The sequence below is a fragment of the Hoplias malabaricus genome, chromosome 4 (genome assembly GCF_029633855.1).
Source record: "Hoplias malabaricus isolate fHopMal1 chromosome 4, fHopMal1.hap1, whole genome shotgun sequence".
Classification (NCBI taxonomy): Eukaryota; Metazoa; Chordata; class Actinopteri; order Characiformes; family Erythrinidae; genus Hoplias; species Hoplias malabaricus.
In genome coordinates, this window is record NC_089803.1 from 66818460 (window position 1) to 66884003 (window position 65544).

At 41.7% G+C, this 65544-nt stretch overlaps 1 protein-coding gene across 1 annotated transcript; it reads left to right on the plus strand.

Moving 5' to 3' along the window:
* Positions 1–1163: 1163 nt before the first annotated feature.
* On the plus strand, positions 1164–60158 carry ptprr (protein tyrosine phosphatase receptor type R). The gene is made up of 14 exons (XM_066668079.1): positions 1164–1395; positions 3910–4208; positions 29294–29407; positions 32787–32936; positions 36632–36742; positions 42647–43056; positions 47291–47480; positions 47765–47849; positions 50717–50796; positions 52801–52938; positions 53023–53133; positions 53911–54068; positions 55758–55871; positions 56929–60158. Exons 1-14 carry the CDS (start codon positions 1335–1337, stop codon positions 57020–57022), a joined length of 2115 nt encoding a protein of 704 aa, XP_066524176.1. The 5' UTR covers positions 1164–1334; the 3' UTR covers positions 57023–60158.
* Positions 60159–65544: the final 5386 nt, after the last annotated feature.

Below are 65544 nucleotides of genomic sequence, written 5' to 3' on the forward strand. Positions count from 1 at the left end.
ACAAACACAAGCTATTAATTGTGAGTGCATTGGAGTAAACGGACTCTAGTAGTTTAGACATGGTATGGCACTGATATTGCAGGCAAATCTCATCACAGGAAGCTATTATTCTAATCAGATGCCACCATTGGTGGGAGAGCCTAAGTCAGAAGCCACATAGGGCATGCAGTTCTAAACTGCCTCTATTTAGCACCTCTATTTAGTTACAGCTCTAAAACACACAAGTGGACCAGTTCCAGGTGCTGATTCCTAACTTAGCACAGATGCCAAAACTGGCCAAAACTTTAAAGACACCTGCTCACCCCATACTTCTTCTGAAGAGGATTACTTCACCTTACTGTTTACTCTCTTTTTCCACCTCACTTCACAAGATATTTTGAACATTACTATGAGGACTGATTGTATTCAGCCTCAGGCAGGTTTTGGGTCAAGAACACCAGCCCAAAGCTACTAGGATTGTGCTCCATCCTACAGACCACAGAGCACTGTCCCACTGCTCAACTAATTTGAGAGGGCTTTATCTGGGTGATTTCTGTGTTGTTGTTGTTGTTTTATATATATATATTGTAATTTTATTGATGCATATTTGATTTACATATTTTATTTCCCTGAATGTTTTTCTTTAACCTCATTTAAGGCCCCCACCAAGAGCTACCCAGTAAACAAGGAACGTCCCTGGACGTTCAAAACGTCTAAAAGTAGTCTGTCCGTCAAGGACATATTTTAAACGTCAATGGACGTCCAAAATCCATCTTAATAAGTTAGTTAAGTGGTGACCAATCGATAACGTCAGTGGACGTCCAAAATGCGTTTTATATAAGAAATTTATTTCGGGGCCAATTAATAACGTCAATGGACGTCAAAAATACGTCTAATATTCGTCTTTTCAATGTCTGTGTTTGGACGTCTTTTCAACTTTCATTTTCAACCTTAAGAGAACGTTGATTAGACGGCAGTCATTACGTTATTTCAACTTTGAATCAACGACTAAATGTTTACTGGGTAAATACAAACCCAAACGTCTAAAATAGCACGTTTGTTTCAGTGCATCGCGAGGACGTTTCTCTCTCTCTCTCTCTCTCTCTCTCTCTCTCTCTCACACACACACACACACACACACACACAGAGAGAGAGAGAGAGACTGAGTCCAGCTGATGCTCGCACTCCTCCCTAACTGCAGGCGCATCACAGTGTAGGCGCGAGGCAGATTTTAGATTACATTACAAAGCGTGTACGCGAATTTCTTCACGTTTCTGAGGCAAAAGGCTATTAAAAGGCGTGTCTCAGTGAGTATATTATATGCGGACCGTCCATGTCGGTGAGTGCACGGAGAAATGAATGGACGAAGCGGCATCTGCGTCCTCTTTTCCTTCCTCCTAAGGGTGCACACTGCAGGTGAGTACGCGAGCTCCGTTAAACGTTTCCTCAAAATGGTATGACTGAGATTTCATGTGCTGTTTTTCATTTCGCCGACGATTCGCAGTCATTGCAGTCAGACAGGTTATACTACATCCACTGCCCATTTCTGTCATAAAGGATATTGGCTATTAGGCTTAATCTGCGTCTCAATGCCGTTTGGCAGTATATAGGCTGCTCGCGACCTATTTATAAACGTCTTGTGGCGTCACTCATCATATCACCACATATACAGCTGTATCTCTACCCACTGCATATTGAAAGCTCCCTACAATGCGTTGACGGTGTGCATCATTTTACATTTACTGGAAGGATGCAGGATGCATGTTCCCTGCTCATTTCATATCCATCAGTACGGCGCATCTAGCCCCGCCCCCAGACGCACGTGATTGGCCGCCTCAAGTACTCGACCGGAAACGGCTCGGTCGCCGGGGAGAAAACGTGTCAGCTGTGATCTTAATGAAAAGTGGTCATAAATTTTCTCAGTGCTGCCTGGTGTCTAATAGCCGTTTGATTTATTCCCTATTTACCACCCATGTTTTCCCTCTAATCCCACACCTTTGCACCCTGAATTCCCCCCTTCCCTGGAAACCAGCCCCATAGCCACATTTTCTTTTTATTGTTTACCAACTCTGCTCCTCTCTATGCTAGGCCTTGTTTCAGACAGGCGGCTCAAATCAGATTGTCAGGGTTATTTGATGAGTAGGGCAGATTTCCTGCACTCTAGACACACAGCCACATGATACTAAATAATATTTTTACCGAGGGGGGGTTGGTCAGTGATGAGCTCTCGCCCCTCGCTGCCGTTGTATGCTTAGCTGAAACCTATGTGTGCTTTTAGGTCCTTTGCACCTTTATTTGCTACACATGGGGGAAAAAATGGGAATATATTTTTTAAATTCATCCGAAAACTTACATTTACGTTTCGGCATAGCTGCTCGAGATGAGGGTGGGTACATGAGCTTTGCCTGACGTAAACAAGGACTACTGACGTGCAGACTGACCAATTAAATGTTTACAGAGAAGGTTATCGACCAATAACGGTAGCTCTACAGTCAGACCGTCCAATCAGAAGATTTTAGGCTACTTCACCACGCCCCCTTCTCACTCAAGCGAACCAATCGGAGTAGGGGAGGGTGGGACTAGTTTGTGAACGAAACTTCTCGAAGTTCAATGTAAGCTCTAGAAAAACAAAGTCCTGGACGATTGTGAAATTCCGCCCGGACATTTTTTTAAGTCTAAAAAAGAGGACATGTCCGGGTAAAAGAGGATGTCTGGTCACCCTATTTTCACACAGGTCTGATAATTTTTCTAACCAGACTCAAGTCACATTTATAGATGGATTTAAATATGATTCAGGTCTGTTCTTTGAATATACGACACAGTTTGACACGTCTAATTGGATTTCACATATGTTGTTTTGTCATTCCCCAGATAGCAAAATTATTCTGGCCCGTACAGCCTCCATTTTGCACTCCAGTTTGGCACATGAGGGCCACACATATTCCAAATCAGGGCCAGTCCTTGCTAGAAATTTTTTTGGGCCACTTTTGGCTCACGTCCAATTTGTCACAGTGTAATAGTTGCTTATAAATTGTTTCATTATGTGCGTGCACATGTACGTGAAAATGTGCAGGACGGTAAGCCCGGGATGTAGTCGCCGTGCTGTTGTCCTTGTTTTTCAGATATCTGGTCAGTCAGGTGAATGTGAAAGGTGTCATTATGATATTAATGTACCTCTACCCTGTTTGAAGAGTGTCCCCGTCTCTTTGGGTACAAAAGCAGTAGAAAAGTCTCTCTCCTTTTTTCTCCACCACATTTTTTTAGCATGATAACAGCCATACCTTTGCCAGAAGTGGGCCAGATCTGTTTTGTGACCCGTGGGCTGAATGAGCCTTTGTAATATGTGGGCCACTATTAATTCACATGCAGTTTGCCTTTCTGATGCTGGGCCAACCGTGCTGCATCTTTGCCACAGGTGGCCCAGATTCGCATTGCTATCTGGGTCAGGGTGGAGCGTCTTGCCTACCTGCCCACACTGTACTCTGCCTGCATTGTTTCCATGACAACCAATGTGGCTACAATGCAAGTCTGACTAGATTTGGTTTCTTGTACATTTTAATGAAGATGCTTGGTCTAAAAAGGAAGAACCTTATTACATTCACCTACAGTCACATTTTTAATGTGTACAAATAATTTTGAGCCATTGTTCAAAGCAATTTACTGTTTTATTTTCATTTGAATGATTATGTTGTGCATCATAAGTCATGCTTACATTTTACCTCTTGATAGAGGCCTATAAAAGGGAATTGAGGCTCTAGAGATATTTTCTGACTCTAAAAACCCTCTTCAAAATAATGCAACTAGGGCTATTTAAATGTTTGTGGTGATTTACCAAACATGGCTCTTGATTTTTTTTTTGGATTCTTAAACCCTTTGCTTATCAGTGTCGGTATGTTTCTGTATGCTAAGTGATGCACTCTTTTGTTACAGGGGGCTTCTCAGGAGACGATGAGAGTTATCATTTACAGCACTATGACCACGTGATGCCGGCTGCTCCCGTGTATCAACATGTGGACTCCCACAGTGAGGAGCATGCTCTAAAATTGAATGGCGCCTCTCTCCATGCCCAGTCCCATGCCCAGATAGCCAAGCTAATGCCCTCTGCCCTCCTGGAGTCACGTTTCCGGCAGGTTCCACAGGACCACTCAGGAGTCACCTTCTTAGCCAGGACGGACCATGAGGTGCATGTAGAGAACGCTCCTGTATCAGCCTGTCATATCGTCACCATGGTGAGTGCCTTCTGGGATCGCAGTAGGTGGAGCAGACCTCTGCTAATGAGTTTTTATTTAGAGCTGTGTTATGCAGTAAACATGTGCAGGAGGTTTATATGGTTTCACAAGGCTTTTGCTATGATGCAGTTTAAAACACAGCTGATTTGGAAAATGTTCAGCCATCTTTAATTTTATGAAAATGGCCACCATTGCATGTAGCCAATCAGGCAAGAGTAGGCTGAATTAGTGGATTAGTGACATGCTTTATGCTCATTGTACCAAAGTTCAATGAAATTTACTCTCTGCATTTAACTCACACAGAACACACACACACACTAGTAATTGGGGGATTAGGGGCAGGGAACACACACACAACTGGAGCAACACTTGGAGGAGTATTTTGGGTCTTAGTTGCCTTGATCAAGGTCACTTTAGCCATGGATGTTCCTGCTGGTCATGGTGATTGCACCAGCAACCTTCAGGTACCTTCATAATTATGAAGTATGTCATCTTTAGTGTTGCTTCTTCTGTCCTTGCATCGTTTCCTTGGCTCATTCCCTCAAGTGTTCAGAGGGTGGACCTATGTCTGGAAGAAAGTAGGCGAGGATGATAAACTGAAGACGTGAGATCTGCCCAGGGTCTCCTTCTTATAGGACCTCAGTTTTGGTTTCTCACTGTATGGCAGATAAACCAGGCAACACACCTTTGTGTGTGCTTGAATGTGGCACAGTGACCCTTCATTTTAAAGCCCAGACTAACCACTTTCAGTTTAAATTGTTTGTTGCTTTTATTTTCTTTTGTACATAGCGACCATATTTACATCCACAACGTTCACACGTTCAGCGTTTCACAGTTTCCTTTAATATGTGTGCACACATCCTGCTTTTGGGCGTTTTAAAGCATATGCCTCTTTTGTCAGCGGGTAAGCAAGCTTGTGTGTGTGTGTTTGTTTAGGTAAGGGACCTGTGTATCTCACCCACTCATTATTCGAGCAGGAAATGAAGGGAGGATTATTGCACATCAGTGGGCTGCACAAGTGGGTGCTGAGATTCACCAGCAGGAAATGAGCTTCTCCAGTACCCTCTCTTTCTCTCTCTCTCTGTGTATGTGTGTAAATTTAATGAAAAACATACGCCTTTAATGGCTTACTCTCTTCACCTGTTTCCTTTCAGGATCACAAACTCTGTGAAAATGAAGACATATTCAATTTATTGGGTTTATTGTACAGCTTCCTTTATGTAAATGAGCTCTGTCACGTTTCTAGATCATTTCTCTTGTGTTTCTCTGGGATATATATTTTTTGTAGTCCTAATTTATATTGAGTGCAGCCATTATATTTTTGTATTGTTTTAGAATTTGAAACAGGAAACATTTAATGTTTTCCTTCCCAAGGGTCAGCCTTTATAAAGTAGCACAGCGTTAATGAATTAATGTTAAACTCAGTGAGAATTACTGATACTGAGTAATGAATTATGTGTGACATCATTTAAAGAGAGAGAGAGAGAGAGATGCCTCAGTTGACATTTGCTCATTGAGACAGGGTCGCACGAGCTTTCCCCCAGGGCTGAGGAACTACATTGGCTTCTTTCACTTACTAATGGTTGGTGACGTAATGGAAGGGAAAGAAGAAGAAAATACGAGGGGGTGAATGAAAGATACTAAAAGGTTTGTTAGCCTGCAGACCAATGGAAAGGAAAGGGAAACCATTCAGTAAATGGCAGAGAGGGGGAGAGAAACACAGAGAGAGAGACAGAGAGAGAGAGAGAGAGAGAGAGAGAGAGAAAGGAGTAGGTGCTGATCACTTGCTGTGTCCTTTGCCAGTCGAGTGGTTGTGTAAGCACACAGATGGCATGTGGTCATTTATAGTCACTGTGTCTTCAGGCTCAGAGAGACCACGTGTGCGTGAGCATGTATGTATGTGTTTGTGTGCGTTTGGATGCGGATGCTGAGACACGTGCTGGTTTGTTGTTGCCCTATCTTCGTCTACCCCTTTTACTGAATAATTCAGAGCCTCATAAGGAGATCCGCTTTGGGTCGATGTGTATTGGCTGAGCCAGGGCTCACTGATCCAGGGCTTATATTGAACCACTGACCATCTCAGCAAGTGAAAGCATCTTAAATCTAGTCAACAGCTAATATTTCATATTATGAGACTGGTTATAAGTGATTTATCTATTTTTCTTGATTAAAGCAGTATTTCTTGAAAAGCCGAGCTGGAGAGGGGTCGTTGTTTCCCCTGGGCACCTGGATTGGTAAAAATGGGAGTAGGTTCAGCTCATGCTCTCACAGCCGGAGCTTGACAAGATTAATGGTTAACGTAAGTGACTCTCTGCCCACAGGTTAATTATTACTTGCCATTATCTGATTACAGTTAACGCAAAAAAGACAGAAGACATATTAGGTGGTGGAGCCCAGACCACCCTGGAGTGATATTTTGGCATGAAAACTGTTACGGTGCTTTTATATAATATAATATACACATATTCTCTTATGTACACACTGTAAACAGCAGTCAAAATGAATAGGGCCCTGAGAGATTGGCCGTGGAAGATTGATTTCTGCTTTAATCTTCAGCCCTGTCTCTCTCTCCATCACCATGGAAACAATGCGGGTTGCAGGGAACTCTAGCTCTTCACGTCATTATAAGCTAATGGACAGAATGGTCCAGCCCACAGGGCAGTAGCAGCTGAGGAGGTACCGACATGTTGAAAATACAGCTTCAGATGCTCTGCAGTGGAGTAGGAGAGCTTCAGATAGTCAGGGTTTTGGATGTGGATTAAAGCTTGTTCCTCCAACAAAACAGCGGCCATGTTCATTTTAAAGGAGCGATAAGTCACTTCTACCTCAACAAATTAGCAAACAATATTTATGAAGGTGATTGTAAGTTTTTATTATTATTCGTATATGTATTTACTTACTTTTGTTTTCCAAAAATAAACCTGTTTTCACTTCACAGAGTGATGACCAAGTTTATTTGCTTAAGAATCTCTGATACCTGCAGGCAACTGGGTGTCAGAATAATGTCTCTTTCATAGCACGAAGTCATTGAACAATAAGAGTGAGCTGACTTGAAAAATTTACCCATGCCCTAGGGCAGCATGCCTAGTTTTATTCTGTCCAAGTCTGAGCACGCCTCATAAGGTGTCTAATGTCTGCGTGCTGTCAGCGAGAAAGACCGTTTATTGGCATGTTCATAGTGGTTCATATAGGTCAGTTGTTACTCACAGTTGCCTTCTACCCTCACCCGATTCGCCCTTTTACCCCATGTTCCAGATGTCCCCGTACATGGTCTCATCTCCCTCTTTTTATATCGTAGTAAGATATAAACTCCCCACACCTTGTTTGCCTTTTCAACACTTCCCCATACCACTTCCCCATGTGATCTCAGGGCCCAGGGCAGGGCAGGTTGCACTGTTATATCCTTTATTTGGGGCCTAAAAATTTCATCTGGCCAGGATTTCTCGTTACTAAGATTCAGTGTTTGCTGTCTGCACTCGCCCTAGTTTGCATTTTGCATTGATTTGACCTTTCCCTTAGGTCCCACCATCGCATATTGGTCAGTCACGCAAACATTGGTCAAACAACAGCTCAATCATTATCCCCGGCAACACATCCATTCCATCCATCCATTATCTGTAACCGCTTATCCAATTTAGGGTCGCGGGGGGTCCAGAGCCTACCTGGAATCATCGGGCGCAAGTCCTTCACAGGGCAACACAGACACATACACATTCACTCACACACTCACACCTACGGACACTTTGGAGTCGCCAATCCACCTGCAATGTGTGTTTTTGGACTGTGGGAGGAAACCGGAGCACCCGGAGGAAACCCACGCGGACACGGGGAGAACACACCAACTCCTCACAGACAGTCACCCGGAGCTGGAATCGAACCCACAACCTCCAGGCCCCTGGAGCTGTGTGACTGCGACACTACCTGCTGCGCCACCGTGCCGCCCCCCGGCAACACAGCCACTGCCAAAAGACAGAGCAGCAGCCAATTCATGAAAATTAACAATGTTATGTTAAAGGTTGCATGTTTATGGGGGCATTTGTTATTGACACCTCTATCCTATAAATACCTCCAAAATGGCATCATATTGATTTATAATCATATTAATATTGCATACCACAATATCATTTATGTGAAGTTAGAACCATTTTTATACAAGCAGAATACAGCATATTTTTATTTGCACCTTGCATCTTTAGAATTCACAAAAACTGCACTTTATTGTATATACAGTACAATAACAATAATGTCCACACTGCTGTATGGGATTATAGTAAAGCTTTTACCTCTTATTCATTTAAGATTGCAACTACCTACATCAGCAGGTATCATTTCATCTACTGATTGTTGCACACATGTTCCTGCCAATAATATCCAATTCAGGGTCACGGTGGGGCCGGAGCCTACCCGGAATCACTGGGTGCAAGGCGGGAATACACCCTGGAGGGGGCGCCAGTCCTTCACAGGGCGACACACACTCACACTTTCACTCTCACAAGTTGCCAATCCACCTACCAACGTGTGTTTTTTTGGACCATGGGAGAAAACCAGAGCACCCGGAGGAAACCCACACAGACACAAGGAGAACACACCAAACTCCTCAGAAACAGTCACCTGGAGGAAACCCATGCAGACACAGGGAGAACACACCACACTCCTCACAGACATTCACTCAGAGGACACCCACGCAGACACAGGGAGAACACACCACACTCCTCACAGACAGTCACCCGGAGGAAACCCACAGACACAGGGAGAACACACCACACTCCTCACAGACAGTCACCCAATGGAAACCCACGCAGACACAGGGAAAACACACCACACTCCTCACAGACAGTCACCCAGAGGAAACCCACGCAGACACAGGGAGAACACACCAAACTCCTCAAAGACAGTCACCCGAAGCGGGACTTGAACCCACAACCTCCAGGTCCCTGTAGCTGTGTGACTGTGACACTACCTGCTGCCCAATAATATCTTATATTATTATATCAATTTTGTCCTAAGTTTCTGTATTTTGTTTGTGTTGTGTTGCTGTGTAATTTGCTGTCTAAAATTATTCTTTAATTCAGCCTCTCATCTGTAATGGCTTATATTCTTCAGTCCCACAGTGGGTCTGGAGCAAAGGTGCAAGGCAGGAACACATCCTGGACAGTCCATTAAGGTCATCACACTCTCGTCCATTCAATGACACACTCACATCTGTGGAAAACCTCACGCAGCTGATCTATTTTTGGAGAACCGTTGGAGAAAACCAGAATACCAGGAGGAAAGTCGTACGGCCACTGGGAGAACACACTACACTCCTCGCACACACTGACATGACATGGAGCTTGAACCGACAAAGCCCAGCACCCTGGAGTGGAGGTGAAATAAGTCATGTCATTCGTAACTAAAGTCTCTTAGCCAAGCTTTAGGGAACCAGAAAGAGAGTAGTCCATCTCTTCTGTTTCCTTCTGTGTTTTCTCCAACAATGCTATTTAAAGTTTAATGTCAACTAAAGGCACATGGGATGAGAGGTTCTCCTGTCAGGGTTTGTTTGTTGGTTTTATCTGTTATGGAAATGTTAGCATTTCTCATGCTAGTGTTTGCGCAAATCTGCTAGTTTAGACATGTTTACAACTTTGGCTTTTGTCTTGAGATGTCACAGATGGCAAAGTGTAAATCTCACACAGCTTTGGGTCACCACTGATCAGTGTTAAAGGTTCTTTATGGGTCTGCTTTAATAGGTCTCTGGGGTCTGAGTTAGTAAAATATGACCTAAAGACCCAGGGCAACAAAAAATACACACATGTTTTGCATAATCAATTGATCTACCGACATGTGTATTTGGATTGTGGGAGGAAATGGGACCATGTTTGAGGCTTTACACTCTGGGATATTAGCTGGTTCATTCACACATGAACTGACTCTAACTTTAGGTGAAAAAGGTCTGCAAAAAGCCTGGGACAGATGCCTTGTTTGTTTGCGTTCACACACACAGCTCCACCAGGTAAACTCTTGAACATTTCTGGGTTACTGTGCATATGTGAAAGGTGCTACACACAAACCTAGAGTCGGGGAGCACCGCCATTCCCAGTGACCCAGGAGCAGCCATGGATTGAGGGAGGAAGACAGTGCTGTACCTTCACTCCCCCACCTCTAATTGCTGAGCCTGTTGTGTGGATGAAAGCACTCTTCTCTATCACGCCACGGCTGCACCAGACATGTTTATTCATCGTTACTCGAGTGGTTTTTCGTTTTGCTAAATTGAAAGAAGCCATTTTAGTTTTTGCACACGATGTTAGCCTAGCCTTGTCAATTACTAAGCAGATTTTGAAGAGCACAAGTCAACAAATTACATCTGCTGCTGTGATGTCACTGTTGTCATGGAAACTGTTTTACAAGCTCTGTGATTGGGCCGCAAGAAATGAAAGGAGAGTGGAGTTTTCCTTCCCTCTGATGTTCTGATGTCTGTAATACATTGGATTTGGGTCCAAACCCAGACCAAAGGCCCACTGGATTTTACGAACATTAAACAGAAGACAGAACCACGACTATACACTGAAAATGTTAGTTTTGCTTAGCAGCATGAAGGTGATTGACGTGTCTGTGCATATTAATATGTGGACTGTTTCTGAAGTGACTCAGTGTTGTGTTGGTGGCAGAGATGAGGTGAGAGATTGTAGAGATGTTACATATAAGAACATGGCAGGTAGATGTTTAACTTTCAGTTTTCGAATCAGTGTGCGCTGGGTGTGGCTTTGTTCTACTAACGACTCCCATTAGATGTTTGTTTATACTTACAGAGATCACAAGATGAGCTGTGTGACGTTAGCCTTGCCCCTCGTCTCTAGTCTCAACAAGTTTGGTTTATCTAATGTCTACTGTCTGCACATGTCCTTGCAGTCAGGGTAGCAAAACAGGCTGCCAGTCCCAAGCTCCTGGCATTGAGGAAGTAGAAAAAAAATGGCAGTGAAAAAATGACTAGTATTGGAAGCTTCACTGTGGTGGTGGTGGTGTTTGTTGATGTAATTTAAGTGGCTGTAGATCCTGGATTCTCCAAGTAGTCCCAAAAGTCTTTCTGGGGAAAAGGAGTTGGTTGGAAAACTAGTTAATGTTTGTTTGTCTTTTGTTCCTGGGGCTCCCCGTAGTGCAATTCATTTTTACAGTCACAATAACATTCGAAACTCTCTATGCTCCTAAAGAAGCTCCACTCACCATTGTGGAACTGCTGTAATGGAGGCTGGGGTTGATCTGAAATTCTGTGGTAATATTGAACTTAGAAGTGAACATTTACTGAGGCCTAGAGGAAACTCTTGTGTTGAGAGAATGAATGTGAGATTGTTTGGAATTATGGAAAATGTGCGACATTTTTTGGGGTCATTTTCTTACCTAAAAAATGAATGCATTCTGCTTTTCAAGACATTTTAAAAATCTCATACCCTGATAATTATTTTATTTATATTTTATGCTAAATTGCTACTGAATTATTAAGCTCCAGTTCCACCATTTTACCAGCTCCACCCTGGTAGCTGTGGGCTAAACTCCCCTTAACAAAATGCCAACACTTAGGATGAGAACAAGCACATGCTTCCTCTCAGACACGTATCAACCAACTTCTTTCTGCACTGCGTCTAATGTAATGTCCCTGACAGCTCAACGTTCCAGAGGTGAGCGCTGAATGCCCAGTTCTGTTAGAAGCCAGACACCGTTTTTTGGCTGCCACTGTGCTGTATGACGAGGTGGGCCACCCAAATGTGCTCAGGATCAGACCAGTGATCTCCCAATGATCAGGCTAATCCTTAAGTCTGCTGGGCCGCTCGAGAGCCCCAGAGTCTGGATTTGTTTGAGGCTCTGAATGTGAAACTATAACTGTTGTAGCTGTGAGAGTGCTCAGATAGAGTAACACAAGAGAATGGAAATACCCCACAACCACAGGGCTACAAACATGGGTTGTGTAACCTGTTCTGAAATTTTATCTGAAAAACAGGAATAACTGAACCATCCAGACTAATTACACACACTCTTTGAAGTCAGGGCTGTCAGTATGTGCTAGAAACTGATATCTAACGCTAACGAGCAACCCCACAGGACCACCACAGGGTAGTATTTTTTTGGGTGGTGGATTAGACACAGAAATCCTGCTGGAGTAATTAAATCCACATTCTATTCACTGATAAAGGTCTAGAGGACAACCAACACAAAACAGGTGAGCTACTGTATCTGACTTTACATCTACAACCTGGAACGAGATATGTGTTTCTAACAGTGTTGAGTGGACACTCAAAAACTCTAGCAGCACTGTTGTGTCTGATCCGCTCATATCAGCACAACACTCAACACATCTGTGTCACTTGCAGCACTGAGAATGATCCACCTTTTCTGTGGTGGTCTTGTGAGTCTCCTGATCATTGAAAAACAGGGTGAACATGGGCTAACAATGTCTGTAGATCTAGCAAGTGCTGCTGTAGGGTTGGTTGAGCTAAGTGGAATATTATAGTGTGGGATTTTAGCAAACATAACGTGTGAGTTCAGTGCTCTGTAGTGAACCAGCCGACTCTTAGTATTTATACAGAGTAATAGCTCCACCCAGTGCTTGACTACGTACACTCATAAACACAAGGGGCAGACCACTGTGGGGAAAAAGTGCAATGAGACTGAATTACTGAAAAACTCTCAAGCTGAAACACTGAAAAAATCTCTCACAAAAGATACACACTCACTGAAAAGAACCCTCACACACAAAACATCCTCATACAAAACAATACCAAAAAACGTGCACTAAGTAGCACAAACCTACCTCACACACAAAACCTAGCATAAAACCAAATGCACAAAACTACCTCACACAACAACATAATACACACACCTCACTCTTCCATTTGACCTTTGACCTCTCTCTCTCTCTGCCTCCTCCTCTCCATTTCCATTGTTTCTCTGAGCTGATATTTCCCGAAAGAAGTGGATTAAGTTTTATTCCTGGAAGACACCGCAGCAAAAGGAAAAGGAGATTACTTTGTGAACCTTGTTCGGAAGCCGGTGAAATCCCTTTATAAATAAGAAGTCCTCTTGTTTATGGTGTATTTCTACTTCCAAATTTGGGCCTATCTCTTTGCCTAAGCTCCACTCTTCTTTCATGCTACACGTCCTACCGTCACTAGGGGGCAGCGGCGTCAAGTCTGAGTCAATAGTGATGTTGATTAGCAACAACCCCAAAGAATAGCTTCCGTGTGTTATTCTTTTATCTCTACATCATGGAGGGGACGTGCTGACATGCATCCTAGTGCTAATTTTGATGGTTTGGCACCATGGCCCTTTCCCCACCACATCCCTAGTCAACAGAAGCTGTAAATACATTGGTTATTGCTTCTTTACACAAAGTCTTGACAATTTAACCTCTGTTCCTAATCACACAGGTGGACTATTAAATAAAATAATAAATAAAACTGAACTTTTTATGGAGCCAAATGGGGGATTACATAGATTTGGGGGAATAAATTACTTTTTTTCTTTCAGACATTGTACATTAAATAAAATAAGGATGTTTTAATATTCCATTCCACAGTCCAGAAACATGTTAGATGTTTGTGATCCTGCCTTCAGCTCAGTGATTTTCTATAGGCTCCAAACCCACTGAGACACAGATCAGGATGAAGTGGTTACAGAGGGGTTAGTGAATGAACAAAAGCCTATTTTGCTCATGGTTACCAGAGAGGTGTGTGGTTACTGTGGAAGGCACTGTACGTGCTTTAGATTATACAACATTAGATTCTTTATTTTGTGCCTATTTATTTATTCGTTCATTTGTTTGTATGTTTGTTCATTCATTCATTCATTCATTTAAATTTAGTCATCGCCAGTTTGTTCTGTTAAGTAGGACTCCCCCAGTCACACAATGTGGATGGTGAAGGAAAGCACATGCTCCCTCTGAGAGGTATGAAACAAACTGCATGCTACCAGAATGCCTCTAGAGAACTCAACACGCTTGGAGGAGAACTCTAACATTCTAGATCTGAAAGAGAAGGAGGCCCATCCTACTCTCCCAGATATAGCAAGGTCGGTTGTGCTTTCTAGTACTCCAAGGCCCTCGGTTGGCTGTAGCATGACTGAGGATCAAACTGTCAGCGGGACCACTGAGGAGCCCGGAATATTCCATTCTTAAACTTACTGCTGGATGAATTCCAGTGAAATGATGTGTTCACTGAGCAAACACATTGTCACTGGTGAAGCTTTAGCTGTGTGTATGTGTGTAGGGCACCAGAAGGCTGGCCTCTGGGAGAATGACTGCCCAAAGCCAAACATGTCAGGAACCATTTCAGTCTGAAGGAGCCATTCAGCTGTTCCACTTTTTATTCTCACTCTACCACATTCACTCTTTACCAGGACCACGTCTTTAACTCCTTCAGACCCCAGACTGATTATGAAACTGTAGTGGAAAACAGTGTGAGCTGAGTTCTTTTCCATTTGTTAGCAGTGCGTTAGGAAAGATTCTCCGTCTGCAGATGGAGTAGGAGTTGTAACTATCTCAGTGCATAAACATAAAACACTTATCTTAAATTGATTAACGAACAAATCCTGTCGACTATTTAGTGTTGCTAAATTGACCCTCGGTCTGGGTGTATCTGGATAGAGGAGAGGATGTCTGGAACTCGTTTTTTCTGTCTGGAAAACGGGTTGAATATGAATGAGTGCTCTCTCTGGACCTCTTAGTCAGTTGCCTGAACATCTACATTTTAATCAGCACCTACCAACTTTGAAAGAGCCTGAAGTGGAAGCAACAGCTTTCCATGTCAGTAGAGGCCTATTTGCTTTGCTGGTGCTGGGTCTGCTATCAACACTTAATACTTACTTCCATTTGACTAACACCCTCCCGCCACACACACACCTCTCTCTCTCTCTCTCTCTCTCTCTTTCTCCCTCTCTCTCTCTTTCTTACTTTGGTGATTGCACTAAATTGGATTTCCTCTAATGTCACTGTAGCTCACAGCAGCCCTGGCCACCCTGCTGTCATCCAATTAGACCTGATTTCCCCAACCTGAAAAGCTCTTAAAAGCTAATTGAGGTCTTGGCGTTGCAGCCTGGTCTTTAACACGGCTCTCAGTCACGACTGAAAGAGAAGCACAGACCTGTTGTAACTCTTGCCCTCTTTTTTTCAACTGGACAATGCTGGGCAACACCCATGACCTCCTCTTTTCCCTCATCATCGGTTTCTACAACGACTAGGCAACGTATCTTTTTCTAAACAGAGTTTTATATTGCACAGCGTTCTTTTCATATTCTTTTAAGTTTTATACTGCGTGCTGTATTTTAATATTTAGCGGTGTAATCACAAACCTAACAACAGGATACCACCTTTCTGTTTGTGAACACCAATACTGAAACCCAGAATGGTAAATTACTCACTACCCACATCCCTAAAGAGTTCTCTATTCCTGTGGCTCTGCCCCAAGAATGGTTATAATGCAGTCATTGTTAAATAATTTGACAGTTCCAGAGTTCCACTGTATTTGCTTGTGTTGTCTCTCACTGTATAAAATATTATATACACAAAGGTTTAATTTTTTGTTTCATGAACCTTTATTTTCTCAGAAGTTGTGCATTTATTTTAGCTTGTTATTAATCTGTTTTATTAGAGCAACAGGTGATGTGTGACCTATGTCCTGTTGTAAATGCTTTTAAAACCCCACAAAGCCACCAAATTGTACATATTATTTGGTTTTAAACCCTGTGCCCATGTTAGTCACTCAGACTATTTACACCTACCTCATTGGTCCACATTGTAGACTCAGTATCAGATCAGAGAGAGTAGCTCATCTGTAGCTGCACACTTTGTGTTAGTCGTCATCTAGTGCTTCATCAATGGACACAGTCCAGCATCGTTGCTGTGTCTGATCCACTTGTACCAGCACAATACACACTACCACATCACCGATCACAGACCACATATCCAATCATCGTTTGCATTTTAGCGTGAGTTCAGAGTTCGTCTTAGAGGTAGGTCAAGAAGCTGTCAATCATGGCTACAGAAGCGCTGTGTGCGATGCTGGGGGTTTTGTTTTCCGAAAAGAAAAAAAAAACAAACATTGTGGACCTATTCCTAGAGAACTTGAGGTAATGTGTTACTTGTCAGGAGCATTTCCTCAGTTTCATTGTCACACCCAACAGCTGCAGCAGCTGCCTCCCTCTTATTCTTCTCCATGTTTACATATGTTCTTCAGACAGCACTCTGCCCTCCTATCGGTCCTCGTTAAGAAACATGTCGTAGGATATGTCAGACAAGGCCAAAAGATCCAAGAAATTTGAACATACTTCATCCCAGACGCTCATATTCGGTTCCTACGCTGGAAATGTGTTGGATACGACAAAATCATGTCAAAATCCGGCTAAATTTGTATAGTGTGATCCCAGCATAATTGTAGAACTACAAAGTGCTGCTGTACGGTCGGTCAGTGGAGTTTAGAAACGAGGAGGTCATATTAATGTTACAGATGTTTGATATAAATGTCAACATTAGTCAGTAAAAACAGCAAGAGAATGTTTGTGGGCCATGAAGAGAAAGTCAGATTGATAGTCGGAAACACACTCCTGATCTTAGGATATGAGTGACATGCAATCTTGCTTTAATATCCTGTTTTGATGGTCAGTGGTTACAGGGGTAAAAACACAGACTCCGTTCAGTGTCACAAAGCTCAGGGACATTATGAGAAGGAAATACATCAGCAAAATCAATAATCATCTTGTATTTACACAGGCCAGTTTATTTAAAAAATACAAACCATTGTTTTTTTTTTTACATTATCCACAGTGGTTTATCATCGCACATCCTTGAATTGTTCTTCAGCAGAGTTGTTGAAATTGTGACGGTTTATTTACATCAGCCTCAAATCACACTACTCTACATATTCAGAAGTTTTACTGTCACAGTTTCATACACTTACCCTGTCACACTCACACAATCGCGTCTGTGGAAAGGATTGCATTGCCCGTCAACCTGGCAACGTGGGTTTTTGGACTGTAGGAGGAAACTGGAGCACCTGGAGGAAACCTACGCAGTCACAGGGAGAACACAACATACCCTTATATCAGTCACCTGAAGCAAGGGTAGAACTCAGGATCCTAGGACCCTGGATTTCTGTGGCAGTGCCACCTCTTGCGCCACTATTATTATTAGTTACAAAATCAAAGCATTAGAGTCCAGACGTGATGTGACTTTCTTGGCTGGTCGTCTAGATTTGGGTTAAGGGGAAATTGTGTAAGTTATATTTCTTACTGAACTTGTCCTTTAAAGAGGCCATATGAGCTCTCCACACTTATGGAAGGCAGAGAAGCAGGGCAAAGGTGGCAGGAGTTAGGCAAGCCTCCAGGTTTGACTGGAATGAAGTAGGTGGATGAAAGTCTTTACGCACTCTTTGTAATGTGCTGAGAATGGTGGGGCCACAGACAGTGTAGGCTGAGAGTCAGTGTGTGAGGGCACTTTGAGCAGTGGGAGTTGATATTACAAATCTCTGTTGTTGAGTTGAGATTGTGACCGCACTCAGTGACTCTTAAAGATTTTTAAACCAGCAGCCAAGAAATACTGAGACAAACGTCATGCTTCTCTTTCTTCCAGCTATACAGCAGCGGTGCAGGATCCTCCTTACATCAAGGACATGTTTTTCATGTGCAGTGTTCTGCCCAATCAGTCATCCATGCTCCATCTGTAAGTACGTTATGCTAGAACTTGTTAGAACTTGGTTTAGAGACCTGAGGGCACACACAAAATGTGAATTTGATATGGAAACCTGTAGATATGAGAAGAGTACACCCAAATAGTGTTGGCCCTATCATTCGGAGACCACAAGTTTAGTCCCCAGTGATGCTCTAGCCATTCGAGGTCAGGATTTCTTGACAGCACAATTCTGCAAATGCGTGGATATTTCGAGCGAGCAAGAAGGTTTCTGCGTGCGCCCAGATATTTTTAAGCGAGCAATAAGGTTTCTGTGCGTGCGATGTCTCTGACCTCAGTGTTTTTTTGGGGTTTTTTTTGTGTGTGTGTGTGTGTGTTGCTCAGGTGGGTTGATTTAAACCTGCCTTCCTCTCTCTACATGAACAGTTTTTGAACTGCAGTATTAAGCTTCCTTTAGAAAGTTGTTTACTGGTCTCCGGCCTGTATATCCTTCCCACTTGGCGGTCAAGCCATCCAATCAGAAATTACCTTTGTCATTTGACGTTTCTGATTGGCTGAAACTGAGGCACATTGTAATGGCTATAAGTGTGGAGCGAGCACGTGGGTCAGAGACATCGCGCGTAGGACAGGAGAGCAAGAAGTGTAGGTTGTAGTGTTCGTTCAAGAAACCTTCATGCTCGCTCAAAAATATACATGCGCACGCAGAAACCTTCCTGCTTGCTTGAAATATCTGCGCGCACGTGCAGAATGGTGGCACAAAAATAACGACATACACCCACAGACTTTAGCAGGAGAGAAAAAAGCTTGAGTATCGATCTTTCTCCACGAGTATTTATCAATACCAATACCAGTATTGGTATCGATATTATCGATATTTGGATCGATCCGCCCACCTCTATCGGATAGTCCCTTCCTTCCCACATTCTCTATCTATTAGCTGATGTGACATATCTGGGCTGTTTGCATTCTCCTCTGATGCTTTGAAGCAATGGGTTGGCCTCGTGTCTTGGAGGAAGCATATATTTGGACCCTCCCTCCTGAAGCTGGTGGCACAATTTTTAATTAATTGGGGTAACAATTCAGCAGAAACTTGGGGATTAACTGACCTTTGTAATCACTATTTCATCATTATAATTTTTGCCAATTTTATGTAGTTATAGCATAGTGGGTAACAGCTGACATCCAAACAGCAGACTAAACAAATAAGAGTCCTTGGGCAAGACTCCTAACACTGCATTAGCATATCCTTACTAAAATGTTATATTGTTTAGAACTTCAGGGAGTTATCTCAGCAACAACCTGTGGCATTTACATGGACAAAGTAGTCAATGCAAGTATGCTACACAACAGTTCAGGGCAGGGAAATCACACTGGGCAGGGCACCAGTCCAGCACAGGGCATCACACACTCATTAAGTCATTCAGACACTCACACAATTGGGCAAGTTTGCACTGTCAGTTCATCTAACGTTTTTGGGACTGTGCTTAACATTTGAAATCACACTGGATAAATGCATCTGCTGTATGCCGTATATTGTAGAATTTAATGTAATTGTACAGTATCAATCCATATCTAATAGCCAGAATCTTTTAGATAAACTTGCATTAGCTCAGCCACACAGATCATCTCCTCCACGCTTCAGACCAGCTGCCCACGCTCCAACAACCACCAAGTGCCTTGAAGCTGTCCCTACACTGAAGTTCTCATGGACTACTAACTATCATCACCTGTAGATTGACCAGAGGAGGATGGGTCACCCCTTGTGAGCCTTGGTTCTTCCCAAGGTTTCTTCCTCAGCTGGGGGAGTTTTTCCTTGCCACTGTCGCCCCTGGCTTGCTCACTTGAGGGTTTTACATTTGTTTTTACATTTCATGTCAAATCTTTGTCGTACTGGAATTCTGTGAAGCTGCTTTGTGACAACATCAGTTGTGAAAAGCGCTATATAAATAAATTTGATTTGATTTGATTTGATACAAGCTACTGTCCAGTGTCTTCCCATTTTACTCATGAAAGTGGAGCATCAGCGCTCCAAAGAACAGAAATGTAGTGCTTTAATTGTGCAAAGAGCCTAATGTGATTAGTCCTGATCCACATACAGTAGGTAAAGCAGCCGTGGGGTCATGCTGTGACTGATTTAATCACCAGGCTTTTTGTGTCCCAGGGCAGAAGTGACAGTGCACATTTTAAAAAAAATTTTTTTTTACTGTAGAACATCCTAAAGAACAAGTGCATGTTAGGTGTTAATTTGTGCTTCTGTTTATATTCCGTAACCGCTACAGCCCACCTGGTGTCATTGGTCCCAATGCAGGAACACACCCTGGACAGTATGCCAGGCCACCACAAGACATCACACACTCACCCATTCACTCTCAAACTCACAACTGTGGACAATTTCACACAGGTAATCCACACTGTAAAAAACTGCTGTAAATTTACAGCAAGTCTGCTACAGTATTTTATTGTAATACTCAATTACAGTAAAATGCTGTAAATTTGAAATACAGTAGTGTTCCTGTAAAATTACGGTAAATGGCTGGGAACTCTGCTGCCAGTATTTTACTGTAAATCGCAGTATTTACAGTAAATGATTGTATTATTCAATTACAGTAATATGCTGTAAATTTGAAATACAATAGTGTTCCTGTAAAATTACGGGAAATGGCTGGGAACTCTGCTGCCAGTATTTTACTGTAAATCGCAGTATTTACAGTAAATTACTGTATTATTCAATTACTGTAATATGCTGTAAATATGAAATACAGTAGTGTTCCTGTAAAAATACGGTAAATGGCTGGGAACTCTGCTGCCAGTATTTTACTGTAAATCGCAGTATTTACAGTAAATTATTGTATTATTCAATTACTGTAATATGCTGCAAATTTGAAATACAGTAGTGTTCCTGTAAAAATACGGTAAATGGCTGGGAACTCTGCTGCCAGTATTTTACTGTAAATCGCAGTATTTACAGTAAATTATTGTATTATTCAATTACAGTAATATGCTGCAAATTTGAAATACAGTAGTGTTCCTGTAAAATTTCGGTAAATGGCTGGGAACTCTGCTGCCAGTATTTTACTGTAAATCACAGTATTTAGAGTAAATTATTGTATTATTCAATTACAGTAATATGCTGTAAATATGAAATACAGTAGTGTTCCTGTAAAAATACGGTAAATGGCTGGGAACTCTGCTGCCAGTATTTTACTGTAAATCGCAGTATTTACAGTAAATTATTGTATTATTCTATTACTGTAATATGCTGCAAATTTGAAATACAGTAGTGTTCCTGTAAAAATACGGTAAATGGCTGGGAACTCTGCTGCCAGTATTTTACTGTAAATCGCAGTATTTACAGTAAATTATTGTATTATTCAATTACAGTAATATGCTGTAAATATGAAATACAGTAGTGTTCCTGTAAAAATATGGTAAATGCCTGGGAACTCTGCTGCCAGTATTTTACTGTAAAATTTAAAAGAAGTTTTTACAGTGCACCTGCGAGCTTGTGTTTTTGGGCTGTGAGAGGAAACTGCACTGAGAGGAAACCCATGCAGACACAGGAGAATACAACAAACTTCTCAAAAACACCTGAGATGGGACTCGAACCCAGTGACAATAACCAAAGCATTAAACAGCAATAATATATTAATAAAAAATGACAAAATCACTACAACTAGTGCATTCAAAAACACAGACTGCATGGTGCCTCTTTAATACAGTGATAGGAAAGACACACACCCACAAAGCTCAAATTCCGCTTGACGGTCAATTCACTGTATCCATTGTGGATATACATGCATCTGACCGTTCTGAAAACATGTTTCACATAATATGACTTCAGCTTTAAGGCCTCGGTTCTGGCATTGGGTTTAGGAACGCGTCTCAGTGGCATGATATTAGTCTTGGTGTTTTGCCTTCGTAATCCACTTGGAGGTTGAAGCCTGGGTTTCGTAACGCAAACATTAGACAACGGCTGTGTTTTTGTTTAGAATGGTAACAATTAATGCTGACATTAGTCATTATCGCAGCCTCCTACACCGAGAACAAACAAACACATAAAAATCACTTTCATTCACAATGAGGTTTACCTTTAGTGCTCACTGCTGGCCCCCTCACTTCCAGCAGGTAGCAGTTGCCTGGATACAGGGTCTGTTATCTCAGATGTGCTTTTGCAAATCTCTCTCTCTCTCTCTCTCTCTCTCTCTCTCTCATAGCAGACATAGCTAACATAGCAGACCTCATCTGCTTCTGAGACATGCTGTTTTCCATTGTTGAAACTGGTAGATTTGGATTCTCTTTTTCACACAGAATGCCACTCTAAAGAATCTGTTCTCTTCTCGTCTGACATCCTTTGTTGCTTGATTGACATGGGCAATCATCATGGGTTGTACAATGGGTTTTATGGTGGGCTGTGAATCACTTGTATTATCTCTGGCTAAGTGCTACAGAAAGTCATGTCACATTTCCATTAGGTGGTCCAGTGTTTCCTGAATTTCTGTCAAGGTGTGTCCTTTTATTGTTCGGTTTTATGCCCCCCTCCATGTGCTGTAGGTGTGTTCATAGTGCATCCAGGGCAAGCTGGCCTTTCCCTGCTGCTCAGACAGACAAGCCTGAAAAGGTACATTCTTTCAATTATTAATCCACACACCATGATCCCCATTCATCCTGTTCCACAAGCCTCCGTCATGAGGTTATACCCTACATCACACGCCATGGTATTATGCGTTTCTTGCTCATTCACTAAAGCTCCTGCTCAGTGTCACTCTTAGCGAGCCTTAGATGTGTAAGGCAAGAGATGTGTGTCCTTAGTGAACGTGGTTTAAAATGGGTAGGCATTAAAGGTGCAGTCCTCCAATGATCCTTCTTCATGTTATGATACAGTCTTATGATACTGACACCTCGTGTCCTGGATGTATCAGAGATTCTGTACTAGTTTAAACATGGCCGCCCCCCAGCTGGGTGACCCGCTATATGGAACAGAGGACTACACAGCAGTTTGGTTGATCTTTTTGTGTGAGTTGCAGCACAAGCCTTTCACAGCCCGAGGGCTGTGTTTTTTTTTCTATGCAGCTGCCTGGTCTCCCTTTGCATGCATGCGTGTGAGTGCATGTGTGTTGTCATTATCATCAGCAATTTCATTTTAGTAATGTCCCCCCCTCCCCCCAATAGAGTAGGTGAGTCATTGTGCTAAATCAGTCTCACTGGGCCTCAGGTTCAGGCAGAAGAGCTGGTCGGCCCACCCGCCTCGGCTCCGCGCAGCCCCACTACCTCCACTTTACGCCATTACCATAATGACTCCAAATTTTCACCACCGCTGTACACAAACCTGCGCTCACAGCAGGAGCGAGAGGTGCGGAATGCTCTTTCTGCAGCGAATAAAGCAGCTCAGGAGCCACGAACGGAGGGCAAGGACACAAATATTTGGAACAGAAAGGATGTTGTGTTTCAATCCAAATACTGCCAAGGATTTTTAGGTGTTCTCAGGAAAGAAAAGAAGCCAGGGAGCTTGATCAAATTTCCAAAAATAGAAAAATTGTGGTTCCAGTGCCACAAATGCTGTTGACGAGCCATCCAGACTCATGTTTTGAGCTTGCAAAGTGATGCCAGGCCACAGGGACACCAGGAAGACTCTGCTGCACTGTAAATGGAGCAGGCTTTCAAGATGCTCCACCTGAACACGCTGTCAATCCAAACCCAGGAGTATTGAAGGCAAAATGTTCAGGACGCCCTCGGGTGGAGTTAAGAGCTAACGATCCGTGGACATTCAGTACTGCTAAGTGAGCAGGGATTGGGAGGCTGCTTTTCAGAGCTAGCTGGTGGCTGGAGCCACAGAATGATGGATGACGGAGGCTCAGCATGTCTCTGCATCTCCTGGCAGGTCTATCAGGTGAGCGTTCACTACCTATGAATTAAGTCACTAGCTGGAGTGTGTAGTCTATGACTCTACTGTTTTTCTGGGGTCTCCAGTCCCCTCTGGTATACAGATGTGCTACTCGTTGCCTAGTAACCGAAGCAAGAACTCAGTGCTTCTTGCGTTTTTGGTGTCAGAGAACTCCATACTCTTTTATATGGTTTGCTTGCACAGCAGATGTTGGGATGGTTGTTCTTCAAATGTTTAAGTTAATAATTTGCATAGGTGTCCCCTTATACTTTATTTAGTTGATCAAACACAATATGGCAGGGGTTTGTTCAGTTAAATGTGCTGTTATGGTACAACTTTTTAAATTTGTGTAAACGATTTATTTAATGGGATGTTTATTTTTGCATTATTTCGTTAAATGACTGTTGTATACATTCAGGTTCAATCAGAGTAAAGTAGTGGATGGTGTGGAAGATCGAACCCTGGACTCCAAATCTTTTCAACTGGGTTGCAGTGGCACTACCTGTTGCCCATTACACGGCTGTTGCCATACAACTTGAGGGTCTTGGGGTCCTGGGTTTGATCCTCGCCTCGGGTCAGTGTCTGATGGGAATTCTGTGTGTTCTCTCTGTGTCTGCATGGGTTTCCTCCAGGTGCTCCAGTTCCCTCCCAAAGTCCAAAAGACAGTTTTTGTTGTGTCTGATTGATATTGTGATATTGTCCAGAGTTGTGGACAAATGGTTACAGAAGATAAACAGATGGAACATGTGGGCAAGATTAATTGTGAGGAGGTTGTCTGGTTTAAACTAGAGATGAAACAACTAAACCTATGTTTGTGATTTGTGGTGACGTTAATAGTGAACCTGATGTAAATATATGAAGAATCGTTTTGTCAGAATTGAAGTTGACTGTGTGTTAATGGCAGAAGTGAATTAACAAATCATTGTGTATCACTAGTACATGTTAATTCCTGTTATGGTCCTCTTGCCCAGACACACACACTCACACTCCTTCTGCCTGCTTTTTCTGTCCTAGGGCAAAGCACAATTTCCTGGGTACACCCGGCATCATTTTTTGAGTGGCAGAGACAGTAACAGTCACAGCTTGTGTCTCTCTCTCTCAAGTGGCCATTTGTTGTGTAAAAGCACTTTGACTCCTATTTGTAAACAGATTACACAACAATGATGCATCTTATTTATTACATTTGCAGTAAAAACAGATAAAATATGGGCGACACGGTGGCGCAGCAGGTCGTGTCGCAATCACACAGTCACACAGCTCCAGGGACCTTGAGGTTGAGGGTTCAAGTCCCGCTCCGGGTGACTATCTGTGAGGAGTTTGGTGTGTTCTCCCAGTATCTGCGTGGGTTTTCTCCGGGTGCTCCAGTGTGTTCCCACAATCCAAAAACGCATGTTGGTAGGTGGATTGGCGACTGAAAAGTGTCCGTAGGTGAGTGGGTGTTGCCCTGTGAAGGACTGGCGCCCCCTCCAGGGTGTATTTCCTCCTTGTGCCCAAATATTCCAGGTAGGCTCTGGACCCACTGTGAACCTGAATTGGATAAGCAGTTACAGATAATGAATAAATTATTACATAATGTTTTCTCCAAACAGCAACACATGAAATCTTAAATTAATCTTAAATGTTATTCTTTTCTAATACTAAACTTGGTAACGTTTGTCTGATTCTCCCCTTGGTGATACACCAAGAGGCATATCTGTGCTGTAGGCAGGTCAATCAAGCACATGGCCTTGGGATCTAAAAACCTATAGCACATGCAGAATGAGACTTGGCATTGTCTTGCTGAAAAAACCATGGACTTCCCCCAAAAGACTTCACCATTCAGGTAGCCTATGTCTCTGTAAAATCCCAATATACACCTCCACCTACATGAGACTTGTGCAGGCCACAGCATGGCCTCTGCATTGTTTAAAATGCTGATGCATAAATTAGCCTTTATTCTTTGAATTCTTTCTTCTTTATTCTTTGAAGAACTTGAAGTCAATGTTTCCTGAAACTTGCTGAAACTTGGACCCCTGCTGATCAAAGCACATTTTTAGAAGAACTGAGAAGAGCTATGGCTCTGAGATTTCTGCCTGGATTTGTTTGTAGATTTCCCCGTGTAATAAATTTCAGGTGGAATTTTCTGAGGCAGCCTTAGACTCTGTTAAGTAGCAACAGCTTTCTGAAGCATTCCCCAGCACATGTGGCCATACTGATCACAGTACCACAATGGTTTCTCACGAATGTGGTGAGATTTCTTCAGATTCCATGGATCTTTCATAATGTTATTGTGTAGAGGGTGAGAGACATACGTTTTCCTTAGAATCATTGAGAAATGTTATTTCTGTCATGACATTTGGCACAAAGTGGTCTGCCACAACACATCTTGGCTGCAAAGACTTCAATGGAGGCTAATTTTGTGTTTCATCTGCTTATTGTTCCCATCCCAACTTGTGTTGCTGGTGTCAAATTCTAAATTGTGTTATAGGTACAAAATAAAAACAAGTTGGTCAGTGAAAACACTGGAAATCTTTGTACATTTGTCAGTTAAACACATCTGTAGGAGCATGAACAAATAGCATCGCCTCGTACACCAACATGCAGCACCCATCAGTCCAAACCCAACTGACCAATGGAGATTCAAAGCAAACGCCACGTTCTCCCACTGAGAAGTGTGCACCAAAACTCAGAAGCAAAGAAATGACGTTGAAGCAAAAGAGAGATCAAGCAAAAATGTGTTATCAACAAAATACACAAAGGAAATACTTGTTAAGCAGACTGACCAAAAACAAATAGCTCAAATATATGCTAAGAGTAATAAACTAACCAAGTATCTTTTAAAACGGTATATTTCATGTATTTTTTTCTGTTTTGCAATGACAACTTATTTGTTTTCCTGCTGATTCTTAGTATTTTGTTTTCAGATTTTATTATAATAAAACATTTGCCATAAAATGACATGTGTACGATTGCGTTTCACAGTCTGAACAGTTTAGTGAGTGAACCTGAGAGGAAGTCCGTGTTTTTCTTGATGATACTGAGATGCTGTCAGGTCCTGTTCTAAAAATGGCTGTGGGGTTTATGTCTGTGCCCACAGGAGGTCTGACTATGACTCTGAGGCTTTGTGGGTGTTCTTCACACGGTTTCTCAGAAAGCGCTCACGTCTGAAACAAAAACTGGGCCCCACAAAGACAAAGAAAAAGCAGAGTCCTGTTTTGTTTTGGAGTGTGTGCGCACATTTCTTTGTTTTGAATGCTGTCGGTGTGAATTTTAAAGGAGGTGCCTGGAGGAGGTAAGAGGAGTTAAGTGCTTGCTGGTGCTGTAGCAGTGTGGGCGAATTGAGATCTGCTGGGTGACCTCTGATTCCCTCACCTCCTCGGCCTCAGCTCACTAGCCTCTGAGGCTGCTCATTTCCTCACACCGTTTTGCTGTTCAGTCGGGTACAACACTCCACCGCTACAGAACACTGGATGTTTTTTGTTAGAACTTTACAGATCAGTAATTAGTGGGTAATATTATGGTGATATTATGTTAACAATGTTTCCTATCTGTTAATAAATGTGAAAAAAAAGTAATCATACCCCTAGCAGATTTTGTAATATTAAAATAAACCAATGTGGTCTTAGAGTACAATACTCATTCTCTTATTTCGGCTTTGTTTCTGACCTGTGATGGACGTTCATAACTACAGGAAGTGAAGTTTCAAGCTATTACTGCTGTAAAATACACTTCACTTACTATTTACTCTTATTACAGATCTGTAAACTGAAATAGACTGTTATTTTTTCTAGTGATAAAACTATTTTAAAATTGGTGCTTTGTACACACACACACACACACACACACATAGACTGCAGTGTAAAAACACACACACACACGCACACAGCAGGTTAAATGAGAGAAAGACACTCTCAGCCACCACAGTGGAGGAGCCTTTCTTATATAAAACCCATGAAAATTGATACAGAGTCATTCAGCATCTGAATTCATTACTGAAACATGATGATAAACACTTGCTCAAACACTCTCTCTCCCCCGGAGCCGCTTTACGCCCCTATCTCCCTCACTCTCCAAAACAAACGCGGTGTTGCATTAATTAGTGCCCCTCTATAAACCTTCCATGTGGAACCAGCAGTTAATCTTTGATAAAAAATATAATAGAACTACAACTATTGAACTGAAAATACAATTAAAAAGTACAAATACTGAAGAAAATTATTGACAACCTCGATAAAAATAATTTGATTAGTAAATTTTCTTTAAGCAGGTAGTGTCGCAGTCATAAAGCTCCAGGGACCTGGAGGTTGTGGGTTCGATTCCAGCTCCGAGTGACTGTCTGTGAGGAGTGTGGTGTGTTCTCCCTGTGTCTGCGTGGGTTTCCTCCGGGTGACTGTCTGTGAGGAGTGTGGTGTGTTCTCCCTGTGTCTGTGTGGGTTTCCTCCGGGTGACTGTCTGTGAGGAGTGTGGTGTGTTCTCCTTGTGTCTGCGTGGGTTTCCTCCGGGTGACTGTCTGTGAGGAGTGTGGTGTGTTCTCCTTGTGTCTGCGTGGGTTTCCTCCGGGTGACTGTCTGTGAGGAGTGTGGTGTGTTCTCCCTGTGTCTGCGTAGGTTTCCTCCCACAGTCCAAAAACACACGTTGGTAGGTGGATTGGCGACTCAAAAGTGTCCGTAGGTGTGAGTGTGTGAGTGAATGTGTGTGTGTTGCCCTGTGAAGGACTGGCGCCCCCTCCAGGGTGTATTCCTGCCTTGCGCCCATTGATTCCAGGTAGGCTCTGGACCCACCGTGACCCTGAACTGGATAGGATTACAGATAATGAATTAATGAATTTTCTTTAATTACTAGAACATAGTTTTGTTATGAATATCGATATCAGCTACTCTGAGGTGCTAATTATCAGCTATTTTATCGGCCCAAAAATTCAAAATCGGTGCATCCCTAATTTTTTTAAATATAGAAACCATTCTCATGGTGACTTTGTCGAAACGTGCACATTCAACATTAATGGTAGTTATAGTTTGTTCTAATTGTCTGTGGTCACAGCTTCTAATTGTTTGGAAAGACTTGGATGTTGGGACATTTCGGTGAGGGTTCATTAGTGAGGTCAGATACTGATGTTGTAGAATTAGTTCTGGATCATAAATCACATGATGTACGTAGTGCTAGAAGGCTGCAGCCATTTTGGTGGGAGTCTTTAAAAGGCAGGGACACAAACGGGTGAAGCTTGTGGTGGGTGTTGTTTTTCTAGACAGCGTTTCGGGTCTCTCTCTCAATAGCCCCCTGACAGGCTCCATTTGTGACATTCGGTGAGAACACGGCTCGTTTCCATGGTGACGCATCTCTGTCTTTCTCTATCTCTCTTCATCTCTTTCTCTAGCTCCGGCTTTATCTTGCTACGTCTCATCTCACTCTCCCTTTTCTATCGTGCACTCTCTCTCTTTCTCTCTCATGCACTCTTCTGTGCTATCTCGCTCTGTCTATCTTTCAATCTATCTCTCATGCACTGTCTCATGCACTCATGTTTTCCCTCTCTCTCTCTTTCTCTCTCTCTCTCTCTCTCTCTCTCTCTCTCTCTCTCAGGCTCTGCAGGTGGATGTGCGGCGCTTGAACGTAACTCTTCTGCGTTCTTTTCGTGAGGGTGTGGCCGCTGCCCTGGACATTTCTCCCAGACAAGTGCACATCAACCGCCTCAATGTAAGAAACCCTGATATTTCATGATGGGATATTTAAATGCATGGTTAGTTTAGTGTTGTGGGTTACACCACTACCATCCTCATAGGAACATGAAGTTCAGTTCCCAGCTTAGGCAAGAACACCAATAAAAATCCTTGAGTACGGTTATTTTCATTAATAATATTAATATTAATAAAAAAGAACAACAACAACAATAATACGTTCTATTTATATAGCGCCTCATATCCAAGGTAGCATTAGCCTACAACTGCAAAAAGAACATTAATGTCACTCACCCTCAAAACTGCCCCCTATCCCTGTGGGGGACCCGCTCTGTGGAGCATAAAGTGTTTAATTCGGTGACTTCAAAGATATTCAGTTTTTCATCTCATGCAAGCTGCATATTGGTAAAAAAATTTCAAATTTATAAATAGTCACATTTAGAAATATTGTTTGGGAAAAATTACTTACTGTTTCTTTAAGTAATTAGATAGTAGTTAGGGGTGTGCAAATTTGCATATGGCTCTGCACTGCACATAGACTGTTATTGGTGTGCAGTGCATGCTGTTGCATGTTCAAGAGGGAAACTTTCCATTATGTTGCATCACTGAGAGTTGTGACACACACTGTTTATTACGTTACACACTTCTGTCAGTAGGTTTAACTGGAAGCAGGAGATACATTCAGGTATATTTAACCAGTAAGTAGCAATCAATTCTGAAAGTGAAGGCAGACACGGAGAGCAGTTTTATGAATGAGTGCATGTCTAAGGGTGTCGCTTGCTGTGGTTTTTTTTTGGACTTGCCACAAATGTCATGAGCCGTCACGACCCGTTTGATGGTGTCATTTGTTTCTTTGTTATGGAAAGTACTCACTTTTACTCATTTCCTGTGCTTTGTGTATGAGCTATGACCAACCCAGCTATAGTTTAAAGGGGAACTCCGGTGCTTTTAACAAAATTCTGCAGGAGATTCTGATTATATGGCTTCAGACATAAACAGAGTCATTCAGAGAGGATAGTTGGGAAGTGGTGCATTGTAAAGACATTTGAAAGTGAGCTTCTTTACAGTGGCTGTGATCGGAAACCAGACGTTGTGATGTCAAATAAACATACAGCCATTTTATTTAAAATGTTAAACCACCAGTGAAACCACATGTCTCCTGAGCTTCTGTTTCATGAATCGTCAAAATGGTAGCCTTACAGAGGATGCAATCTTTTATTATAATTGTTATTATTTGAATTAAATTTAAGGTAAATTTGTGTTTAAATTTATCTATTTAGAGAAACTGAAACAGCAGGCACTGAACATGGACCCAATGTCTTGTCCAATAGGTACCTTCTGGCTGCAAATGACATAAACAAGTGACAAACGATTTATTTTTCTTTTACATTTTAGCTAAAAGTACCAGGTTCAGAATTATTTATATAAACCCATTAATTACTGAAGACTTTGAATGGAACACCATCTCTCCCGTCATGCATGATTATGGGAATGTAATGACTTGGGAGTGATTTTCTGCCGGGCAAGCATGACAAACTTAACAGCATAATGTAAGGTGACCAGACGTCCTCTTTTACCCGGACATGTCCTCTTTTTTAGACTTAAAACAATGTCCGGGCGGAATTTCACAAACATTGTATTTCTAGAGCTTACATAGAATTTCGAGAAGCGTTTCGTTCACAAACTAGTCCCGCCCTCCCCTACTCCGATTGGTTCGCTTGAGTGAGAAGGGGGCGTGGTGAAGTAGCCTAAAATCTTCTGATTGGACGGTCTGACTGTAGAGCTACCGTTATTGGTCGATAACCTTCTCTGTAAACATTTAATTGGTCAGTCTGCACGTCAGTAGTCCTTGTTTACGTCAGGCAAAGCTCATGTACCTACCCTTCAGCTATGCGGAAACGTAAATGTAAGTTCTCGGAAGTCATCGTGTCGTGTCCCCCCCCGAGACGTTTCCTCTTTTTCACCATCTCAGATCTGGTCACCCTAGCATAATGACAACACAGGACTACATTAAAGACTCTAGAGGAGAGCTTCAGACAGTCTGCATTCCAACAATGATTTAAAACATGCAGCCAAATTGGTCAAGAAATATCAACATTTCTGAGTGGTCCACACAGAGTCCAGACATAAACCCCATTGGGAATCTGTAAAAGGAACTAAACACCAGACACAGGGCAAGAAAGCCTTCCATTTCAGAGAACTGGAGTTTGTCACCAAAGAGGACTTATTTGCGTTTGATTACTGGGGAAGGTCAGAAATAAGTCTGAACATGAAATTTTTGTAAAAACAAGTAAATAATAAAATTGTTAATAATTAATATGTATTCTTAGCACTTCCAGCCACAGCTGGACCACAAAGCAGACTACAGAGCAGATTATTATCAGCTTTGTTATTGGACAGTAATTTTAATTATGACAGAGTTTTGCGTGGCATTAAATTAGGTACTTTTAAATGATTTGGCAACTGTCTGCTTATCTCTGTAAGCAAGCTTGAACTTTTTAACCACGGTTCTTCCTGTGGTGGCTTTTCTCTTTTTTGAAATGAGCTGTGAATTTTCCCCAATGTGTCTTCAAACGCTTCCTTTTAGGCTCTTTTCCGTTTGGGCATGCCTCCATTTTGCTTCAACTGTCTCATATTGCTTCTAATACTCAGGGTCATGTATTGTGCACATGCTTTTATTATAACTTAATGATACAGGCACAGGTTGAAAGTCAATGACCCCTGAATGTGATGTTTAAGTTTTTGCAAACGTATGGTACCAGGGTAAATGTCTTGTGGTTCTTATCTGTTTATCTCAGCAATAAATGCATGTTTACTCTGGTCTTGTGCAATGAAATTTGCACTTGGTGGTTGGTGCTGTGCAGTGGGTAACGCCACAGACTTCAACACAGCGGAACAGTGTTCAGTTCCCTGTCTGCCTGGGCATACCACACTACACATGTAAGAGGTCTTAGGCAAGACGCCTCACTGCAGTAGCCTACCTCAGTAACATGTCTAGACTGAGCATCTGCCACTGCCTAACACTAACCCTAACCTGAGATTGACCAATGTTCACAGTGACATAACACTACATTAGGACCGACAGCAAAAGAACAAGAATGACCAGCAAACACACTGACAAAACCATGTGGCAATTAATAAACCAGTAAAACAGAATCAACAAATGTAAAGGTTTTAAGTGCAGTGTATAAAGTGATACTCAGGTATTAGACATACCTACATTTTCTGTCCAACGTGTAGACGCATAGTCAGTGTTAGTCATCGTCTAGATCTTCACCCGTGGTCACTTAATGCTGCCCACAGGACGCTGTTAGCAGGATCTATCTACCTAGCTTTCTATCTAGTCGATAAGTGACTTCTTGGGAGTAATACATATTATGCCCTCTTGTTTTTCCCAGGAGCAGAAGAATGGCATCGAGCTGTACGTCTCGTCAGACAGGACGGGGGCGTCTGAGCCTGTGTCCTCAGAGGAAGTGATCCGCTCGCTCAACATCAACACACTCCACCGCAGTCTCAGACCCTTCGGCCTCACCGAAGTCTCCTCTGAGGTGCGTTTGAAGCTCCGCTGCTCATTTCCACTTGACACACTCGCCTCCTTTCATCCCAGTGCCCTCATCTCCCCCACTCTGATGTGGTTGAGAACCTCAACGTTGATGAAAGAAACACTGAAGGTGCTTAAAATAAAGGCTACTCTCAGCTTTAGGATGACCATATAACCTACAGTCCCCAGCTGGGATTTAGGTGCCACTTATTTGCTTTGTATTTATCCAGCATTTCAGATAACACTGGGTTTTCCTTGCCACAACAGAAAATGACAGTTAAAAAGCTGTTTATATGATCAGTAAGAGTTTATTTCCTTCAAATTCAAAAACAAAAAAACCCCAAAAACATTATTACAATAAGTACTGATATTCTGAGTGTGGATGTGTTGGTTAAACCTTTTCCAAACCTCTCCTCGTGGCAGTCCAGTATTATTCGAGGTCATCATCATACCTAGGGGTACAGGTTAATACATACTTCCTTATGTTAAATCAAGTGTGCTGTTGGTTTAACAGATTCATACGATCAAGGAGAACATCTAAAAACCAACTTAATCTTATTAAATCCTTTTGCTGTATTTGTTTTTGTATTTATTATAATTATATAATAGCTTTATACAAGCACAATGCTTACTGAGTAGATAAATTATTTACATAATGATCTTAGAATAATCTTATAATATTTAAATATGAATTTTTGTGCAGGCTCAAGTTCATGTATTTCCAAAAATTGCTATGTATTTTAGGGGAAAAAAACACAGTTTAAGGAAACCGGAGCACCCGGAGGAAACCCACACAGACACAGGGAGAACACACCACACTCCTCACAGACAGTCACCTGGAGGAAACCCATGCAGACACAGGGAGAACACACCACACTCCTCACAGACAGTCACCCGGAGGAAACCCATGCTGAAACAGGGAGAACACAACACACTCCTCACAGACAGTCACCCGGAGGAAACCCACACAGACACAGGGAGAACACACCACACTCCTCACAGACAGTCACCTGGAGGAAACCCATGCAGACACAGGGAGAACACACCACACTCCTCACAGACAGTCACCCGGAGGAAACCCATGCAGATACAGAGAGAACACACCACACTCCTCACAGACAGTCACCCGGAGGAAACCCACGCAGACACAGGGAGAACACACTACACTCCTCACAGACAGTCACCCGAAGCGGAACTCGAACCCACAATCTCCAAGTCCCTGGAGCTGTGTGACTCCGACACTACCTGTAGGTGGAGGCAGGGAGGAGGAGTCAAACCCCTGGTGGAATAGTCCAAGCTCAGTCATCTGCTTTTAGCGGTTTAAGATATGTAATGATCTACCCCAGTGATCAGGTGGGCAAAACCTCTGAAACTGCTCTCATGTTGGTCAGACTGGCAAAAACGAGGTCTCCTCAAGCTGCTTTCAGTTCCAGGCTCAAGTGAATGTTGATAGTCTCTTATGTACATTTTTAATGTCCTCGCAGGGGCCCAGACAAAGTCCTCCATCACAGACAGCCATGAAAAATGACTTCTGAAGGCAGCTTGTAGAGTTTGTACAGTCCAATTAGCAGCCCTTCAGATTAAAGGAGAGGCTCTTCATCATCCTCTGGATAAGGTCAGAGTTAAAGAAGGCTGTGTTCTGGCAACTTGGAGTCATCAATGAGCAGTTGGCACTGTCAAACTAAGCATGAATGGACAGTTAGTTTGATGCATAGTGTTGTCTAACTGGACAGGACATTCTGTTAAAGCAGTCGTTTTCCTTTAGCTGATATGTGACTGGTCAGTCCAAGACCTGAGCTTTGTTTGTTTATTTGTTTACCCAATGCTTTCTTTCACTTGTTCTTTGGTCGGTTTCAGTGCTTGTTCCTTTAAATGATAACGAGCCGCTCGCTATTCACCTCCACCCTGAACGCACAGCAGTGGGGACTTTCTTCTCTGATCTCATTTTTGCAGCTTTGTCTCTGGACGTGTTGTCGCTCTGTTTAACCTCGTCTTTGCACACTCCCATTAATGCGGGAACAGTGCTGTGATTGGAGAAACTCAGACTTGGAGGCGGAGCAATTCTAACGTCTCTGCATTTGTCGTCAGATGCGCTGCAAAATCAAACAACTCCATGGTTTCTGAATTATGCAGCCTCCAAAAAAAAAAGAACTGGGTGGTCTTGTTTCACAGTGTGTGGGTCGGTAGGCTCCAAATCCCCAAATGAATGTGCACATGACCTGAACTGACATTTGTTTCACAAAATGTCCCATTTGAGGGGAAACCCCTCTATTTGTTTTTTACTGATATTTTAAATTCAGAATTTTTCGAAACTGGGTTTCATTTACATTACCCATGAGCCTCCAGGGCACTGTTTAGAAGGTCAACTGACACCTACATGATCCCATGACAACTGACATAAACATACATAAACGTTTATAAATGCATTTCTCAGCTTTGAGGCCTGGTTTGCATAACAACCTTGTCAAGTGACATTCATTTTCTGTGACATTTGGTTTTATCACGATATTTAATGGGGTGAAATCACATAGATGTTTATGACAACAGACTTTGGAGACATTTGTCAGGGTGACATGATGATGATGCGAGTCAAAAAAGGGTCAAAAACATGATGAACTTGTAAAACAAATTTCACAAACTTTCTGACACTTGCAGTAGTGTTTGCGCAAGTGTAAACTCACAGTGCTCTTGCGATCTTAAGTACTTAACAATGATGTGAATACTGCTGTGTAATAAATACAGTGAATAAAGTTAAAAGGCTGTATTTATGTTTGTGTCTGTTTTAATGAAGGGATTATATACAGTGCCCTACAGTAAGGTGTTATTGACCCTACACTGCTGGACATTAGTGTCCTGCAAAATGATCAGCGCACGAAGTGAGGGAGAGCTGTCGTTTGGGAAAGTCTGGGTTATGAGTGGGCTAATCAGCCCTAATTATAATTATAAATATAGCTGAAGAGTGATGATGGTGGTGTGGGCGAGCGATAGCATGTGTATGTGTGCTTCTTTCTTGCGCTCTTCCGGGGTTCATCTCAGTGTGTGTGTGTGTGGTGTGGAGGTGTATTTGCAGGTTAGTGTGTTTCTGTTTTGGGGCAGGTTAAGTCGTGTGTGTGTGTGTCTGTGTCTGTGTGTGTGGGTTGTGTGTGGGCAGGCCTATGGGAGGAGCCTGCTGCCTCTCTCTCACTCGAAGCAATGTCAGAGTAGATTTGCCTCTTGAGTGCTGCACTTGTTAATCCTCGCATCACCTGCGAACGCTGACAGCACACACACACACACACACACACACACACAGGTTTGTAGCTCTCGGGTGCTAGTCCGGACCGGCAGGGGGTAGTGTGTCTCAGGCCTGGCTGGACTTCGCTGGACAGTGCTGTTACAGGTGAGCCAGGGATGCCGGCTACTGAGGGAACTGTCCGTTCGGATAGTGGTCAGTTGCTTTTTTTGTCACTTTAAAGGGAATATCCCAGTGTTTGTGTACCTTGAGTCTACCTACCACATCTGTCTTCTAGGACTGAATTTCTCTGTCCGTAGGAAAGCACAGCAAGCCCGCTGACTCAAACCACACTCAGAATGGACGCCAGTGGGCAGATGCTCAAGCTCTATGAGTTGATTTCTAATGCCCTGTTGAGTCAGTGGGTTTTCTTTTGAGTCAACGTGATTCCCTATGTGCTGCTTTAATGTCGTCCTCTGTGTCTCCAACAGAAGAATGTGCTTCAAGGGCAGCACGAGCGGGACAACGTGTGGAGCAAAGAGGGCTTCTACGCTGTGGTCATCTTCCTCACTATCTTCATTATCATCGTCACCTGTTTAATGGTAGGTCTCTCTTTCTCTGTCTCAGGTTCTCATACGGTCCTCACGCCGTTACGTTACACAGTAATCTGACTGTTTCACCTTAATGAGGATTAAGGGTTAGGTCAGGAGATTATACAGCTTTTTCAAAGTCTGTGTGTGTGTGTGTGTGTGGCCCTCAAGTAGTTGCCTAACACGCAGAGAATCCACCCACGCTGTGCACCTCAACCACTTCCTGCTTCACATGAATAATACATGCCTGCCTTAGAGGACGTTCATACATTTGTGGGGCTTTCGGCTCAAATCTGCTCTGGAGGGGATTCACTGATATTCACATTCGCAGTCTTTAGAAGAGTTAGCAGACAGTGTGGATTCCATGAAGCCGCATCACCTGGGGTTGGTGGGGGTGTGGTGTTGGGAGAGAAGGAAACAGAGAAGGGGATAGTACTGTGCACTGGGAGATTTAAACAGAAGGTGCGAGAGAGTGATGAAACCATGGTGCGAGTCACAGTCACAGAGTGGGCCTGAGAGTGAGAGAACGGGGGAGAGAGGGAGAGGATGAGAGACAACGGAAGTGAAAGAGAGAAAAAGGAAATGAGCAACAGTGTCTGAGAGAGATAGAGAGAGAGAGAGAGAGAGAGAGAGAGAGAAAACGAGAGAGAGAAGGGAAGTTAGTGGTAATGTCCCTTCTTCCTCTGTGGTGCTGATGCGCTTTCGGCCTGCCTCAGACGCCCCGAGAGATTCAGCGCTTACACCACTGTCTCTCTCTGTCTCTTGCATGAAACGGCTTGGCCGCACCGGCGTTTTAGGTACGGCTTGACAGGCACAGGAGATGACATCAACACCAGCGGTCCGTTTACCTGCCCCGACTGGCCGAGGAGCTTAAAGGAGCTAAAGGTTTAGCCTGTTAATTATAAGCCAATCAAAGTGAGTTGGGAGCCTAGAGCTACAGGCTTAATTTGGTGGGTGTGGGGGGGCGGGGTGGCTTCTGGTGTGTTTTGACAGTTGAGAGCACTTCCGGTCATAAACTGTGAGAAAAGGGAGTGTGTGAAGATAAGGCACACACTTTTCAATTCAATGTATTTCATTGTTGACTTTGCTTTGGACAGGGCTTTTCTGAAGATGCCATTTTAGTGCTGGATGTGATGCTAGCCTACCTTTGTAGACTGTCTAAGCAGCTTTTGAGGAGCACAATTCAACAAACCTAGTGATGTCACTGTTGCCATGGAATTAGTTTTGCAAGCTCTATGACTGGGCAGTGAGAAAGGAAAGGAAATTGCACAAAAATTTGCAATAGTTTAATTTAAGTCCCGACACAGATCGGAGTAGTGCGCGTCAGTGCACATGCATTACGTTTATTCATGTCAAAAATCAAGTGTAGTCATATATGTAGGTTATTAATGGTATACGCTTGTTTTGACTTTTTTTTATATTACGACCGTTACATATTGTCGCTGTCTAAAGAAAACCATGTATCCATTTTTGTGTATATATTGTTTGAATGACCAATAGCAATGCTCCAAAATTACTAGCACTACGTCGACTTTCTTGTAAGTTTGTGGGATTTTAAGGCTTTTTCCATCTTCTGTAAACGTACTATTTTGCTGAATCATGTTTTTCTTCGGACAGCGAGGATGTGTTTGAATCGAAAAAGCCAAAATGAAATCTCATACTCTGTGGTGTAGCATCTACAGCTGCCTCTGTGGTTGGCGTAGTGTGGTGGGAAACTGCCTCATACCTAAAACACTAGGCAGAAGTGCTCCAAGTCTCTCTAATTAACATTTGTCAAATGTTGTAAGTGTACAGGGCCTCTATTTACACCTACTAACCATTATACATAGATCATGTTAGGTATTACTGTGTGATCTGTACTGACAAAACTGCCCAATAAAGCCAATGACATTGTTTAAGCTCTTCTAGCTCCTCGAAGATTTTGCTTAAAGGGCAGGATTTCATCCAAATCTATGTTGGGTGTAATTTGAAACACCTGTGATTTAACGCCCAACTACGCGCAGGCACTACACTATTAAACACTACAGGTTCCTGCCTCTGTAAACCTGATTAAAACGTGAAGTCGCTCAGGATTAAAGAATTCAGGCTGTAAAAGGAAATCCAGTTGTCAGTTAAGAGAGGAATCTCTGAGTTGTGAGGGTTTCTGGTGGATGCTTGCAACACCACGGGTCTTGCTTCAACAGACTGTGGGAGAACAGAATTTTTTTTAGAGCTTTAGAGCTGATGTGGAAGTGGTCTGCTGGCAAATGACTCAGTTGAAAATCGAGAACGTTCTGCAAATTCATGACACCCGATGTATTATGTTCGCGTTTCTTGTGTCGGAGGTAAAAAGAAATGAAGATTTACGGACAATTTTCCAGCTATGTGAAAAAAGATGCAGAGCAAATCCTTGTCGTGTGTCGCGTATAAAAATAATATTCATTTGAAGAGAGAATGAAGAGTAAAAATATTTTTAAAAATACATTTGGAAATTAAGGCATTGCATTTGTCAGAAAATGAAAGAATATCTGACTCTCTAGTCTTCAGTAATGTGTCTAACATAGTTTTTTTTTCTGTCAACATTCACAACCCGATGGCAGAAATTTTGGGATTGTAAAAACAGGGACACTGATGTGTTTCCGTGGATTTTTTTTTCCTGCATTGCCACAAGATGGAGACTGTTCCACTTTTGTATGCAGGTTTTCAAGCTGCAGTCTCTCTTTATATATATATATATATATATATATATACACACACTATATGACTGTGTTCTTATTCCTGATAACAGATAAGACAATATAAGACAATATATTTCAAGTATTTTGATGAAGAATTTATGGATATACTGTAAATAATGTAACATAATTATCTCTGTGCAATATTTATATTAGTGTAAGTTATGGCTATGAAGATTTAATCAAAGCTTCAATCACAGAGGAATTCTGCTCTACTCATCGTTCTCCACATGTTTAAACATGCACATCTAAAACATCTTGTTTTTGCTGCAGTCTACTAGTTATCTGAAACCTATGGAAGTGCACAGGACATAGAGCATTCATTTAATAAATTCATTGGAGTTTAATTCAGGAAAAAAAAAAACATGTATTCAAAACTTTAGCTGAAACGTCTAATTTACATATTCCTCTTGCCTGAAATGTGATTGATCAGCCGAGATATGAAGTTTGCTACGTTATGAAATGACATATTGTTGCTGTCCAAAGAAAAACATGTAGTTCAAAATATTAAATTTATAAGAGAAGGAAACAGCTTCTTAACTTTAATTGAAGTCAATATATTCCTTGTAATTTTGGAGTTTTTATATTAGTCCATTTATCATGAAATGTTCACACAGTGTGAAGGACAGCTGCTGTGTAGCAAACCACAAAAATTAAGACAGCGACAGTATTTATTTTAATAAGACTGCCAAATCAAAAAATAGCAATAAACTAACAATAGAAGTGCACAAAGTATGTATAGTTTAAGAGATGGACAATATTTACAAGATACAGAAATATAAATATTTTCTATAGTTGTAAATTAATTTATTGTAGAAATACACTGCACAGTAAAATAGACAGGAAGTCAACAGTTTAATTTCATGATAATATTTCCACTTCATTTGTACATTTGCTAATCTGACTCAAGATTGCGCAAACCCCCACTGCTCAGTGTGCTTCTGGTAAACTTGGTTTCATGACGCCATGACAGTCAACGCTGAAGAAAAACATTTATAGTTTTGTCATCAATTATGAATGTAAATCGCCTATGTTTGTATTAGGTAATTCTTTGATAATTTGCCACTGTTTGTTTGATAATTGCTGTCTATCTGTCTATCTATCTATCTATCTATCTATCTATCTATCTATCTATCTATCTATCTATCACTGATGGAAGTAGACACAAAAATGCATAAAACTTAAAGGAGCAATCTGTAATATTTACACCAAGTGTTTAAACTCAGAACTACAATACAGTTTCAAGAGAGCGGAGAGAGCTGCCTGCCTCCTCCCCCTCCTCCCCAGAAGTGAGCTCGAGCAGGTTGCCAGTTTGAGGAAAACTCAACGAACAAGAGACCAATTAAAAAAACTTAGGCCATAATAGCCCTTCTCATAAAATTTCTCTGCATTTACAGGTCTTTACTGTCCAAATCCACCTGAAATATATTTGGTGTTACTTTTCGATTTTGGTTTCAACCATAAATGTAATTTAGGAAGCAGATCTTATCCACCGTATTCATAGCCAAACATTTCGTTCCACTTTAGCGTAGGGACCCCTAGTTCCAGTCACTTGTAATTAGAATATTGGAAATCTTAGCTAACTTTAAATAAATAGAAGTACTTTACTCACTCAAATCAACATTTTTCAGGAGTCAAATATGTGTAGATTAATGTCCAAGACTTGCTTGACTTTGAAAGAAAATATGTTTTTAGATAAAAACGCTTTGTTTAAGTAGGTGCCAATACTGCTAAGATTATTGGTGCCCCCTAACTTCGAATTTCCCCTCAGAGAAAAGGAAGCTAACCGCTAAGCTAACTTTTACACTGAGGGAAATATCTGTTGCGAAATGGAAATGTGTTGTGTTCCACATGCAGTTTTGCACACAAAGAATTACAATCCTGCTAGAGATACTTAAATATTGTTTAGATATGTGATTTCTTGCAAGACTGATGTTTAAATGCCCTACTAAAGCTTAAACTTACGTTTTAGTGTTTTAAACAATGCGATTGGCGAAGAGAGAGAGCGGAATTGCACTATATACGGCACTGGCCGAAAGTAGGGGACGGCCGGAGTTAGGGGAAATGACGATACATGTATCCGTTTACGAGTCCTTGGTTCTGGAAGTTTCTGTTCCACTGTAAGAGCTGAAACTAGCGCTCTAACTTTTTTAACTTTTTGAACCTACTGCTATTCAATTTTATCCATTTAAATCACACAAACCAATTGTATTATTCAACCAATTATTCACAATTTTCGTATTTAAGCATTTAATGGGTTCCACCTTAAATGGGTCCATTTAAGAATCTTATTTTCGTTTTTGTCCAGCTTTTTATTGAATTCTTATTTCCGCCTTAAACAGCTATGCGAAGCTAAAGCCAGATTTTACAAACAAAACTCGTTTTGAAACACTTCTTATTTCCAGTTTTAACTATTTAAAAAACACGACCAAGTGCACATCATGTCACTAAAACATCTACCTACTAGTGAAACGCTTATATTTGCTGTGTACAACCAAGCTTGATTTCTCCATTCCACCTTAATTAGGTGAATATGCGAGGGTTTACAAACACAATTATTACTCCTTAATTTGCTTTAAACACATTCACACACCACGGAGAAACACATACGAATCTGCATCAATTTCTTTAAAACAAACCAACCATGGTATTTACACTTTTCAATCATGTTATTAACCTTCGTATAAAACACACAAAGCACAATCCTGTTTTCAAACGTCGCTATGTTTCACTTTGTATAAAACACACAGACATAGGTGTCTGTACTAATATATTTTTTCAGAAATTATTTGCTGTTACTTGTTCAGGAAGAAATTAGCCGACTCTGGCTCTGTTCTGTAGTGTTGTTTGTCTGCCCCCACTTTTCAAACACGGCCAATATTTCCTCTTATTTCACTCCGTCTCTGCTTATGGGGATTTTTTAGGAGGGCAGTGGGGCTTTTTGGGACTGGTAAAACATAACATTATCTATGTTCACTTGGTAATTTTAATGATTTTAATGACTGCGAGACACAGGCCACAAGGCATATATATATATATATATATATATATATATAAATATAGCTGAACACACTTGTAGGAGAACACTAACTTCTCAGTAAGGCCTATTATTCTCTAGCCTTGCACTGATGGTGTTTAGGGAGGACCATCGTAGGTACTATAAATATAAAATAAAGGATATACATCCCTTTCTGTCTCTCAGGTGCTGTACCGTCTAAAGGAGAAGGTTGAGTACACAGAGCGGCAGCTGAAGGGGCCGAGCGTGGCCATTCGGGACGTTCACCAGGCGCCCGTAGCTGTGCATGGAGATCAGTCGCCCCTGAGCCTGACCAGCAGCATGGTGCAGGCCACCCAGGCCCCCAAACCTACCTGCACCACTGTGACCCCCGCCACACCCTCCAGCACCCCCAGCCACAACCCCAGCCACAACTCCAACTACAACCTCGACTACAACCTTGACTACAACCTCGACTACAACCTCAGCTCCTCCCCTACTCACGCCAGCACCTCCATCTCTGTGCCCCCTTGCCCCACTGTGCCTGATATCAGGCTCTGCCCGTCCTCCAGTCCCTCGCCCTTCAAGATGAAGCCTGCCACCGGCCTACAGGAGAGGTGAGCAGCCCACTATTTTCAGACAACCTTTTTCAGTGTAATATCGATCCTCACCAAACGTATACATGCTGGTTTTGATGGAAGGGATGACACTCACGGCCAGGGTTGACAGAATGTGTAGGTTTGAGGATACCTTGAGGCTAATATATCTGAACAAATCTAAAGTCCGAATGTTACTCATATCTGCAGTTCTCTTATAGCTGACAAATTTCCCTTTAATGGTGGTGTTGACTCAACTCTGAGGCCATGCAGCCACCTTATATGGACCAGATGTCAGGTGTGTTGTAGACCAAATCTGGGCCAAATCAACATTAGACCTACATCTGGCTCTCACAGCACTTTTTGTTCTTCTCTCAATTTTTAATAGATTTATAAAAATGCTTTCATAGATGCTCTATATAGATATAGATGTTTACCCCGTGACATTCTCTTGCCCTCTGTTCTAAAGGTATTTGGTTTGATTTTTACCAAAGAAGGCTTTGAAACATCGATATGGCTTTCAGTTTCAGGTGTATAAGCCTCTTCTTATTCAGAGGAATAGAAACCTGGTCTTGTAGACTATGAGCCCACGGACGCTGTCAAAACTACCCTACCACTGATCAGATAATCAGAAAAACCCTGACTTCCATTTTAGCATTTTATATACATTTTTGACATGACTAGGTGATGTCCATGTCCTGTCCTTTACCCTGTGACATTCTCTCTCTCTCTCTCTCTCTCTCTCTCTGTTAAATAACTGAAACCACATTGGAATATATAACACTTCTATGTTCTTTCTTATATACTCCCATTCTTACATAAGTACTTGTTATTCCAGGGAGGTGGTGCTAGGTTGTTTTTTTTTTTTGGCTTGTAGCCTTTAATAACAAGCGGGGTCAGGTGTGAATCTGGCATACGTGTGGACCGGTGCTTATTTTCCCATCCCGCTGGGAACAGTGTCAGCCGGATGGTGAGGAAGAATGGAAATGCTTATCAGAAACACACATAAAGAAATTGATAAACTGGCCACCTTTCCCTCACAGTGAGCAGAAAAGCTTCCAGGGAGATGGAGGAAAAAAAGGACTTTTAATTCTGGCCCTAATTTGTGACTGGGACATGCATTTCTGTAAATGACTGTAACTTGAATTTTAAAAATAGGAGAAATTTTACCTTAAAAAATGAGAAATACTTTATTTTTTTCCACCCACAATTAGTAAATAATATTTATGAGAGTGATTATTTGTTTATTTGTGAAGACAAAACTGTGCTGTTTAGTGTCAGAAAATAACTGCATTTTATATGAATGAAGAATAAAAACTTGAAGTTACAGTAACATGATAATACATTTATTGGTACAAATAAATTTGTAGCACTTTAAATTACTACAAATATAAAGGTTTAGATCATGGTTAAAAACCTGATGAAAACCTGTTTATTGCATGCTATTAATTAGGTTGTAGACACCTTAAATGTCATTAATAATTATTTGTAACACAGCGATAGGAAGTGTGGAAGTGACCTCTTTTTTGTCTAATACTGAAAGTGTCAGAACCTATTGAAAGTGTTGAGGAAAAGAATGAGGGAGAAGCCAATGTAAGGTCAGCATCTGGTAACTTCTGAGGCTTAACGGTGTAGATGGATGTGGGTTCACAATTTGGCAAACAACAGTTGATTGTTGCCCTTTCTATCTATGTGTTATAACTGATTATTCATGAATATGTCTTGTCAACATAATAACTTACTTTAAAATCTCTTTATTAATAAATGTTTATAAACATTTATAAGTATAGTCTTATTCTAAAGTGGTACTGATAAATAACAAAAATTAAAGAGTAACATCAGTAGTTTTTTAGCCCTGCCTCCTTTCTCCACTCTTCTTCCAGGACCTGCTGACATCACGACACATAACTTAAACCTAATGCTACAAGCTGAGAAAAGGCCTTACACTTAACAAAAGAAAAAAATCTAAAGAACACAAAATGGGCAACAAGATCTTCATTATATTTTTGTTAGATTTTTTTAAAAATGTGGCTTGTGTTCTCCTTAATACTCTACTTTCTTTTAAGATTAATCCAGTTGCTACTCAGAGTGCAGGTGCAATTTTCTGGTGACTTCCATTTTCACTTTTTTAACTGATTTTAATATGTTTATTTTAGGCAGAGGCTACATGTTAATTATCAGTGCAGCTGTTGTTTAACACACATTGTTAATTGTTCATATCCATCTACCACACGCATATGCCACCCACACCCCAGCAAACACACTATCTTGTGCTATGGCTTGTAAACCTTAAGCCGGATGACATTAGCTGATTTGTGAGGTTTCAATACAGCAGAAAAATATGTTCCTTTCAGTTTTTCAACTTGGACATTAACATCTGTGGATTTTTTCAGATCTGAAACTGGAGTGAATTTGTTCCTGAATTCTCAGAAGTGAAAGTTGTACTATGCCGACAGGTCTTTCATGGTTGTTAGCAGTCCCACCTTTTCTGTATCATTTTATTCGTCTTGAAACTGAAATCCAAAATGCACCTCCCTAATGTGATTCATTTCCAGGTGAAACTGGTTATTTGGGTGGAAAGGAACATGGACAGGATATGATTGTATCTATTGTGATTTGATTGAATGATGAAAAAAGCGTTTCAGCATATTTGACATTATTGGTTATTATAAATTTTCCACACCTGCGTATGTCATCTCTATGTAGCTGTCTTCTCAAACAAATGAATGACTTACCCTAGAACTAACTAAAGTTTAGTCTGTTGTTTGTGTAGTTTTATATGGGTCTATGGAACCAAGGCCCTCTGATGGACTGGCACCTGTCCAGGGTGTGTTCTTGCTTTGCGCCCATCATGACCATGGCCAAAATTAACCAGTTACAGAAGATCAATGTATGAATAAATGAATGAATTATTCATTCATTCATTATCTGTCAGCGCTTATCCAGTTCAGGGTCGCGGTGGGTCCAGAGCCTACCTGGAATCATTGGGCGCAAGGCGGAAATACACTCTGGAGGGGGCGCCAGTCCTTCACAGGGAAACACACACACACATTCACTCACACGGACACTTTTGAGTCGCCAATCCACCTATCAACGTGTGTTTTTGGACTGTGGGAGGAAACCGGAGCACCTGGAGGAAACCCATGCGGACACAGAGAGAACACACCACACTCCTCACAGACAGTCACCCGGAGGAAACCCACGCAGACACAGGGAGAACACACCACACTCCTCACAGACAGTCACCCGGAGGAAACCCACGCAGACACAGGGAGAACACACCACACTCCTCACAGACAGTCACCCGGAGTAAACTCACGTTTAAAGATGTGTATTTCTGTCATATCTGAGTAGAAATAGTCTTTACATGTGGTTGTTTAGAAAGTAGTACAAAATCTTTCTAACCTAGAAGTGAGCATGATTATACATTAATAAAAGTAATTCTCAGACTACGATACTGAGCCGTAGGTGCGTATAAAGAGTAGTTACTGATTTCATTAACGTATCAGGATTTTTTACTTGTGAAATGTCAGAGAAATTCAAAATGAAAAATGCAGCACTGGACACACCCATTAAAGGACTGCAAATGGTCAAGAGTAACATTAGGCTGCAACTTAAAGATCTTGACTCTTTGACTTGATGAATGGCTTCCTTCCCTTCTGCTTCAGAGGTGACCTGCTTTATAGTCTCATAGAGCAGGAGAAAATGGCTCAGGGGCAGAGGGGTGGCTTTGTGCTACTGGATTTTAGCCGACGCAGTAAGCAGGCGGAATGGGGAGGTTGACCTGAAGCCATTTGTCAGACCGCCTTCTCAGATGAGGAGGTAGTTTGTTATTGAACCGGAGATCTGATCTAATGCTAAAGGCAGGGCTCTTGTTTTTTTTTAAAATGACTGGTGAAGCCTGACCAAACAATAGTCACCGAAGCTGAGAGCTGCTGTCAGTTTAATGGAGGGAGTTAGGACCCACCTCATTAGGCTTGTAACTACAGCAGCATGTTGACCTAAGCACCAAAACGATACTGTGGCAAAGAAAGAACAGCATGGCCTTATTGTGCTGGGGTGGGGGTGGTTTGGTTAAGTTTATGTAATACTCACCACTGTTTCTTTTACCTAAATATTTGGCTCTAATGCAATGGTTTCATATTCCATGACGCTGAATCCTAGCCTTGGAGCTGGTGTTCTGATGAGCAGGGAAAGTGAGTCCACTTGTGCTTTTGTCCTGTCTTGACACGTGTCCACTGGTTTCTGCCTGCAGACGAGGCTCCAATGTTTCCCTGGTGCTGGATATGAGTGCTCTGGGCTCTGTGGAGCCTCTGAACTGTGGAGTGGTCACTCCCCGGGAACGGGCAGCTCAGGAGTACCTGCAGTCAGCCAGCCGAACTCTCTCTCGCCAGCAACTCCAAGAAGTCACAATTAACACCCAAGCACTGCAGGCCGAGTTCGCCGTGAGTCACTGAAATATGCTTCACTGTGCTCTTCTTTATGAACAGAAAAACAGATCTGAGGCGTATTTTCTTACAGGGACCGAGGATAAACAGAACACACATATTAACTTATTTGTTGATGCAAAATGAACAGGCAAGGTACAAAGCATATGGCAAATAGTGATCACATACACAGTTATCCAGCTAGCATTTTATTTTGCCACAGTGACCTAATTATTGTAATTATTGTTCTGCTCTCATTTAAAAACTGTGTTTTCTCAAAACTCTCTGCTTACTTCATCCAGGAAATTCCGATGAACTTTGTCGATCCAAAGGACCTAGACATTCCCAGTCATGGAACCAAAAACAGATACAAGACCATTTTGCCAAGTTAGTATCTCCCAACTCTGCACAGTCCTGTATCACCAGCTTGTGTATCATGCACCATCATCTACTTGGCGGCTGTTCACAGACACAGAGATATATTACTGCACTCCACGTCACATCGCATTAAGGGAGTCTGCCTTAGTCATTACCATGCCACAGCCAGAGAGAGTCAGGACGTCCACACTGATTAGAGTGAGCGCTAGAGAAAGATCATAGAGTACTGGAGTTACTGACTCAAAACAAGGGTTACATCTCCCTCTCTGAGACATATCCCCCATCCAGTGTCTAATGGGCACAAGCAGAGGTTGAAATGATGGCTGCAAGCTCCATGCTGAGTCTCTGCTCCTTTGCATTAGAGAAGTCAGTTGAGGTGTTTTGGGAATCTAGTAAGCATGCATCCTGGCCAATTCAAGGGGTAAACCAGGCAGGGCCAACTGAGAGGAGGCCCCAGGGTAGACCCAGGGCTCACTGGAGGGACCATATCTCCAGACACACCTGGGATCCCCCAGGAACAGTTAGAGGAAGTTATGGGGGATGGAGAGGAAGATGAGATGAGACATCATTTAATATATCTTTGCTGTCCAAAGAAAAAAATGTATCTCCAAAATAGTGACTTTACAGAAGAAGGAATAAAACCTTCTTAACTTAAAAAAAAAAAGTAATTTTGGAGCATTTCTATTGGTCGATTCATCATGGGATATTTCCCAAAACGTGGAGGACAGCTGCTGCTTTCACATGATGGACTAAACAAAAAATGGACAAATATGAAAGACAGTGACGACATGTTTAATTCAGTAACTCTGTTTAATGGACAAAGGAATAAAGGACAGTGTTAAAAGTATTGAAACACATCTGAAGTGTATGGTTCTACCAGGTTCTATCAGATGTCTGACTGTCTGAATCAGTTCTCTCGGACTGTCATGAGGTTGACCACTCATCTAATTTGGAAAAGCTTATGTAAGTTTCATTATGAAATGGTAATCACGTGTGTTTCTCTGCTCCTTGTCCTGTATTCCTGACATTCCTGCCTTGCTCTTATAAGGATCAAAATCGGGGCAGTGTTAATACGGGGGCAACAATTTATGATGAAATGGGTGGGTTATCTAACCCTGACGAACCAAAGCCCTTCTTACTGTACCTCCTCTTATCCAGCCAATTTACAGAGGAAGGGTTGGCCTCTCTTTATTGGCTGAGAAAGTGTAGGTCTTAAGGTTAACAAGCTCTTCCTCTGCTCTTACACGAACAATACAATTAGGCTCTGGGACATCTTGTTCCCGAAGGCTGGCTCGCTTTAAGGGACGTTTGCGCCGTTATGTAACCTGCAGGCTAGGCCGCTTGGCCTGCTAACAGCTTCCCGTTTTGGGAACATTGAGCATGTAGGGGAGGGGTTCTCTTATCAATATGCGCAAGGCAGTATACCTTCCGTCCCTCCAACAGGCCTGACTGATTAACAGTAAAAATAGAGGGGTAAAAGTGGTTTGGAAGTGAACCAAATGTTGAAACTGGCACACAGGCGAGTGGTGTGTTCCTACGGTGATCACCATACCGATGGGAAGACAAAAAGAAATGACACCCCTCTCCAGTTTTGCCCCCCTCCCAAGTTTCTGCGATTGAGCTGCAGCAGAAAGGCCCTTTTTCTGCATTGTCTTCTCACACTGGAGATGAACATTCCTGAGATGAACTGTCAAACATCTCGAGAGCCCGGGCGAAAAACAGGATGTTTTTTTTTATTCACTGTGGATCAGTGATCTTTAGATTGTGATTTTCGTTTTAGCACCTAAGAGACCCCTTTGTTCTAGGTTTACTTCCATAATAAAAGTCTTCAGCTGCACAGTAGTATGGGCTCTTAGTTTTCATTCATTCATTCATTCATTATCTGTAACCCTTATCCAGTTCAGGGTTGCGGTGGGTCCAGAGCCTACCTGGAACTATTGGGCGCAAGGCGATAATACACCCTGGAGGGGGCGCCAGTCCTTCACAGGGCAACACAGACGCACACACACACACACACACACACTCACACCTATGGACACTTTTGAGTCGCCAATCCACCTACCAACGTGTGTTTATGGACTGTCGGAAGAAACCGGAGCACCCGGAGGAAACCCACGCAGACACAGGGAGATCACACCACACTCCTCACAGACAGTCACCCGGAGGAAACCCACGCAGACACAGAGAGAACACACCACACTCCTCACTGACAGTCACCTGGAGGAAACCCACGCAGACACAGGGAGAACACACCACACTCCTCACAGACAGTCACCCGGAGGAAACCCACACAGACACAGAGAGAACACACCACACTCTTCACTGACAGTCACCCGGAGGAAACCCACGCAGACACAGGGAGAACACACCACACTCCTCACAGACAGTCACCTGGAGGAAACCCACGCAGACACAGAGAGAACACACCACACTCCTCACTGACAGTCACCCGGAGGAAACCCACGCAGACACAGAGAGAACACACCACACCCCTCACAGACAGTCACCTGGAGGAAACCCACGCAGACACAGGGAGAACACACCACACTCTTCACTGATAGTCACCCGGAGGAAACCCACGCAGACACAGAGAGAACACACCACACTCCTCACAGATAGTCACCCGGAGGAAACCCACGCAGACACAGGGAGAACACACCACACTCTTCACTGACAGTCACCCGGAGGAAACCCACGCAGACACAGAGAGAACACACCACACTCCTCACAGACAGTCACCCGGAGGAAACCCACGCGGACACAGGGAGAACACACCACACTCCTTTTTTTTTACCACTACAGTGAATCTTCTGATCAGACTTGACATGCTAATAACTCTATTTTTTACTAATTTAATGATTAATTTTTCATGTCAGATCCTCATTCGAGAGTCCTTCTGAAGAGCAAGAACAGCTGTGATCCTCTGAGCAGTTATATCAATGCCAACTACATACGAGTAAGTTCATATATTAATGAATCTTTCATTTCATCCCAAAAACTTTTAGCTTATCTTTACAATTCATAATAGAACTGTATAAACTTTCCTTGGTGTCATTTGTATTAGTTTCTTGTCATTAAAAAAATAAACATTTCAACTTACATGATGCAGTAATAAATCATGGGAGAAAATGTTTATTTTGCTACCATAGGCACGGGCTCAAAGAATGACCAGAGGAGTAACACAGGAACTCTTAAATTCACTCGTAATGTCCTTTTGGCCTTCCATACAATAGAGCGACATCCTTCAGCAGGAAGTTCAATTTGTTCTTCAGTTTTCACTGCCCTGGCTTTACTCATTACAGTAGCACACCGACCAGGGCCACTCTGAAATAACACTCTCAGTCCAAGATGAGAAGCATCAACACACACACACACACACACACACACACACACACACATACTCAGAAAAAATGGCACTTTTGAGTGTGCGGACGCTGGGGCTGGGTGGTACCCTATAGGGTACATTCCTTCACATAGGAAACAATTGTACCAAATTGCTTTGCCTTTGACTGTATTGACTCCATACATCCTGCCTTAACTTACACACCTTTACTCCATAAAAGACGAGATGATCAGGGAGGTAGTGGAGAGCAAATGCATATTAATGCCCTTTATTTTCCATTGTAAATATGACATAGTATTAACTCTGTTTTTAAGTCTGTACTCACACTATTAAAGAATAAATACAAAAATAAAAGTAAGTCTAAATCAACACATGCTTCAGAAAATACCTTCATTTACTATCATTTGTACCTTAGGGGACATATTAAATTAAATGTAACTTGTACAGTATCCTCTTTTCTTTCTCAGTTTTGGGAAAAAAGCAGCATTGTTTTCTATGGCCTCACAGTCTCCGAACATGCGATAACAGAAAATAATTAGTAGTTAAATATGTGACATTTTAGGATGGATTACTATGGATACAGGAAGGGTACCAATTTTTTATGTGACTAATAATTAATGTGAAGCCCTACTCTATTTAAACTCAAAGCTGGGATCATAGCTTGCTCTGTTTGATTTGAACAAATAGGAACTCATAAAGGTTTGTGCCTTACTTTCAGAAGAACATTTTCAGCATTTTGACTTTCATTAGCAATCTGTTTTCTCTCTGTTCCTCTCCGGAACTGTGTGCTCTTGTTGTCAGTCGATGCACGTATCCGGAAACCAGTGAAATCCTAATTAACGATGACTAAACTCCTCCCGTGCTAAACAGGCCTGTTAGAAATGTTTAAGACTGTGATTTTGCTTTATTATTTCACTGTACATACAATGGATGAAAACAGGATAGGAACAAGAGAGGAACCCTGTAGAGAGAAAACACAAATACACACACACACACACACACACACACAGATTCCGGGGCGGTTGGTGAAACATTGTCCTTAGGCTTCGGCGGAGCTGTTGATGAAGATTCTTTTGTAAAACCTTTTCTAACACACACAAACAAATCCAACAGGTTGAACTGCAAACTGTAAATACATTTCTAACTTTCTACAAGAGAACCACAATTGAAATTGAGTAACAGTAACACTGCCAGTGCTATATGAGTTCTAGGCAAGATTTCAGAAGTTTTAAAAGTTGTAAATCATTTTTCAGTCTTTCTCCACAGCCTGTGCATAGTTCTAGTTGCTATGATTTCTTCTATTTCTAGTTGTTGAAGTGTAGTGTTCTACTGCCCTCGGTGCAGCAGACTGGGATTTGATTAATTGCCCTTGTCCTTGGGAAAGAGTCATAACTCTATATTTATGCAACATGCATAAACACTTTGAAAAAGAGTGTCAGTTAAACGGTGAAGTATTATTAAAGGATGTGCCATCAGTGCTTCTTTGAAAAGCTATTGCTAATTTATACCTAGGTTTTAGTAGCAATTAAATTCCACAGAATACTGCCGCAGAAACGTAAGTAAATATAATAGTAAAATGCAGTCAGATGTTTTCAATCTCCATTTAATTTTCCTAAGGGTTATCAGGGAGACGAGAAGGCTTACATTGCCACACAAGGTCCCATGATCAACACAGTGAATGACTTCTGGCAGATGGCCTGGCAAGAGGACTCCCCTGTCATTGTTATGATCACCAAACTGAAGGAGAAGAATGAGGTGATGTGCTTCTAACTTCAGAATGCTTTTGTACAGTGTTACATCATGATGTTGTACTTACTCTACATTGTCTTGTGGTTACAGAAGTGTGTTTTGTATTGGCCTGAGAAAAGAGGGATTTATGGAAAGGTGGAGGTCCTGGTCAGCAATGTGAGGGAATGTGAGCACTACATGGTCCGCACCCTCACGCTCAAAGTATGTACTTTTTCAGTAATATAACAGAAATATAACATGTTGAAATATGATTTTCCAGATGGGTTTGGAGTCCCTTCCCTAAACCCAATTTTTCCCAAGGAAATCTGGATTAATGCATTCTTATTGATGGCTTAAATAGAAGGGTAATAATAAAGGGTAGCACCAGAAAGAGGGCATCATCAATGTATGAATGAATTAATGTAATTATAGAACACAGCTCCTGGGTCCTGGGGTTGTGGGTTCGTGCCCTGCTCCGTGTGACTGTGAGGTGTTCTCTCCATGTCTGCATGGGTTTCCTCCGAGTATACACTCCAAAATACACACGTTGGTAGGTGAATGGTTCTCTAAGGTGTCCATAGGTGTGAGTGTGTCGCCCTGCAAAAGACCGGCGCCCCCTCCAAGGTGTGTTACCACCTCTTGACAGATGATTCTGGGTAGTTAAACGACTGGTTTTCAAATTCATTCATTCATTATCTGTAAGCGCTTATCCAGTTCAGGGTTACGGTGGGTCCAGAGCCTACCTGGAATCATTGGACGCAAGGCGGGAATACACCCTGGAGGGGGCGCTAGTCCTTCACAGGGCAACACAAACACTCGCACACTCACGGACACTTTTGAGTCGCCAATTCACCTACCAACGTGTGCTTTTGGACTGTGGGAGGAAACCGGAGCACCCGGAGGAAACCCCCACGGACACAGGGATAACACACAAATGAATTGCATTTTTTTAATGACATTTTCAGTCCCTCTCATGGCTGTTTATTTGTGTCATTTCAGCAAGGAGGCCAGAGTCGTAAAGTCTATCACTACTGGTACACATCATGGCCGGACCATAAAACCCCAGACAGTGCCGGGCCACTGCTGCAGCTCATGACTGATGTTGAAGAAACCAGAGAGGCTTCTGGATCCCAAGGTCCTGTCATTGTTCACTGCAGGTACAGTGTTTGAAACAAGCATTTTTTCTCCAGGGACAGATAGGGATGAATTTTCATGCTGATGATTTATCTCAAACCGCATCCACTTTTACATGATTACGCCTTTGAAGTGGAGAGCTGTTACCATCACATTTCTGCAGTGAATTAAATAAATATATATTAGGTCTAATGCACTGAAGAGTGAGGACACTAAACAGTGCCCGGGATACTACACCACATCCTTGAGCAACTGCAGCACTGCAGAGTTTGACGTTCCTATAATTCCCATCAACAGTCACTTCTTAGTTTACCTTGACATGATGTGTTTGTTCCCAACTACTTTAATTACAGTAATCCCTCGCTACTTCGCGGTTCATCTTTCACGGATTCGCTACTTCGCGGGTTTTTCAAGGGGGCTTATGGCCGCTATATCACGGATATTGAGGGGAAATCTAGGAAAAACCTAAGTATTTCTTACGTACAGGACATGTATTGTTAATGCCCACATCCGAGTGAACTTACGCTAAATCACAGCTTAGCAATTACTCTATTAAAGAAACTGGTAGGATATCACATGTAGTTCCAGCTGAAAAACATTAGAGAATGACTGTTTAATGCAAAGGGTGGGTTGTTAACAGTAACAGGGAGGGTTTTAAAAGTCCAAATACTCGTTAAATACATAAAAAAATATCTTTCCTCTACTTCGCGGAAATTCTCCAGTAAACAAGGAACGTCCCTGGACGTTCAGAATAGGTCTAAAAGTAGTCTGTCTGTCAAGGACATATTTTAAACGTCAATGAACGTCCAAAATCCATCTTAATAAGTTAGTTAAGTGGTGACCAATTAATAACGTCAATGGACGTCCAAAATACGTCTAATAGTCGTCGTTTCAACTTTCATTTTCAACCTCAAGAGAACGTTGATTAGACGGCAGTCATTACGTTATTTCAACGTTGAATCAACAGCTAAATGTTTACTGGGTCGTTTTTCGCGAGTGGTCTTGGAACGCATCCCCCGCGAAAAACGAGGGATTACTGTATACACAAATACATTTATGGGTAAAATTCTTACCACTGTTCTTTTGTAGTCATCCCTTGGTTGATGTGACGATGTAGTTAAGTTCATATTTGTATATAAGTATATATACAAAACAGTAATTCAGCACAATTCATATATATATATATATATATATATATATTTTTTTTTTTTTTTTTTTTTCCCACAAAGGATGTCGTTTTCTTCGTTTAGCCAGGCACTTGAGCTGTAAAGTGCTCTCCTCTGAGAAAACCCAGCCCTAACAAGTCTTTGATGATAGATACCCGATACTAAAATGTTCTTCTGCTGTTCTCTAGGGAAATGTGTTCTTAAGAGAGCTTTTGAACTAGATACTTTTAAACTCCTACACAAGTGTTGTTTTGATAGAAGCTTTGAGTCACTATCGTGTTAATTTGATTGTGGTTTAAGCTTCTTTTTCATCTGCAGTTTCATCTTGTGTAAATCATCATGGGAATCTGTTTGCTCATCATTCATTGGCAACTTATGACCATGTTTGCTCTGGGTTTAGTGACAGTAGCTTTGAACTTTTAAAAGGCTGATATAACTCATTGGGATTGCTCGCCTATGATAAGCATAAAAGCTAATATGTTTTTTGTTGCATTTCATAAATGCCATATATGTATCTCTTTGAAAGTCTGTTTTTGTGGTCTGCAGTGCTGGAATTGGTCGGACGGGGTGTTTCATTGCCACAACAATAGGCTGTCGTCAGCTGCGTCTGGAGGGAGTGGTGGATGTCCTTAGTATCGTCTGCCAGCTGAGAGCAGACAGGTACATCATCAGTAAACAAACCCTTAATACTCTTCAGGGTAAAGAGCAGTTTGAAAAATCCATACACAAATGGAACTTTAATGACATATAATAAAGTGTTGGTAGTTAATAGGCAATTAAAATGTAAAAATTGAGTTTTTTGTCAGTTTGTTTAAATTATGATTTAAAAACAGTCAGTCGCATTTTATAAACGCTACAATTAACTAAACCAATTACAAGCAGATAATGATCAGAACTGTGGACTGAAGGAACTCAAACAGTCTCTTGAAAAAAATAAATGCATTCCCCAAGAAAGAAAGCCTCAACAAATGTTCATAAAAACAAATTACAACATAAAAAGTAACTTTGAATCTTTATGCAAAAGCAATATTATGAATTAAAGCTAGTTATTTTTTCCACACACCCCACCCTCCAGACTCCTGAGCTAATGGTTGTCTCTCAGGATTGCACAAGGTGCGAGACTTTCCCTGTTTGTCTGGGTTGGCGTTTCCTCTCGCCACCTTTTCAGTTTCAGACATTTAAAGACTTCCTGAGTCTACTGGGCTGTGTCGGTTGTAACACAAGCACAAACGGGGGCACCCCCATTACTCCAGGAAGTGGGTACATTCTCTGAGAATTCACACACTAATCAGCAAAGCTGTATGTTATAAATATGCATGTAGGGTGTATTTTAAATGTAATAGAATGTAATTTAGCCAGTCAGCCGTCTACAACCAATTATTTTGGTAGACGTGAGCTTGTTTGTTCCTGGATGCCCGTGATGCTAACTTGTATGGTGCTGAAATATGGTCGCACTTGATAATAGTAAACAAATATAGTATTTTCTTTGAACCAGCCATAGTTAAGATTTTTTAAAGTGACTATAATTCTTCTTTGAAGCCTGACTCACCTGATTTAAAAAATCAGATCGCTTTGTTGTTTGTGAAGGGGCCAGTGGATCTCCCACTTACAAAGCAATGTTATAGACATTTCACCAAATTAGTTTTAAGAAAAGAAATGAAAATTGTAGCAGATCCATTCCTGATGTCATATGTAATGATGTAATGGTGTTTCTCAGGGGCGGAATGATCCAAACTGAAGAACAATACGAGTTTGTCCACCATGCCTTGCATCTCTACGAGAGCCGCCTGTCAGCAGACGCTGGGCAGTGAACACGAACGGAGGCGAGAGGAGGACGGTATAAGATTTCTGCACATATTCTACCAGGAAGAATAATCTCTCAAGGGTCAAAGAGTTCTCATTTTGCCACAAGGCGTGCCACACAGAGCAGGAGGTCTTATAACGGATGGGATTTGTTTGTTTTTTTGTTTTTTTAAGTTGGATCTTGATGACCTTATGGTCTAGGCTTGTGGTGATCATACCTCTCAAGAATCTCAACAGACTTATCAGCGAATGTGATGTGCTTTTTTTTTTTTGTTTGTTTGTTCTTCTCTCTTACTCTGGAGGAACTTTGTCTGCCTCTAAAGACCCTTGTGTCCACCTCAAATGAAGTCACCCTACGTGATTAACCAGCCCTTGACCCTTTGTCCACTTCATGGCTGACGGTACTAGTGTTCAATTCAAGGGTCTATAGTGATCAATAACTCCGTGCACAATGTATATGAAGACTGTTAAACGCATCACCAGGAGTCATCCAGGAGTCGTTAGTCTCTGCAGATTTCATTCTCACTTCAGTGAAGGCACTAGTACAAAAACAAGAATCAATGGCCTAAAAGTCCAGCATGAATGTTCAAATCAAAAGTCAGGCAGGGAGTGGAGTTTTCTCTGTAAAAAAAATGCCAAAGTTTGTTAGTTTAAGGTGTTATTTAAGCCAAATGCACAAAAGTCAATAGCAGGATTACATAACGTTCAGTATTTGACCGTCATGTTTGTTGACCACAATAGACAGGTGTAGATCTGCTATTCCAGCTCTTGTATTATTTTCTTAACAATTTGATGAGAGAGGGAGGGTTATACAATAATGTCCGTGGTGCAGTTTGAAATATACAGAATTGTACTTTGTATATCAGAGTTTAAAACATATATATGTAAATGTAATGCTAATTATGGCGGTTATTTTTGTACATTTTAATCTGAATACCAGTTTGATATTTTTACATCTGAGTTAGAGGTGAGTCTATCCTGCATGATTCCAGCCCTCAAGATTTTGATCACTGTATCCTATATGGTATAAAAGGACTTAGGACGTAGACGCATCATTTATAACCAGGTTAATAATATGTTTTTTGTCGTCTAAGGTGAAATCTATTAAAAAATTATGTGAAAACGCCCAAATATTGACCATCCACATCACAGGGAATTTTATTCCACCACAGATTCAGACACAAGAAGCTGATTCAGCTGTTTCTCTTCTGTACAAATGTATTTCACATGCAAAGAAAATATTAAATGTGTAAAACTGTGGCAAGTGGCTGCTTTGGGAATATCACTAGTCGCTCAGCTTTCTGTAATTTCATCCACGTGGCTCAGATTAGCAGCTTAGTCTCAGTAATGGGAAATGATTGCTGTTCAGACAATTGATGAGAATATTATTCAACCTGAATAACACGTCCAGTTTACTCTACACTCATTGTCATTTTGTCAGCTCCTTACCGCTAATCAAATTCATCTGTTACTCTGCATACTTTCTTAGTGCAAACCTACCCTTACCCTGTTCATCAAAGGTCAGGACTCCCACACACCAGATATGATTTGGGTGGTGGATCATTCTCAGCGCTGCAGTGACACTGACGTGGTGGTTAGTGTGAGTGTGTGTTAGTTGTGTGCTGCATTGGTGTGAGTGGATCAGACACAGCAGCGCTGCTGGAGTTTTAAACCCTGTGCGCACTCGCTGTCCACTTTGTTAGACACACCTACCTCACTGATTAACACTGGACACTGTTGACTGAATATTTTTTGGTTGGATGACCATTCCCTTTGCAGTAGATCCACTGCCCAGCCGAGACACAACGTTAATGTGATATCTATTCTTTATTTATTTATTTATTTATTTTTTGGTTGAACTAAACACAAACACAGTTTTTATTGTTAAACTTTGGTTGACTTTTTGGAAGAGAATGTAAATGAAAATAAGTTGTAGATTAGTGAAGTGCTTCATGGACCACAGCTTTTTAAACCAAAACACTCACCTCCATTTTAGAGGTGAACTGTTTTTTTGTTTGTTTGTTTGTTTGTTTTCTTTTCTTATTTTTTTTATGTCCAGAGCTGCTGGAGCCTCAGATACAAATGAAAGTAATGTATTATGACAGAAAATATTTTTCTTGTTTTTACAATGTGTTAAATAAATAAATAAATTCATTCATTCATTATCTGTAAGCGCTTTACCAGTTCAGGGTCGCGGTGGGTCAAGAGCCTACCTGGAATCATTGGGAGCAAGGCAGGAATACACCCTGGAGGGGGCGCCAGTCCTTCACAGGGCAACACACACACACACACATTCACTCACACACTCACACACATATGAGTCACCAATCCACCTACCAACGTGTGTTTTTGGACTGTGGGAGGAAACCGGAGCACCTGGAGGAAACCCCCACAGACACGGGGAGAACACACCACACTCCTCACAGACAGTCACCTGGAGGAAACCCACGCAGACACAGTGAGAACACACCACACTCCTCACAGACAGTCACCTGGAGGAAACCCATGCAGACACAGTGAGAACACACCGCACTCCTCACAGACAGTCACCCGGAGAAAACCCACGCAGACACAGGGAGAACACACCACACTTCTCACAGACAGTCACCCGGAGGAAACCCATGCAGACACAGGGAGAACACACCACACTTCTCACAGACAGTCACCCGCAGAAATAAACAGCCCATCACACATTTCTGGTGTGAATCAGGTAGTGTTGTATGTGTGAATACATATAAGAACCACAGCTGCATCGCTGCGTCTGATTTACACAGCCACACGGGCTCACACCCAACCATTTGCCATTCTCACTGCAGCTCTGAGAATGATCCACTACCCAAATAACACCCGCTCTGAGGTTGTTGGGGTCCAGACCATTGAAGGACATTCGGAAGGGGATCTATCTACATGCTACAAAGTGCCTTGCAAAATGATTAACCCCCTCTCTGGAATATTGATGACACATGCAGATATTATTTATTTATTCATAATAGCAAACCAGTAGGCGTAAAATAATGTAGAAGATTTGACTTTAAAAAGCTCCTGTGTTCTATTACTTTGGAGAACAGCTTTTTGTTGCAGTATGAGATGATTGTGGCTTTTCATTATAATTGCATATTCATTTGGGGATCTGGAGCCCACCCACCCACCCAGTGATTTGTTTGTGGGCTGCCTAATCAGTAAACGTGATAAAATGAGTTGTTCTGGAGAGATAAGAGCACTGATTAAATTATGGAGAAAAGAAAAACCGAGAAGAAAGAGAACCAAGCAAAAATGTGTAAAATCCAGAGCCTCTGCTACATGCTACATGCTAATCCTCTTAAAAGAACAGGTGCAGAAAGCAGCCGTTCTGAACAGGGCTGTTTAGACAGGGGGAGAACAAAGCTGTGCTGTTTGATCCTTGTGGTATTTGGACCAAAGCAGGTTATAGATAAGATTTATATGAAGTTGTAGAACATTTCCTCTATAAATTGTGTCTGGGTCTCTAATGCTTTCTGGAAAATTCCAACTGTCTGCAGAACTATGGACTGTAGACTGGTTCACTTTCACTTCATCACTTCAGCTTCTACCATTTTAAACTAGTAATGGTATGTGGCAGAACTGTAGCACAATAAAACATAGCTTCAGCAGAATTTCATTCATAAAATGTTTCATGATTTTGGGAAACGAGAAGTGAGAGGAAGTGAAAACTAATTGGTGTCATTATGATATATTTTCAGATTCATACTTTATCTCTCTCTCTCTCACTCCCTCTCTTACACACACACACATACAAAAGTATACAATACAATACAATAAATATATAAAAAATACATTTAAAATACTGAAACTTGGAGAGAGATCCTTTACTCTCTCTTTGAAATTGGTCATTTATTGTTTACCGAGACATTACTGAGAACTTATTTATTGATTGTTCTGCTTATTTCCTCATTTTGTGCAACTCACATGAGATGAAGTGTATAGAGGTATGAATATTATTTTTGTTTCAAAAATATGTGAAGAATAATAATTAGAGTACAAGAGTTTTTCTGCTACTTGCGTTTATATAATTCAATATAAATTACTATGAGTTGATGTGAAAACATATTTACAGCTCCTTTTCCTTACAGAAAGAATTCTGGTTTCAGACCATGGTGTAAACAAATGAACTTGGATCAGGGAATGTACAGTGGTACACTGCAATCTGTAAACGTGTGTGTGTGTGTGTGTGTGTGTGTGCCAGTCATATATCACACAGAAAGAACTAAAATCTTCTGCATGAATATTTACATTTTAAGGTGAAGGCAGCTTTTAAAATTAGGGTAGGGCAGTGGGTGGAGCTATAGTGTGTGTGTGTGTGTGTGTGTGTGTAAGAATGAGATGGGAGGTACATCATTTGAAATAATTCCTCTGTAAAGTTGATTCATTGTTGTTCAGTATGACGTTGCAGTTCTGTATGAACCACGATGTTTAAAATAGATTCCAGTGGAGTCTATAAGCACAAGACGTTTATGCGTGTGTCTCCATGTGGGGACTAGAAAATATTCTCATCTATAAAAGTGGAGCAATGCAGAAGGTTTGGGAACCACTGGGGTAAGGACGAGGGTAGTGTTAGGGTAAGGATTAGAGCTGTAGTTATGAATGAGGTTTGGGTAAATCTTCACAAAACTGAATGGAAGTGTATGTTATGACCCCACAGTTCATGAGCCATCAGAGCTCATGTTACTTTGAGAGTGACTCTGAGGTTGAAACTGAGGACTGAGTAAGAAATAGAGTGTGTATCAAATATCAGTTCAGTAGCAGCATTTCTGACTGCAGCATTCCAGTGAAAATGAAATGGACGATCTGAGCCCTGGTTATGAAATTACTGGGAGTTAAATGACCTCAACTCCACTGCAGAATAAAATGTTATATTTTATTGTGTTTTAAAACATCCTCTGCTGATCTGACACTGAAGTAACGAGCAGCTTTTATCTGATGTAACGGATGCGTTGGTATTGTGGGTGGCCAGAAACTTAACTCATAATTTAGAAACTCTTACGTTTTTCTGTCAGAACAAAGCCTTGTATCTCTCTAGTTGTCATTTTCTCCCTTGAAGTGTTTCGAAATTTTATGACGATTACACAACAGACATCGTCTAAAACTCCCACTGTTTTGTTCATGTATTTTCCCAGAAAAAAACAATTTGTTTATGGAGATACCAGGTTTTGAACTGTCGGCAACACCATACACCTTGCCCTCTACGGTTATTGCAGCAATGCGTTCATTTGAACTCTGTGTAAAGAGGACGGCCTTACTGGAAGACAGGAAACTAATATAACTGTTTTGTGTTCAGATACACACACATAGGTGCATCATGGGAGACTGTATATACATAAGTGCTATTACCGTTATGTGGCAGCGTGTCTCTGAACCACATAAGGACCACATCTTGCTGCTAACATGGCGAGGCAGTTTTTTTCAAGGCAGGACCATGAACATTTCTAAGACAATTTCTTTTGTATTGTCTGACTTTTTTATTGTAATTCTTTCTGATACTGGTTCCATAGGTGTGTGTAGCATAGTAAACAAAAAAACTCTGATCTGGTCAAAGCAGCTATTGTATGTGTACATGGGTTTATTGTTGGTAGATATTTTCCAATATTTTGACATAGCCAGTTGATGATTTGTCCGTTTATCGCTAATCAGCCTGAATGTTGTGGAAAGGTAACTGTCCAGCATAACTCACTATAGTAGACCTTTCAAGCTACTATTATCTGTACATAGGGACGCCTCCATTATCGCAGTAAAAAATAAAAAAAAAATAAAAAATGATAAAAATAAATAAATAAATAAAATTCCAACTGCTGATTTCTGGTGTCCTGTAAACTGCCATGACTGTATACTCTTGTAGTAGTGAAGATTTTACTTAAGTCTCTAAATTATACTATTGTATATAAAAACAAGGGACTGTGGTGTTATGTAAGCCATAAAATCCCAGACTAAGGTTTGATGTACTGTGTGTTCATAATAAGAGTCCTCACATCTTGAAATGTAGACATATCATTTTAATTTATTTTATTTTATTATTATTTTTGTGGAGAACTCTGGTGACTTTTGCTCAGACTCAAACTGTCCTATACTGAAAATATATCTATGGTCTTAAATGCCAATAAACAATTTCTGTGAAAAAAAAGGGGGCTTCCTTTCAGTGTACAAATATTTCTATTAAACATTTAGGTGCACTGTATCGAGGTAGGGGCAGCACGGTGGTGCAGCAGGTAGTGTCGCAGTCACACAGCTCCAGGGACCTGGAGGTTATGGGTTCGATTCCCGGTCCAGGTGACTGCCTGTGAGGAGTTGGTGTGTTCTCCCCGTGTCTGCATGGGTTTCCTCCGGGTGCTCCGGTTTCCTCCCACAGTCCAAAAACACACGTTGGTAGGTGGATTGGCGACTCCAAAGTGTCCGTAGGTGTGAGTGAATGTGTGACTGTGTGTGTTGCCCTGTGAAGGACTGGCGCCCCCTCCAGGGTGTATTCCCGCCTTGCTCCCAATGATTCCAGGTAGGCTCTGGACCCACCGCGACCCTGAATTGGATAAGCAGTTACAGATAATGAATGAATGTATCGAGGTAAATTTTTGCCCAAATCTTTGGGAGAAGTTTGCGTTATGCAAAAGGAATATTATATTGTGAGAAAACAATATTGCTTTGTGCACACAGCTAATGACCTGAAAGCACATAACAACACTCTGCTTTCCTTCAAATCTTACAAACCTGCTAAAAAATGTCATTTGCTTTCAAAATTTGTTTATGCAAATCAATCAGTACACCTGCTCAACGGTGATCTCGGCATCGGGAATCCGCACATTCTTGCAAGCTTGTTTTACTCTCAATTCCATTACTCTCAAGTCTCAGATTTGCTGAATTTAAAATGCTGTGGTTAGAGTTTGGGGTTGGGTTAGGGTTAGGGTTAGGGTTAGTGCCAATGTTTGTGCCAAAACTTCAGCCAATCAGAGCAGGTTTTTAAGTTTTGAATCAATCAGCGTGTTGTATGTATATTAAAGTTCATTAGCTACTGTACTCCTCCAATGAAGAATGTTATATTCCTTTTCAAAATATGATCCCCACCACCCCAACCCCTCAAAATGAACTCCATTACTTCACTGTATTCTATTGTTCATAATGCTGATACAAGCCTTTCATAATTATTGATATTTTCATACATGATTTAATCTAGCCAGCCATCTTCTCTGAAACTGCCACAAATGCAGCACTGCTGGACAGCTCAGTGTGCCCAAATCTGACATATCAACCAACAGACTCCTGTGCTGACTTGCATTGTGCCAGTGCGATGGGGGAGAGGAGGAGCTATGCTACCCATCCAGAGAGAGCAGCTGGTTGTGTTCCCCCTGGATTTCCAGCCTTAAATGACTGAGGCATCACAGGGGACTGAACGGCTGATCCCTGAACGTGTGCCACTGCCAATTAGAAGAGCTACTATAAACAGCTTTAAATATAATCAATTTGCACACCAAAAATCCTCAAGGTACATCTTCCATTCTGCTCTTCTGTGAATAAAGTGATATCTAATACAATTAGGTGTGCAGCAGGTAGCATCACTGAGACACAACTTCAGGGATTGAGGGTTGAGGGTTCGGACCTTGCTTCATGTGACTATGGAATTTGGTAGATTTGAACATGTTACAGTGGACTCTTTTTTAATCTTTAATATTTATTTGTGCTCAGAATTTACAGCATTTTTGTCATTAACCTTTAAAGTGTAGAATATTTTTTAAGCTACATTTTCTGATTCAGCCTCAACAAAATAGAAACCTGTGAACCAGTGGCGATTGCTCTAAGACTGCAAGGGAAGCTCAGCTTCCGCTAAAATGTAAAAAAATTAGTGATCAAATATATACTGTTGTGTGTACATGCCATTGAATAAATATGCACTACAACACGCTCAACTTTTGTTCAGAATCAGCTTCTTATCACTGGTAAAGACGCGGCTTTCCTCTCAATCATTCCTGCAGCTTCACGGTGCTTTAAACAGTGAGGACGCTGAGCGTCCACAGAGTTCAATAGCGAAGCAGCGAAGTGCAGCGAAGTGCAGCGAAGTGCAGCGAAACGAGACGAGTCATTGGATAAATGCTCAGCGTCTCTGGGGGTCTATGGGGCAGTGGGCTGGCCTCGGCTGGCCCGGACGCTCAGCTTCTGCATGATGATTGGATGACCTGTCTGAGGCTGAATCCCTTTTTGATTGACAGCGAAATGAGCGAATCAGCGATCCTTTGATGTAGAGATCCGTGGGAGCACAGGCGGACACACTTCACATGGGCCAAGGCCGTTTAAGCAGCCTAGCTCTGCTGGCCATTGAGAGGACACTAGTCAAGTCCCTGGAAAAGACGCCTTGTTGGTACGACAGGGTCACAGATCATTTTCTTAAAAAGGAACGGAGGGTAGAATTTACGTATAAATAAACCGACACATTTTATGATGTAGTCCGAAATTGAGATTCCCCTCCTTGAAAGACCAGCATCCTCCACTGCTGTGAACTCTGGCAGCTCTTTGT

Bases quoted from the DNA above. Each gene is read 5' to 3' on its own strand.
- ptprr (XM_066668079.1), top strand. From the start codon at position 1,335: ATGAATGGACGAAGCGGCATCTGCGTCCTCTTTTCCTTCCTCCTAAGG. The intron at 36,743-42,646 runs GTAGGTCTCTCT...TCTGTCTCTCAG, and splicing joins TCATCGTCACCTGTTTAATG to GTGCTGTACCGTCTAAAGGA. The intron at 52,939-53,022 runs GTGATGTGCTTC...TTGTGGTTACAG, and splicing joins AACTGAAGGAGAAGAATGAG to AAGTGTGTTTTGTATTGGCC.